Consider the following 72,089-nt stretch of genomic DNA (forward strand, 5'->3'; position numbering starts at 1 on the left):
TTTCGCTGCCCTTTGATGTGGCGGACTTTTGTGGATGTCGGGATTTTGGCGGTTTGTCTGTTGCGGGTCAGAATGACCGTGGCGGTCTTCTGACCGGCGGTAAGCGCCTTTTACTGCCGAGGTTGGAATGACCCCCAAAGTGTCTTAAGTCTTTGAAAAGCAAACAAAGTCTCTTTCAAGCACAAAGTACCTGGTTTGTGTGAAAAATCTCTGCAAAGAACCGCAGAGGAGGAGAAGCGTGGAAACAAAGGGGTGTGCGTTGATTTCTCGGGCCGCACACAGTGATGCGTCGTTTGGTTCCCAAGCAGGGATGGCTGTGCGTTGATTTTCGGTGCTCGGTCATGGATCCTCTTCAGGTTGCGGGGTTTTCAGATGCCCCGGGGATGGTGGCAGGATGTAGTCACAGGAGCTGCGTCGATCCGGTGGGAGTTGCATCGAATTTTCTACTGCACATGAGGCGCTGCGTCGATTCCTTTCTGGAAGTCGGGCTTCGTCGTTCCGGCTCAGCTATGCATCGATCCAGTGGGATGTGCGTCGAATTTCCAGTTGATCTTCTTGTTGCGAAGTCGGGCTGCGTTGTTGCGGCAGGAGGAGGCATCGCCATCATCCACAAGAACACCCTCAGGACCACGACCAATACCAAAGACACCCTCAGCACCGCCAAACTCCTGCACTTCTAAATCCACACTGGCCCAACCACCACCCTTCGAGGGACCCTTGTCTATAGGCCCCCCGGCCTACGACAGCAGTTCAGCGACTCCATTACCGACATCATCAGCACACACGCTCTCACATCCACTGACTACACACTCCTCGGAGACTTAAGCTTCCACCTTGAGAACACCAACGATAACAACACCACCACCCTGCTCAACAACCTCTCCAACCTCAGCCTCAAACAGCTTGTCATGACACTAACTCCCTCCGCAGGACACACACTTGACCCTATTTTCTCTGCCAGCAATCACGTCTCTTTCAGCCACACCACCAAACTCCACTGGACAGACCACCGCTGCATTCACTTCTCCTTCAAGAAACCCACAACGCACCACCACCCACAACGGATCCCTACCGCAGTTGGAACAAGGTCACCGAAGACCAACTTATCGCAACCCTCTCCCAGAACCCACTCATCGACTCCACCAACACTGATGCAGCTGCCGCAACTTCAGACAATGGGTCAACACCTGTGCCAATACCCTCGCCCCAATCAAGAATGCCTCCAATACATGCACCGACAGAAAGGCCTTCTGGTTGACCGCCGACCTCCATGAATCTAAGCAAAGCTGCCGAAGACTCCAAAGAAAGTGGCGGCAAGATCAGACTCTGGACAACCACACAGCCTTCAAAAACGCCATCCACAGACATCACCAACTCATCCGAGCCGCCAAAAGAACAACCTTCAAAGACTGAATCCACAACAACACACACAGCCACAAGGAGCTCTTCAACGTTGTGAAGGAACTCTCCAACCCCAGCTCCAACGTCAATGACATTCCGCCATCCCAAGACCTCTGCGACTCCCTAGCCTCCTACTTCCACCGCAAGATTGCAGACATCCACAACAGCTTCAGCACCAAGACCCCCCTGGCAACCACCAACACCACAGATTCACCTCCGACCAACCTCCTGCTCTCCTGGACTCCCGTCATCGCACCCCAACTACGGAAGATCATCAACAGCTCCTTTGAGTCCGCCACCTTCCTGGAGAGATGGAAATATGGCGAGATCAACGCCCTTCTCAAAAAACCCAAGGCGGAACCAAGGGACCTCAAGAACTTCCGGCCTATCTCCCTGCTCCCCTTCCTGGCAAAAGTCATTGAGAAGGCCGTCAACAGACAACTAACCCGCTTCCTAGAGGAGAACCGCACCCTGGACCCTTCCCAATCCGGATTCCGCAGCAACTACAGCACCGAAACCGCCCTCATTGCTGCCACAGATGACATCAGAACCATACTGGACAGCATCTAAACCGCAGCCCTCATCCTCCTGGACCTCTCTGTCGCGTTCGACATCCTCTGCCACCACACCCTACGCTCACGCCTCAGCAGTGCTGGAATCTGTGACAGAGCCCTGGACTGGGTCACCTCCTTTCTCACCGGCAGAACCCAGAGAGACCGCCTCCCCCATTCCGCTTGGAGGCCACCAAAATCATCTGCGGCGTACCCCAGGGTTCGTCCCTCAGCTTAACCCTCTTCAACGTCTACATGGCCCCGCTCGCTAACATCGCCCTATCCCACAACCTCAACATCATCTCATATGCCGACCACACCCAGCTGATCCTCTCCCTCACCAAGGACTCCGCCAAGACCTACCTCCACGAAGGATTGAAGGCCATCGCCGAATGGATGAAGAACAGCTGCCTCAAACTCAATTCGGACAAGACGGAAGTCCTTATCTTTGGCTCCACCCCCTCCGCATGGTATGACTCTTGGCGGCCTGCCACTCTCGGAACCGCTCCGACTCCCACCGACCACACACGCAACCTAGGATTCATCTTGGACCCTCACTATCCATTACCCAGCAAGTCAACGCCATCGCCTCCTCCTCCTTCAACACCCTCCGTATGCTCCAAAAGATCTACAAATGGATACCCACCAAAACCAGAAGAACAGTCACCCAAGCCCTCGTAAGCAGCAAACTGGACTACGGCAAATCCCTAAACGCAGGAACCACGGCCAAACTCCTGAAGAGGCTGTAACGCATCCAGAACACCTCCACACGCCTCATCCTGGACATCCCCCGCCACTGCCACATCAAAGACCACCTGAAAAACCTTCACTGGCTCCCAGTCAACAAAAGAATCACCTTCAAACTCCACACCCATGCTCACAAAGCACTGCACAACACCGGACCAGAATACCTCAACAAACGACTCTCCTTCTACACCCCGAACCGGCATCTCCACTCCGCTTCCTTGCCCTCACAACCATCCCACACGTTCAAGGAACTACAATCGCCGGTAGATCATTTTCAAACCTCACCACCAAAACTTGCCACTTTCTTCCCACCCACCTGCGTGAGACCAAAGACCTCCTTACCTTCAGGAAACTTCTCAAGACCCGGCTGTTCGAGCAGTAGCAGCACCTCCCCCCCACCTCCTCCCCCCTCCCCTCCTCAGCGCCTTGAGACCCTCACAGGTGAGTAGTGCGCTTTACAAATCCCTGATTGATTGAATATTTGAATGGCAGACCTGAGACAAGGTTAAGGGGCTACTTAAGTGTGTGGCACATTCAGTGCTGCAGGCCCACTAGTAGCATTTAATCTACAGGCCCTGGGCATATATAGTGCACTCTACTAGGGACTTCAAAGTAAATTCAATAGTCCAATTGGGTATGATCCAATGTTACCATGTTTAAAGGGAGAGAGCAAATGCACTTTAGCACTGGTTAGCAGTGGTAAACTGCGCAGAGTCCTAAAGCCAGCAAAAATTAGGTCACAAAAAGAGAAGTAGGAAGACAAAAAGTTTGGGGGTGACCCTGCAGAAAGCCCATTTCCAACACACGTTAAACCATGTCACTCCCTTTCACCAAAAAATATTTGGAATGCACATCAGTACATGGAAATGACAGTAGCAAGACAAATATTAACTATTCCCCAAAATAGGCCCACTGCAACATTCCACTGATGGCAACACAAGCAGTGGTCTAGTAACTGTCAATGCCATTACTGCCCAGCAAACCCAGTGAATGATGGCATACAACCATGTGTGTCACTTCTACAATTCCATCATGTGACACAATCCCTCTCATTCCACAGGTCTCCCAAGTACTGCCACACAGCAGAGGAGGCCAGTAACAGAAAGCCCAGGACTGGAAGCAGGTCCTATAGTGGAGGACTCCCTTGGATGTTTGGATATGGATGACAAACCTGGCCCATCAGGCATGAACAGTCAGTCTACCATCACCAGCCTCACCCTGCCCACAACTGAAACAACCTCCCCTGTGGCATCCATTGCACAGCAGAACCTACCTTCCCAAAGCTGTGTCCCAAGGTCACATTAATCATCAGTGTGCCACACAGGACGGGGCAGGAGCCAACGGTGCAAACTGAAGACAATGACAATCCGGGTGTCAGTGGGAGGGGGCACACTGCACCAGGGGCACAGGCACAGGGGGCATGGGCCAGTGTGAGGGTAATCATGGGCAAAGAGACGAGACAGGTACAGGACACGACTGGCCAGGAGGCCATCTCCAGAGTCCTGGGAGCCTACCACCAATCCCAGGACAAGATGGGCCAGATACTGACAACCTTGCAGGATACTCAAAGGCTGCAGGGGAATACCACCAGGAGGCCATGCAGCAGTGGCAGGCAATCAATGCCACCATGGTCTCCATATTAGGGGAGTTCAAGGAACTGAACAATACTCTGAGGACATCCTCCACCCAACACCAGGCCCCATCCAGTAGTCAGTCAACACCATTGCCCTCAACATCAGCACCTGCTACTGGAATGGAGGCCCAGCAGGAGGACCCAAAGGCCACCAGCACCCCTACCCCTGCAGCTGAGGGACCCCCAATAAAAGAAGACGCCCATCCGGACAGCCTGCAGGACCTGAGGCAAAGACCAATCCCCCCACCAGGAAGTGATCCCTCTTCTGAACTGTCAGCCTTGTGTGCCACTGTTACACCCTGTTGGCTGTTCAATACCAAGTTCACATCATTCTGAGGCAAATAGATACAGGACCAGTGAAACAAACAGCTGTACCACCCACTCTGATCTTCACCTAGACCATTACCCCACTCCTCTGGACTGTGATGTTATACACTAAGTTAACACACATTATCACAAGTCATGGTGCACTTCTCTTCATTGTTAGTAGAGGCAGTTCTGTTTACAAGCAACAAATATATACACGTCTGCACCAGAATAATGTTAAAGTGACAGACGTAGTGGGATACTCCAGCAGTTCTGTAAGTACATCAATATTATAGTAACATCCAGTGTCAACGATGCCAGGAGGCAATTCAATAATCAGCTTGCAGACAGAGATGTGACCTGAAGAGGGAAAATGAAATGGAATTAGGCACAATGTTGAAAGGCATATAATCCACAGTCATACATCCACAGCAGTTTAGCACAAACACAGGATGACTGCCCCAGCAGCTATGATACCACATATATAAGGGCATGCATTATCACTCACACATGTGTAGGACAGGAAAGAGTTCACATAGGTGACATTCTCTACTGTTCACCTCACTGAGTAGTCAGGAACAGGTAGTTACCACACAGCAGCTGACAATGCAGCATGACATGCCTACACAGCAGGACAGGACTGATAAGTCTCACTTACATTTACACACACAGGCAGACTGAGGACTCAAAACATTTGTACAACCCTAAGGATGTACCGTAATGGCACAAGCATTCCACATATGTCATTAGCAGCAATGCATTTCCACTACCCCTCATGATAAGTCAGCTACCTTTCAGGGTCGTAAACCAAGATGGAAGGCTGAAGTCCCTGGACACACCTTGATGCATGCAAACTCTGGGTACAGACTGGCTTTAACAATACATATTGCAAGTGCATATGACATACACATCACACATACCTATTCATCATTGAAAGTAGTGACAAATCAGGTCAATCCTGTTGTCATGTGCCTCATCCTCGTCTCCCTCCTCCTCAGCATCAGAGTCACCGGCCACAAATACTGCTCAGGCATCAACGTCCCCCTCCTCCAACAGTGGGATGTGCCTTCTGACGGCCAGATTACGGAGCATGCAGCATGCAACAAAGATCTTGCAGACTTTCCCTGGTCGGTATTGTAGGGCACCACCGGACACATGGAGGCAATGAAATCTAGCTTTCAAAAGACCAAAAGTCCTCTTAATCACTTGCCTCGTCCAGCCATGTGCCTCATTGTACCTGTTCTCCTCTTCTGTAGTTGGACTTCTAACAGGTGTGAGGAACCAGGGCAGGCTGGGATAGCCGAAGTCACCTGTACGGAAAAGGGGACATGACTAAGGGTAACAATGTTAGGCAGAGTGCAGACTGTGTAGGAAGGGGTGCAAACTTCTGAAAATGAGAGCAGTACACATACCTATGAGCCAGGCCCTTTCTCTCTATAGCTGTGACATCAATGCAGGGACACTGTTGTTCCTCAGGACATAGGAATCATGTACTGATCTAGGGAATTTTATGATCACATGTGTTATGTGCTTGTCTGCAAGACACACCACTTGTACATTCAGCGAATATGTACTCTTCCAGTTTCTGTACACCTGTTCATTGGTCCTCGGAGGTACCAAAGCAATGTGAGTCCCATCAATGGCCCCTATTCCATGTGGGACATTTGATATATTGTAGAAGGCTGCTTTAACAGTGGCCAATTCTAGATGCTGTGGGGACCTAATGTACCTGTTCACATGCTTGAGTAGGGAATCCAGCACATCCTGCAACACCTTACTGAACTGGGGCTGTGACATCCCTTCAACCAAACCCACAGTAACCTAAAAAAGCCACTTGTCAGAAAATCCAGGACTGACAACACCTGGACTGTTGGAGGGATGGCATGGGGATTTCTTAAAGCCGGCAGGAGGTCTGGCTTCACCTGGGCGACCAGTTCCCTGATGCACAAACGGTTCAGTTGATAGGTCAGGATGATATGGCACTCTTCCACAGTTTCAGGCTTTTTAGAAAGGGTGCAGTGCACATAGCCTGTTTAAGCTCCTCAAAAGCTTTTTGACAGCTGGCTGTCCATAATACCTTCTTAGGCATTTTCTTGGAGGTGAGGACATTAAGAGGGGCAACAATGGAGCCATAGTTCTTAATGAACCTCCTGTAATACCCAGTGAGACCTAGAAAGGCTCGGACTTGGGTCTGTGTTGTAGGGGGAGTCCAATCTAAAATACTTTCTATCTTCCCCTGTAGTGGTTGAACCATTTCTCCACCTACTAGGTGTCCCAGATAAACCACTTTCCCCTGCCCTATGCGGCACTTTGAAGCCCTGATAGTAAGGCATGCCTTTTGCAGAGCCACCAGAACTTTCCTTAGGTGGACCAGGTGGTCATCCCAGGTGGAGCTAAAGACAGCTATCATCTAGATATGCTGCACTAAAGGCTTCCAGACCTTGGAGGACTGTATTCACCAACCTCTGAAAAGTGTCAGGTGCATCTTTCAAACCAAATCGCATAACAGTAAAGTGATAATGCCCTCCAATGGTTGAGAATGGAGTTGTTGATTTTGCATCCTGTGACAATTTGATTTGCCAATACTCTACAGTCAAGGCATAGGTGCTTAGATACTTGGCAGATGCCAGTGTATCTATTAGCACATCTGCCCTGGGTATAGGGTGAGCATCAGTCTTAGTTACTGTGTTGAGCCCTCTATATTCTACACAGAACCTCATCTTCCTTTTCCCATTTTGTGAGTGAAGTTTTTGGTACCAGTACCACTTTGCTAGCCCAGGGGCTGTGAGAGTGCCCAATCACTCCTAGGTCAAGCATCTTCCTCACCTTTGCTTTGATGCAATCCATTACATGATCAGGTTGCCTGTAGATTTTACTCTTGACAGGCAGGCTGTCTCCTGTATCAATGGTGTGTTCACACCGTGTGGTTTGTCCAGGTGTAGGGGAAAACAGTTCTGAGAACTGCCTTAGGAGATTTCTGCAGTCTTCTCTTTGAGAGTGAGTAAGGTAATCTGCTAAAACCATCCCCTCAACTGAACCATCAGCTGCAGAATTTGAAAATAGGTCAAGGAGAGGGTCACTCTCTTCCTCCTGTCCCTCATCAGTGGCCATGAGGGTTAAGTCAGTCCTATCATAGTAGGGCTTTAGGCAGTTCACATGAAGTACTCTGAAAGGACTTCTTGGAGTGCCAAGGTCAACTAAAAAAGTGACCAAGCCCTTTTTCTCCACTATGAAGTGTGGTCCACTCCATTTGTCTAGGAGTGCTCTTGGTTCCACAGGCTCCAGGACCCACAGTTTCTGCCCTGGTTGGTACACTGTCAAGAATGCCTTCTGTTTATGTCTTTGCTTAAATTATTGGCTTGCCTGGAGGTACTTAGTGACCCTCTTCATGTACTCTTAGGCCAAGCACATAATCTACTATATCTTGTTTAGGGGGCTTCAGGGGTTGTTCCCAACCCTCCTTTACAAGAGCTAATGGACCCCTAAAAGGGTGACCAAAGAGGAGTTCAAAGGGGCTGTAGCCCACTCCTTTTTGGGGTACCTCCCTGTAGGCAAAGAGGAGGCATGGTAACAGGACATCCCATTTCCTCCTGAGTTTTTCAGAGAGACCCATAATCAGGCCTTTGAGTGTTTTATAAAAACACTCAACCAACCTATTTGTCTAGGGATGGTAATGTAGTGTGGTCAGTTTTAGGTATCCTTTGCGCGTTAGCTTCAGGCGTTAGGCCTTTGTGTACTTTGCCCTGGATGTCTTTTATTCCTTTGCTCGCAGCATAGAGCCTCTGTGCACTTTGCTCTATATGCTTGTTATTCAGCTTCGTACTGTTATTTTTCAAATAGCCAGTTCTACGGTCGTTTTATTTTTTATATCACACTGTTTAGCCTACTTCAGCACTGAAGTTTTCAATAAACACATTCTTGTTCACTCTGTGCTTCAGTCAAGGATACAGTCTGGTACATTGCCGATAGACGAGGTGGGAGTTTAGTCTTTGGGATTTTTGCGTAGGGACATTTTGTGATCACGCTGACATGTTAGTTATAAAAACACTTCCTTGTCCTAATACACGCAAGAGGGAGATTCCGACCAGGGAACCACAACTAGACACTGACTGCCTTGTTGCAGATGCTGAACCAGATCACAGGCCTTTGCTCAGGTATGAGGGTTGATGGCTTCCCAGGGAATCTGAAAGGCAAGTTAGAAGTTAACATGCTGTGCTCGAAATATAACTAACTGAGGGAGAGTAGAACTTATTAACACCATGATAGCGTTATTCTTATGTTTTACTCTCCTCGTGACTATTTCGCTCCTACTGTGTTGTATGGTTCTGGTTATTGTGGCTCACGCCTTAATATCTAAAATGCAGTCGTTTTATTAAAACAATCTATAAAACTTAAACTGCCTTTGTCATTTGTATATGAGATCATACTGTAAATGAGAGAGCTGGTTTGGATCTGAGTAACCACGACTTCCCTGAGAAGTTCCAAAGATGTCATGCGCTTGGCTGCCCAATCATCCCTTCCCCTTGGGAGAGATGAGGCACTGCTAGTTAGCCGGAGCAAAACCGGATTTAGGGTGACAGAGGTCTTTCTAAGTGGGTCAGACTCAGTCCCCCACACCGGGAACGATCCTGCTACCTAGAAATCCAGTAGTCTCATTTAGGATAATGAGAGCCCATGCGACATGGCTCCGCCAACGATTGGTCTGGCTCTAATTTTCGGGTCCGGCTGACTCTCTCGGTCTCATATATATATTGACTCCTCGGTTCCGTTAACGGAGACGTCCGTGGCGCTGAGGATTTCCGCCACCACAATATAGGTATGTCCTATTGTTTTGTGGTCAGTTGTTCAAGCTTGAACTTTGAAAGGAAAACCCCGATATTGGTGTGCCTTCTCTGCCCTAGTGCTGTTTTTATAATGGTGAATCCTCAAGTAGTGAATATAGCGCTTAATATGCGACAACCGCTCACAGGACATTTGATAGCACATGGTCTGACGAACCAGGGGGGTCCGGTCACGTTTGTGGTAGACGCCCATGCAGCCTATCGAACAGAACTTTTTTATTCTTGGGTCGTATTTCCAGCAGTTGATGGGTGTACACACACTTTTCATGATTACACTATTGCGAATGTCCCTGGACAATACAGGGCATATGCATACTTAGAGATACCTTTATCTTATCAAGAACACCATAATTGGCTTGATGGAGTCCTCCCACACACAGTAGCACAAGTTAGGTTAGGTCCACTGAGTAATGATGGTCCTACCTGGCCTTTATTGGCTACATACACACCATATCCTGCGGTTGCTAACCTGGCGGTGGCTGGAGTTCGTCGTTTATATATAGACTTAGCGGCTTCATATAGAAGATTAGTTCAGTTTGTAATGCAGAGACTAAATACAAACGCAGCGCGTGCTGCTCCGGCGCAACCACATGCAGTGGTTCCGGGTATCAATCCGGCCACTGTACACTCAGTTATGGGTAAAGTACCGGCTAAATGAGAGGAAACTCCATTTTGTCTGGCGCAAAAAATTAATACGCTGGAGGCAGTATTTCCCCATACGGGACCTCAGTATAAACATAGAATATTGACGATGTGTTTACCGTATGGAATGGTTCCAACTGTGGACCATTGTAATACATGGGGCACGGTGTTTGCTGCGCTCTACACTACAGCACACGGTACACCAACTCTGGCTAACCTACCGGAAGTGCTAAAACAAATTCAAGATGAATATGGGGCTGCCCCAGCCTTAGATTTAGGGATGCAGCTGATGGGCAATTTTGCAGCAGTTTCTTCTATTATATTGAGTAATCTCAAAGGGGAGGCAGTGGCACTAGCGGTGCGTATGCGTCTTCGAGATGTCCCGCAGCTTAATCAGGAGTGGGAGATGCCGAGAATAATAGCGGAAACATATTCGAGTATCGGTTGTGATAGCCTAGGAGCTAGACCGCAAAAGCCACAGTTACAGGGTAAGAGTAGTAAGGATACTACTAAACAACAGCAACCTGAGGGTACTAAAAAGCGCTGGGAGAAAAAACAGCAAACACTTAAAAAAGAGAGGGGACAATCTTCGCAAACGGAGACTCCGCAGAATAGGTATAATCTCCGAAATAGGGATAATTTGAAGACGCCTGATAGATATCAATATACTGATACACGCCAATCTCGTTCCTTTCAGGACTCATCGGAAAAGAGAAATGAGAGAGGTTGGCGGTCAGAGCGGAGAACAGAGTACGTGAAACCGAGAGAGGAATCACAACGCTCAACGGAGGTTTCTGTCAAGAAAGAAGAGAAACCGGCCCAACAAAAACAACAGCTTAAAAAGAAGAAGGTGGCGGCAGTCTCAGTTAGACATGCCACACAAGAAGAGAGTTCTCTTGAAGAACAAGACATGGGCGTTAGCACTGTTAGACAGCGCGGCAGAGGTCACAATAGTTCGCCGGAATCTTCTAGAGCATCTGGAGGTGAAAGCAACTGATGACTTCATACAAGTCGAAACAGCAGATATGCGTGTCTCTGTAGGAAAGTACCATCTTGCCTGGCATGTTACCCCCATATTTCACTGTATATATGTTGTTTTAGTTGTATGTGTCAGTGGGACCCTGCCAGCCAGGGCCCCAGTGCTCATAAGTGTGCCCTGTATGTGTTCCCTGTGTGATGACTAACTGTCTCACTGAGGCTCTGCTAACCAGAACCTCAGTGGTTATGCTCTCTCATTACTTTCCAAATTGTCACTAACAGGCTAGTGACCAATTTCACCAATTCACATTGGCATACTGGAACACCCTTATAATTCCCTAGTATATGGTACTGAGGTACCCAGGGTATTGGGGTTCCAGGAGATACCTATGGGCTGCAGCATTTCTTTTGCCACCCATAGGGAGCTCTGACGATTCTTACACAGGCCTGCCACTGCAGCCTGAGTGAAATAACGTCCACGATATTTCACAGCCATTTACCACTGCACTTAAATAACTTATAAGTCACCTATATGTCTAACCTTTACCTGGTAAAGGTTGGGTGCTAAGTTACTTAGGGCCATATTTATACTTTTCGACGCACAACTGCGCCAACGCAGTTGTGCGTCCAAAAAGTTAACGCCGGCTAACGCCATTCTGAAGCGCCATGCGGGCGCCGTATTTATTCAATGACGTTAGCCGCCGCTGCGGAGTGGTGTGCGTCAAAAAAAATGACACACACCAGGCAGCGCCGGCGTAGGGGAAAATGGAATTTGGGCATCAAAAAATGGGGCAAGTCAGGCTGAGGCAAAATTATCGCCTCAACCCGATTTGCGCCATTTTTTTTTGACGCCCAGACGCCATTGACATGACTCCTGTCTTAGCAAAGACAGGACTCATGCCCCCTTGCCCAATGGCCATGCCCAGGAGACTTATGTCCCCTGGGCATGGTCATTGGGCATAGTGGCACGTAGGGGGGCACAAATCAGGCCCCCCTATGCCACAAAAAAAAGAAAAAAATATATACTTACCAGCACTTATCTTAAGTTCCCAGGGGTGGGTCCCTCCATCTTTGGGCGTCCTCCTGGGGTGGGCAAGGGTGGCAGGGGGTGTCCCTGGGGGCATGGGAGGGCACCTGTGGGCTCCTTCCGAGCCCACAGGTCCCTAAACGCCTGCCCTGAGCAGGCGTTAAAAAATTACGCTAACGCAGCTAGACGTCATTTTTTAAGGCCCGCCCACTCCCGTGCCTCATTTTTGCACGGGAGTGTAAATACGGCGCACAGGCCTGGGAGTCATTTTTTAGACGGGAACGCCTACCTTGCATATAATTAACGCAAGGTAGGTGTCCACGCTAAAAAATGACGCAAACTCCATGAACTTTGGCGCTAGACGCGTCTAACGCCAAAGTATAAATATGGATTTCGTTTTGCGTCGAATTTGCATAAAAAAAACGATGCAAATCGGGCGCAAACAGAGTATAAATATGGCCCTTAGTGTGTGGGCACCCTGGCACTAGCCAAAGTGCCCCCACATTGTTCAGGGCAAATTTCCCGGACTTTGTGAGTGCGGCGACACCATTACACGCGTGCACTATACATATGTCACTACATATGTATAGCGTCACAATGGTAACTTCGAACATGGCCATGTAACATTTCTAAGATCATGGAATTGTCACCCCAATGCCATTCTGGCATTGGGGAGACAATTCCATGATCCCCCGAGTCTCTAGCACAGACCCGGGTACTGCCAAACTACCTTTCCCGGGGTTTCACTGCAGCTGCTGCTGCTGCCAACCCCTCAGACAGGTTTCTGCCCTCCTGGGGTCCAGCCAGGCTTGGGCCAGGAAGGCAGAACAAAGGACTTCCTCAGAGAGAGGGTGTTACACCCTCTCCCTTTGGAAAAAGGTGTCAGGGCCGGGGAGGAGTAGCCTCCCCCAGCCTCTGGAAATGCTTTGATGGGCACAGATGGTGCCCATCTCTGCATAAGCCAGTCTACACCGGTTCAGGGGTCCCCCAGCCCTGCTCTGGCGCAAAACTGGACAAAGGAAAGGGGAGTGACCACTCCCCTGACCTGTACCTCCCCTGGGAGGTGCCCAGAGCTCCTCCAGTGTGCTCCAGACCTCTGCCATCTTGGAAACAGAGGTGCTGCTGGCACACTGGACTGCTCTGAGTGGCCAGTGCCAGCAGGTGAAGTCAGAGACTTCTTCTGATAGGCTCTTACCTGTGTTGCTAGCTTATCGTCCTTCCTGAGTAGCCAAACCTCCTTTTCTGGCTATTTAGGGTCTCTGCTTTGGGGAATTCTTTAGATAACGAATGCAAGAGCTCATCAGAGTTCCTCTGCATCTCTCTCTTCACCTTCTGCCAAGGAATCGACCTTTGACTGCTCTGGACGCCTGCAAAACTGCAACAAAGTAGCAAAGACGACTACTGCAACCTTGTATCGCTGATCCTGCGGCCTTCTCGACTGTTTCCCTGGTGGTGCATGCTGTGGGGGTAGTCTGCCTCCTCTCTGCACTAGAAGCTCCGAAGAAATCTCACGTGGGACGACGGAATCCTCCCCCTGCAACCGCAGGCACCAAAAGAGTGCATCACCGGTCCTCTGGGTCCCCTCTCAGTACAACGAGCGTGGTCCCTGGAACTCAGCAACTCTGTTCAAGTGACTCCCACAGTCCAGTGACTCTTCAGTCCAAGTTTGGTGGAGGTAAGTCCTTGCCTCCCCACGCTAGACTGCATTGCTGGGTACCACGTGATTTGCAGCTGCTCCGGCTCTTGTGCACTCTTCCAGGATTTCCTTTGTGCACAGCCAAGCCTGGGTCCCCGACACTCTAACCAGTGCACGACCTCCTGAGTTGTCCTCCGGCGTCGTGGGACCTTCTTTTGTGACTTCGGGTGAGCTCTGGTTCACTCTTCTTTGTAGTGCCTGTTCCGGCACTTTTGCGGGTGCCGCTTGCTTCTGAGTGGGCTCCTTGTCTTGCTGGATGCCCCCTCTGTCTCCTCATGCAATTGGTGACATCCTGGTCCCTCCTGGGCCACAGCAGCATCCAAAAACCCTAACTGCGACCCTTGCAGCTAGCAAGGCTTGTTTGCAGTCTTTCTGCACGGAAACACCTCTGCAAGCTTCTTCACGACGTGGGACATCCATCCTCCAAAGGGAAAGTTCCTTGTCCTCTTCGTTCTTGCAGAATCCACAGCTTCTACCATCCAGTGGCAGCTTCTTTGCACCCACAGCTGGCATTTCCTGGGCATCTGCCCACTCCCGACTTGAGTGTGACTCTTGGACTTGGTCCCCTTGTTCCACAGATACTCTTGTCTGGAAATCCATCGTTGTTGCATTGCTGGTGTTGGTCTTCCTTGCAGAATTTCCCTATCACGACTTCTGTGCTCTCTGGGGAACTTAGGTGCACTTGGCACCCACTTTTCAGGGTCTTGGGGTGGGCTATTTTTCTAACCCTCACTGTTTTCTTACAGTCCCAGCGACCCTCTACAAGCTCTCATAGGTTTGTGGTCCATTCGTGGTTCGCATTCCACTTCTAGGGTATATAGTTTGTGTTGCCCCTATACCTATGTGCTCTCATTGCAATCTATTGTGACTGTACATTGCTTACATTGCTTTCTATTGCTATTACTGCATAATTTTGGTATTGTGTACATATATCTTGTGTATATTTGCTATCCTCATACTGAGGGTACTAACTGAGATACTTTTGGCATATTGTCATAAAAATAAAGTACCTTTATTTTTAGTATATCTGTGTATTGTGTTTTCTTATGATATTGTGCATATGACACTAGTGGTATAGTGGGAGCTTTGCATGTCTCCTAGTTCAGCCTAAGCTGCTCTGCTAAGCTACCTTTTCTATCAGCCTAAGCTGCTAGACACCCCTTCTACACTAATAAGGGATAACTGGACCTGGTGCAGAGTGTAAGTATCCCTTGGTACCACTACAAACCAGGCCAGCCTCCTGCATTGGTTGTGCAGCGGTGGGATAAGTACGTGCAACTACTTACCACTTTGTCATTTTGTACTTTTCATAAGAGAAAAATATACAAAACAAGTTCAGTGTATGTACACCTAACCAAAAAGTTTTGCTTTTCTTCTCTTACTCTATTGCTAAGTGCTGAAAAGTACCTCTAAAACTTTCAAAAAGTTTCTTAAAAGTTGAAAAAGTTTTTTTCTGTTCCTTAAAAAGTTCTGAAACTTTTTCTTTCTTTTTCTGTCCCTTAAACCCTTTTCTATCATGTCTGGTACAGGTCAAACTCTGGATCTGGCCAGCACAGCTTATGACCACCTTAACTGGAAAGGTGTAAGGAGTCTCTGCATTGATAGAGGTTTAGGGGTAGGGAAGAATCCCTCTAGATAATTGTTGGTTAATATGCTCATTGAACATGATAAGGCCATAGCTGGCAGATCAGGTGACAGATTAGCTGATGGTTCACACTCTGATTCTGGGGTAGCCCCAGCAAAAGTGTTAGATGAGAATCTTCCCAACCTGCCCCTTAGCAGGCCACCTAGCATGGCTGGTACTAATGTGAGATCTCATCACAGTAGGAATATCACTCCTTTAGGCCAGGTTGTTAGAGTGCCATCTGTTAGGGACAGGTCTCCCTCTGTCCATTCACACCATTCTTCTGTGTCTAAGCATTGTCCAACCCACCCACCCTGATGACAGAGTGTTAGAAAGGGAACTCAATAGATTGAGAGTGGAAGAGTCCAGGCTGAAGCTTAAAAAGCAACAGCTGGATCTAGACAGGGAAGCATTTGACTTAGAAAAAGAAAGGCAGGGGTTGGGGTTTGGACCCAATGGTGGCAGCAGCAGTATTACAGATAGTAATCCTGTAAAAGAGCATGATTCTAGGAATCTGCACAAGATAGTTCCCCCTTACAAGGAGGGGGATGACATTAACAAGTGGTTCGCTGCACTTGAGAGGGCCTGTGTTGTACAGGGGGTCCCTCAAAGGCAGTGGGCTGCTATCCTATGGCTATCTTTCAGTGGAAAGGGTAGAGATAGGCTCCTTACTGTGAAGGAAAGTGATGCCAATAATTTTACTGTTCTAAAGAATGCACTCCTAGATGGTTATGGCTTAACCACTGAGCAGTACAGGATCAAGTTCAGAGAAACCAAAGAGGAGTCTTCACAAGACTGGGTAAACTTTGTTGACCATTCAGTGAAGGCCTTGGAGGGGTGGTTACATGGCAGTAAAGTTTCTGACTATGAAAGCCTGTATAACCTAATCCTGAGAGAGCATATTCTTAATAACTGTGTGTCTGATTTGTTGCACCAATATCTAGTGGACTCAGATCTGACCTCTCCCCAAGAATTGGGAAAGAAGGCAGACAAATGGGTCAGAACAAGAGTGAACAGAAAAGTTCATACAGGGGGTGACAAGGATGGCAAGAAGAAGGATGGTAAGTCTTCAGACAAGGGTGGGGACAAATCTAAAAATGAGTCGTCATCAGGCCCACAAAAACACTCTGGTGGGGGTGGTGGGCCCAAATCCTCTTCTAATCAAGTAAAGAAACCATGGTGCTATGTATGTAAAGTAAAAGGCCATTGGACAACTGATGCCAGTTGTCCAAAGAAAATCACCAAACCTCCCACCACTACAACCCCTGCTGCTACACCTAGTGCCCCTAGTAATAGCAGTGGTGGTGGGAGCAAACCTACTAATAGCCAATCCAAGGGAGTAGCTGGGCTCACTTTTGGTAATTTAGTTGCGGTTGGTCTTGTTAGGGAGACCACAGAGGCTGTATTAGTCTCTGAAGGTGCCTTTGATTTGGCCACCTTGGTTGCTTGTCCCCTTAATATGGATAAGTACAAGCAACGTCCCCTAATAAATGGTGTTGAGGTTCAGGCCTACAGGGACACAGGTGCCAGTGTTACCATGGTAATAGAGAAACTGGTCCACCCTGAACAACACCTACTTGGTCACCAGTACCAAGTGACTGATGCTCATAACATCACTCTTTGCCACCCCATGACTGTTGTAAATCTCAACTGGGGGGGGGTTTACTGGTCCAAAGAAAGTTGTGGTTGCCTCAGATTTACCTGTAGACTGTCTACTAGGGAACGATTTAAAGACATCAGCTTGGGCAGAAGTGGAGTTGGAGGCTCATGCAGCAATGCTGGGCATTCCTGGGCATATGTTTGCTTTGACAAGGGCTCAGGCCAAAAAGCAAAAAGGACAGGGTAACTTGGATCCTAGAACAATGAACCAAGTGCTCCCTAAAGCTAGGGTTAGTAAAGGTAATTTCCTACCTACTATCCCTCCCTCTACAGTGGATTCAACTTCTGAGGAAGAAGAATTTCCACCCTGTGCAGAACCTTCACCAGAGGAGCTGGAAGCAGACACTGCTGAGCTTTTGGGTGGAGGGGGGCCTGCCAGGGAGGAGCTGAGTGTGGCACAGCAAACCTGTCCCACACTAGAGGGTCTAAGACAGCAAGCTGTCAAACAGCAAAATGGGGATGTCAGTGACTCTCACAGAGTTTACTGGGAGGACAACCTCTTGTATACAGAAGCAAGGGACCCAAAACCTGGAGCTGCCAGGAGATTGGTTATTCCCCTGCAATACAGAGAGTTCCTCCTAACTCTAGCCCACGACATTCCCTTGGCTGGACATTTGGGACAAATGAAAACTTGGGACAGGCTTGTCCCCTTGTTTCATTGGCCTAGAATGTCAGAGGACACAAAGGAATTTTGTAAGTCCTGTGTCACCTGTCAAGCCAGTGGCAAAACAGGTGGCACCCCAAAAGCACCCCTTATTCCACTGCCTGTGGTTGGGGTTCCCTTTGAAAGGGTAGGGGTTGACATAGTTGGCCCCCTTGACCCTCCTACTGCTTCAGGCAATAGGTTTATTTTGGTGGTAGTGGACCATGCCACCAGATATCCTGAAGCAATTCCTCTAAGGACCACTACAGCTCCTGCAGTGGCAAAGGCCCTCCTGGGAATCTTTTCCAGGGTGGGCTTCCCAAAAGAGGTGGTATCAGACAGGGGTAGCAACTTTATGTCTGCTTACTTAAAGGCCATGTGGAAGGAATGTGGTGCAACATACAAATTCACCACACCCTATCATCCACAAACAAATGGACTGGTTGAGAGATTTAACAAAACTCTCAAAGGAATGATAATGGGACTCCCTGAAAAACTCAGGAGGAGATGGGATGTCCTGTTACCTTGCCTCCTTTTTGCTTACAGGGAGGTACCTCAAAAAGGAGTGGGTTTCAGCCCCTTTGAACTCCTATTTGGACACCCTGTAAGAGGTCCTCTAACACTTGCAAAGGAGGGTTGGGAACAACCTTTAAAAGCTCCTAAACAAGACATAGTGGACTATGTACTTGGCCTAAGATCCAGAATGGCTGAGTATATGAAAAAGGCCAGCAAAAACCTTCAGGCCAGCCAAGAGCTCCAAAAGCAATGGCATGACCAGAAGGCTGTTCTGATTCAGTACCAACCAGGGCAGAAAGTGTGGGTCTTGGAGCCTGTGGCCCCAAGAGCACTCCAAGACAAATGGAGTGGTCCCCACATTATTGTTGAGAAAAAGGGAGAAGTCACCTACTTGGTTGACTTAGGCACTGCCAGGAGTCCCCTTAGGGTGCTCCATGTCAATCGCCTGAAACCCTACTATGACAGGGTTGATCTCACCCTGCTCATGGCAACAGATGAAGGACAGGAAGAAGAGAGTGACCCTCTCCCTGATCTCTTTTCTTCCACAGAACAAGATGCTCTAGTGGAAGGTGTAGTTCTGGCAGATTGCCTTACTGCTGAGCAGAAAGACCACTGCATAAATCTCCTGGGTCAGTTTTCTGAACTCTTTTCTACTGTGCCAGGCACCTCTTCTTGGTGTGAGCACACTATAGATACTGGAGACAGCTTGCCTGTCAAAAGTAAGATCTATAGGCAGCCTGACCATGTCAGGGACTGCATAAAACAAGAGGTTCAGAAAATGCTTGAACTGGGAGTGGTTGAGCACTCTGAAAGTCCATGGGCTTCTCCTGTGGTACTTGTACCAAAACCTCATTCCAAAGATGGGAAAAGGGAAATGAGATTTTGTGTGGATTACAGAGGTCTCAACCAGGTAACTAAAACTGATACTCACCCTATACCCAGGGCAGATGAGCTCATAGATACACTGACATCTGCCAAGTATCCAAGCACCTTTGATTTGACTGCAGGGTATTGGCAGATCAAGTTATCAGAGGATGCTAAAGCAAAAACTGCATTTTCGACTATTGGAGGGCACTACCAATTCACAGTAATGCCCTTTGGTTTGAAAAATGCACCTGCCACTGTTCAAAGGTTGGTGAATACAGTCCTGCAAGGGTTGGAGGCTTTTAGTGCAGCATATCTAGATGATATAGCTGTCTTTAGCCCCACCTGGGATATGATCACCTGGTCCACCTGTGGAAAGTTTTGGAGGCCCTGCAAAAGGCAGGCCTCACTATCAAGGCTTCAAAGTGCCAGATAGGGCAGGGGAAAGTGGTTTATCTGGGACACCTGGTAGGTAGAGAACAGATTGCACCACTTCAGGGGAAAAACCAAACTATCATAGATTGGTTTCCCCCTACAACTCAAACCCAGGTGAGAGCCTTCTTAGGACTCACTGGGTATTACAGGAGGTTCATCAAGAACTATGGCTCCATAGCAGCCCCTCTTAATGACCTCACATCTAAGAAAATGCCTAAAAAGGTATTGTGGACAGCTAGCTGTCAGAAAGCTTTTGAGGAGCTAAAACAGACCATGTGCTCTGCACCTGTCCTAAAAAGCCCCTGTTACTCCAAAAAATCCATTGTCCAAACTGATGCATCTGAATTAGGGGTAGGGGCAGTCTTATCACAACTCAATTCTGAGGGCCAGGATCAACCTGTAACCTCTACTTTGGCTAAAACAAATGAAAGGTGAAAACCCTAAATTGTTGAGGTGGTCCATATCTCTACAGGGAATGGACTATACAGTGGAACATAGACCTGGGAGTACCCACTCCAATGCAGATGGACTCTCCAGATATTTCCACTTAGACAATGACGACTCATCAGGTCATGGCTAGTCTTATTGTCCTTTGTTTGGGGGGGGGGGTTGTGTAGGAAAGTACCATCTTGCCTGGCATGTTACCCCCATATTTCACTGTATATATGTTGTTTTAGTTGTATGTGTCACTGGGACCCTGCCAGCCAGGGCCCCAGTGCTCATAAGTGTGCCCTGTATATGTTCCCTGTGTGATGACTAACTGTCTCACTGAGGCTCTGCTAACCAGAACCTCAGTGGTTATGCTCTCTCATTACTTTCCAAATTGTCACTATCAGGCTAGTGACCAATTTCACCAATTCACATTGGCATACTGGAACACCCTTATAATTCCCTAGTATATGGTACTGAGGTACCCAGGGTATTGGGGTTCCAGGAGATCCCTATGGGCTGCAGCATTTCTTTTGCCACCCATAGGGAGCTCTGACAATTCTTACACAGGCCTGCCACTGCAGCCTGAGTGAAATAACGTCCACGTTATTTCACAGCCATTTACCACTGCACTTAAGTAACTTATAAGTCACCTATATGTCTAACCTTTACCTGGTAAAGGTTGGGTGCTAAGTTACTTAGTGTGTGGGCACCCTGGCACTAGCCAAAGTGCCCCCACATTGTTCAGGGCAAATTTGCCACACTTTGTGAGTGCGGGGACACCATTACACGCGTGCACTATACATATGTCACTACATATGTATAGCGTCACAATGGTAACTCCGAACATGGCCATGTAACATGTCTAAGATCATGGAATTGTCACCCCAATGCCATTCTGGCATTGGGGAGACAATTCCATGATCCCCCGAGTCTCTAGCACAGACCCGAGTACTGCCAAACTACCTTTCCCGGGGTTTCACTGCAGCTGCTGCCAAACCCTCAGACAGGTTTCTGCCCTCCTGGGGTCCAGCCAGGCTTGGGCCAGGAAGGCGGAACAAAGGACTTCCTCAGAGAGAGGGTGTTACACCCTCTCCCTTTGGAAAAAGGTGTCAGGGCTGGGGAGGAGTAGCCTCCCCCAGCCTCTGGAAATGCTTTGATGGGCACAGATGGTGCCCATCTCTGCATAAGCCACTCTACACCGGTTCAGGGATCCCCCAGCCCTGCTCTGGCACGAAACTGGACAAAGGAAAGGGGAGTGACCACTCCCCTGACCTGCACCTCCCCTGGGAGGTGCCCAGAGCTCCTCCAGTGTGCTCCAGACCTGTGCCATCTTGGAAACAGAGGTGCTGCTGGCACACTGGACTGCTCTGAGTGGCCAGTGCCAGCAGGTGACGTCAGAGACTCCTTCTGATTGGCTCTTACCTGTGTTGCTAACCTATCCTACTTCCTGAGTAGCCAAACCTCCTTTTCTGGCTATTTAGAGTCTCTGCTTTGGGGAATTCTTTAGATAACGAATGCAAGAGCTCATCAGAGTTCCTCTGCATCTCTCTCTTCACCTTCTGCCAAGGAATCGACCGCTGACTGCTCTGGACGCCTGCAAAACTGCAACAAAGTAGCAAAGACGACTACTGTAACCTTGTATCGCTGATCCTGCGGCCTTCTCGACTGTTTTCCTGGTGGTGCATGCTGTGGGGGTAGTCTGCCTAATCTCTGCACTAGAAGCTCCAAAGAAATCTCCTGTGGGACGACGGAATCCTCCCCTGCAACCGCAGGCACCAAAAGACTGCATCACCGGTCCTCTGGGTCCCCTCTCAGCATGACGAGCGTGGTCCCTGGAACTCAGCAACTCTGTCCAAGTGACTCCCACAGTCCAGTGACTCCTCAGTCCATGTTTGGTGGAGGTAAGTCCTTGCCTCCCCACGCTAGACTGCATTGCTGTGTACCGTGTGATTTGCAACTGCTCCGGCTCCTGTGCACTCTTCCAGGATTTCCTTTGTGCACAGCCAAGCCTGGGTCCCCGACTGTTAGGGTTTGTGCACAGCAAAGAGCATGTCCCCTCTCACTGCACTAGTGGGTTCTGTAATAGCTCCCTTTTAAACTTACTATTCAAACCCTTTCTTGTTATCTCACCCTTCCCCCCCCCCTTAGGCTTCTGTGTATGTTGTTTTTACCAAGGCTTCTTTAAAACACTCCTTCCTAGGCCATGTGTTAATTCAACTCATTTGCATAATAACTGAAACTCTGCACACCTTTCAAGAACATGTGCAGCATGTGAGGACCACACCCAGCCCTTCAAACCACACCCAGCTCTGCTCACCTTTCAAGAACATGTGCAGCATGTGAGGACCACACCCAGCCCTTCAAACCACACCCAGCTCTTCAAACCACACCCAGCCCGGTCTATAAAAGGCAGCCCCCGAGCCTCACCCAGTGCTTGTGCTCGTCTACCTCCCGCTTACCTGAGAACAGATCCCTCGGCGCTGGCACTCCTGCTCTCTACAGACTTTCATTGGCTTCAATGGGCGCAGCTGCTGGCTCTTCCTTCTTCTGGTTTCCGGTTCCTCCTTGCCTCAGCCTCTCTCCTACAAACAACCTGCAAAGGAGAAAGAAGACAAGGTTAGACTGATCAGTATCTCTTGCCAGCAACAAGTAAGTGCAAAACTTTTTATTACCTGAAGGAACTTTGACAGCAATTTCTGGATACGTGTGTGGACGGTTTGAGGCGAGATACCTTCCACGAACATTGTGATTCAGGCTCTTTGTTGCAAGAATACCTTGCGGAGCTTTGTGAAACAAACATTGTTTTTTTTTTATGGAACTTTTAAGAATCGAACAGTGGAAACCATTAACAGCAAGGCAAACAGTAAATCAAGGACTTGCACAAATTACATGCTGTATTTTGATGTAAAAGTACAGTATTTGTTTTCCAAAAGATTCTGGAGATATGGGAAAAGTGAGTCTGCTATTGGGAATTTAGGCTTTAGTTATATTAAGATGAATGTTTGATATTGGTAATTCTGATAACGGTATTTGTTTAATGTTTTAGAAGCTTTACAGTAATAGAAAGCACATCCCAGAGCAGTAACACATTCCAAACCTGGAAACTCGAGACCAGGATCCAAGAGGTACTTTTAGAAGAGAATTTCTAATAAATAAAGGGATAGTCAGGAACCCATTTAGGAATAGGTTGCACTTATCTGTTCTTTGTTTATGTTTCATTAGGCACCAGTTTCTACAGAAGTCAGAAAGGGCCGCAGATTTGTGCAGCACTTCAACAGTGGAAACGCAAGAACGGTGTTGTCTCTCTTTTTTTTATTTTATCCACTTCCCCCCTACCCTTGAGCTTCTGTTCTTAGTGCACTGTGTTAAAAACTAGTGTGCTGGAACAAGCAGTTTCAGGGTGGGGTCGGATTGTCTTCAACCTCCATCAGAACTGAACAAGAACTCAGGTGAGCTGGGCTTTGACAGAAGCACAAGCCTTAAAAAATTTCAGTTCTGGTGGACGATGAATACCGGGGAAGAAATAGAGGGCATTGACGTCACGGATATGGCGCAGGCCCTAAATGAGGACTTGGCTCATAATGAATCAGTGTCTGGCATCTTACAACATATGCAAGAGGAAATAGAGAGATTAAAGATGGAGAATACCTCTTTAAAACAGGATTTAAGCAGGTATAAATTTAGGGGATCTCAGTGGAACACAGCTTTTACGCCTTTGTTTAAAACCACCTCAGAGACAGGGGCGCCATCAAAACATACAACTTTGCCTCCCCCAGTTGAGGTTACTGTTAATGTTCCTAATGCTGTGCCCTTAGCAGCACCTGAACGTTTTCATGGAGATAGTAACAAATTCCATGTTTTTATCCATCAATGTCAATTACACTTCGTTTGTAAGCCACAACAGTTCCCTACTGATGCTACGAAAGTGGCATTCGTCTTGTCTTATTTGGGTGGCACAGCAGCCAATTGGTCAATTCCTTTCGTGGATAGAGATGATCCCATCCTCCATAATTGGAATCAATTTAAACGTACCATGACCAGCCTTTTTGCAAAACACACTTTCATGCAGGCAAGTGATAATGAGCTTTTAAATCTTAAACAAGGTAACAAGGATTTATTGACCTATCTCACTAGTTTTAATCGTTTACTCACCGAAACACAGTGGCCAGAAGGAAAGCGTGTCTCCCTTTTTTATAAAGGTTTGAGAGACGAGTTAAAAGACGCGCTGGCTCATATCGTTGATTTGCCAGAAGACTATTCGGACTTTGTAGATTTAGTTGTAAAATTAGAACATAGACTAGGAGAAAGAAAGGGAGATAAATGCAAACTGGAATCACGGTTAACTTTTATTAAACACAAGAAGAAAGACACAGATAATAAACTCCCTGAACCTGAGCCTATGCAAATAGGGACACTCAGAGGTCCACTCACATCGGAGGAAAAAGAAAGAAGGAGAAAACTTCAATTATGTTTATATTGTGGCAGGGCAGGTCACTTTGCCAGAGAATGTCCAGTAAAGCCTAAAACTCCACAAAAGGGTGCTGTTTCCTCCACCTCCTCAACTGAATCGGGAAACGATTAAGCTCGACAAGGGGAGAGGTTACTTGTTCGAGAAAACATCTTAATCAAACCTCTAATGCTGCAGCCTTCATGGTACCGCACATACCTAGACATTTCATAATTCAGGTCGTTTTAATTGTTACTACCCAAGTGAGGCATTCTCTCCCTGTCCTACTGGACTCAGGCGCGACAGGAAATTTTGTGGATAATAAGTTAGCTGAAAACTTAGGACTTCCTATGTGCCTAAAGCCTTGTCCAGAAGCAGTATGTGCAGTGGATGGGTCAGAATTGACCTCTGGATTAATCACAAAACAAACAAGTCCACTTGTTATGGTCTGTCAGAACGGGCACACAGAGGTGATTAGCTTTGATCTGATAGATACTCCTAATTTTGGTTTGATTCTCGGGGTACCCTGGTTAACAACTCATAACCCAAAAATTGACTGGGTGAATAGAACTGTTACTTTGGATTCCTCTTTCTGTAGAACCAATTGCTATCAAGAAGCAGGTACAGAACAGAGCACAGTATTACACTGTGCTAGTGTTACACAAGATGAACCAAGTCTCCCTCCTGAATATTCTGACTTTAAAGACGTCTTTGATCCAGTAAAGGCTAGTGTGCTGCCCCCACATCGGTCTTATGACTGCCGTATAGATCTTATCCCAGGGGCCCCTTTACCTAATAACAGAGTATATGCTTTGACTGACGAAGAAACCAAATACTTAAGAACCTACCTAGATGACCTACTACAGTCTGGGTTCATCCGTCATTCCACATCTCCGGTATCATCTCCACTCTTTTTTATCCCGAAGCCGGATAAATCCCTGCGCGCGTGTATCGATTATAGAGGACTAAATAAGGCTACAATAAAGAATAAATATCCTCTTCCTCTAATACCTGTGTTGTTGGATCAATTAAGACATTCTACTGTATACACTAAACTAGATCTGCGGGGAGCTTACCACCTGGTCCGAGTAAAAGAGGGGGATGAGTGGAAGACAGCTTTCAAGACAAAGTTTGGTTTATTTGAGTACACAGTAATGCCCTTTGGGTTATGTAATGCCCCTGCGGCCTTTCAGTTCTTTATAAATGAGGTCCTACACGAATTCCTGGACGTTTGTGTCATAGTATACATAGACGACATCCTCATTTACTCTAAGAATTCAGAAGAACATACCCAACATGTTCGTGCAGTATTATCAAAGTTAAAAGAAAATCATCTTTTTGCTAAGTTAGAAAAGTGTACTTTTAATGTCAGCAAGGTGGACTTTTTAGGATACTGCCTGTCACCTCAAGGAATAACTATGGATGTAAAGAAAATCAGTGCTATTGCTGATTGGCCAGAACCATCCACTGTAAAAGATATTCAGAAATTTCTGGGTTTCGCCAATTTTTATAGGAGGTTTATTGCACATTTTGCAGACATTGCGGCCCCAATAACTACCTTGTTGCGGAAAGGGCAACGATTTCTTTGGACTGATGAGGCGGCACACGCCTTTCAACTCCTAAAACAAAAGTTCACTTCAGCCCCAATTCTGAAACATCCTGATCCTGACTTGCCCTTTTTTGTTGAAGCGGATGCTTCACAAGTAGCTTTAGGAGGAGTTCTCTCTCAACGAGATATAGTAGATGGCCAGTTACATCCTATAGCCTTCTATTCCAAAAAGTTATTACCAGCTGAACAAAATTACACTGTGGCTGAAAGGGAACTACTAGCTATCAAAGTAGCCTTTTCAGAATGGAGGCATCATTTAATGGGAGCCAAGTACCCAGTTACAATCTTTTCTGACCATAAGAACCTACAGTTTTTTGGATCACTTAAAGCACTAACACCACGTCAGATGCGCTGGTTAAATTTTTTTAGCACATTTGACTTTGTTATAACCTATAGACCAGGTGCACAACAAATTCAATCTGATGTGTTATCTAGATACGGACATACCTCAGACATGAAACAAGATAAAATAGGAGAACCCATTATTCCTCCCCAAAAGTTTTTGGCACCAGTACAACAGAAGGATTTCATCACAGATCTATATAATGCACATATGCAAATAGCACCTCAGGATTGGTTAAAGGATTCCCATAACACAATACAACGAGGTTTATTGTATCACGACAACATGCTGTTAGTGCCCACCTCTGAATTACAAACACAGGTGATAATTTGGCATCACGCCTCACCGTTGGCAGGTCATCCTGGTTGGGTAAAAACCCTGGAAAATGTGCAAAAACACTTTTGGTGGGACACTATAAGAAAGGACATTAAGCAATTTGTCACTACCTGTCCAATTTGTGCAAGACATAAATCTTCTCATAAGGCCCCTGACGGCTTGTTAATACCAATGCCAACACCCAAGCAACCTTGGCACACTGTGAGCGTAGACTTTATTGTAGGCTTACCACCTGTAAAATCCTTCACAACAGTGTTGGTTATAGTGGATTTTTTATCTAAAATGGCACATTTTGTACCATTACGGAAATTACCCACGGCGGCAGAATTTGCCGATATTTTTATAAGGGAAATTGTGCGTTTACATGGTTTGCCAAGCAAAGTGGTGTCAGATCGAGGGAGCCAGTTCAACTCTAGATTTTGGAAAAAATTATGTGAAAAACTGAAAATAGATGTGGCATTATCCACTGCTTTCCACCCAGAGACAGATGGACAGACTGAACGACTGAACCAAACCTTACTTCAAACGCTACGTTGTTTATTGGCTGATTATTCTAGTGAATGGTTGGAAGCTCTCCCTGTAGCGGAGTTTGTTTATAATAATACTGAGCATTCAGCTCTACTTTGCTCACCATTCTATTTCTTGCAGGGGTATCATCCAAGAGCTATACCCATTTTGTTAGAAGAGTCCCTGTTGCCTACAGTAACGGATAGACTAACGAGGTTAGGTGACATACAAGACAAAGCCAGGAAACATTTATTAAAGTACAAGGAAAGCATGAAAAGACAAGCAGACAAACACAGATCTGAGGCCCCAATGTATACAATTGGTGACAAGGTATGGCTCTCCACAAAGAACCTAAACATAGAGGGATCCCGAAAGCTGCAACCACGTTTCATTGGACCCTTTAGTATAACTGCCATAGTAAACCCGGTAACAGTAAAATTAGATTTACCAAAAGAATATCCAGTACATACTACATTCCATGTGTCCTTGCTTAAGCCGTACAACCCAAAAACCCGACCTGAACCACCACCTCCACCCATACCAATTAAGGGAAATCTAGAATATGAAGTGAAAAGCATAAAAGACTCAAAAAGAATTAGTGGACGTCTGTTTTATTTAGTAGAATGGAAAGGATATGATGAATCTGAGAATTCATGGGAACCAGCATCATATGTACATGCCCCACAGCTGATTAGACGGTTTTATTTAAAAAACCCAGGAAAACCCCGTCCTGTAGGAGGGCCTTTGAGGGGGGCAACTGTTAGGGTTTGTGCACAGCAAAGAGCATGTCCCCTCTCACTGCACTAGTGGGTTCTGTAATAGCTCCCTTTTAAACTTACTATTCAAACCCTTTCTTGTTATCTCACCCTTCCCCCCCCCCCTTAGGCTTCTGTGTATGTTGTTTTTACCAAGGCTTCTTTAAAACACTCCTTCCTAGGCCATGTGTTAATTCAACTCATTTGCATAATAACTGAAACTCTGCACACCTTTCAAGAACATGTGCAGCATGTGAGGACCACACCCAGCCCTTCAAACCACACCCAGCTCTGCTCACCTTTCAAGAACATGTGCAGCATGTGAGGACCACACCCAGCCCTTCAAACCACACCCAGCTCTTCAAACCACACCCAGCCCGGTCTATAAAAGGCAGCCCCCGAGCCTCACCCAGTGCTTGTGCTCGTCTACCTCCCGCTTACCTGAGAACAGATCCCTCGGCGCTGGCACTCCTGCTCTCTACAGACTTTCATTGGCTTCAATGGGCGCAGCTGCTGGCTCTTCCTTCTTCTGGTTTCCGGTTCCTCCTTGCCTCAGCCTCTCTCCTACAAACAACCTGCAAAGGAGAAAGAAGACAAGGTTAGACTGATCAGTATCTCTTGCCAGCAACAAGTAAGTGCAAAACTTTTTATTACCTGAAGGAACTTTGACAGCAATTTCTGGATACGTGTGTGGACGGTTTGAGGCGAGATACCTTCCACGAACATTGTGATTCAGGCTCTTTGTTGCAAGAATACCTTGCGGAGCTTTGTGAAACAAACATTGTTTTTTTTTTATGGAACTTTTAAGAATCGAACAGTGGAAACCATTAACAGCAAGGCAAACAGTAAATCAAGGACTTGCACAAATTACATGCTGTATTTTGATGTAAAAGTACAGTATTTGTTTTCCAAAAGATTCTGGAGATATGGGAAAAGTGAGTCTGCTATTGGGAATTTAGGCTTTAGTTATATTAAGATGAATGTTTGATATTGGTAATTCTGATAACGGTATTTGTTTAATGTTTTAGAAGCTTTACAGTAATAGAAAGCACATCCCAGAGCAGTAACACATTCCAAACCTGGAAACTCGAGACCAGGATCCAAGAGGTACTTTTAGAAGAGAATTTCTAATAAATAAAGGGATAGTCAGGAACCCATTTAGGAATAGGTTGCACTTATCTGTTCTTTGTTTATGTTTCATTAGGCACCAGTTTCTACAGAAGTCAGAAAGGGCCGCAGATTTGTGCAGCACTTCAACAGTGGAAACGCAAGAACGGTGTTGTCTCTCTTTTTTTTATTTTATCCACTTCCCCCCTACCCTTGAGCTTCTGTTCTTAGTGCACTGTGTTAAAAACTAGTGTGCTGGAACAAGCAGTTTCAGGGTGGGGTCGGATTGTCTTCAACCTCCATCAGAACTGAACAAGAACTCAGGTGAGCTGGGCTTTGACACCGACACTCTAACCTGCAGTGCACGACCTCCTGAGTTGTCCTCCGGCGTCGTGGGACCTTCTTTTGTGACTTCGGGTGAGCTCCGGTTCACTCTTCTTCGTAGTGCCTGTTCCGGCACTTTTGCGGGTGCCGCTAGCTTCTGAGTGGGCTCCTTGTCTTGCTGGGCGCCCCCTCTGTCTCCTCACGCAATTGGTGACATCCTGGTCCCTCCTGGGCCACAGCAGCATCAAAAAACCCTAATTGCGGCCCTTGCAGCTAGCAAGGCTTGTTTGTGGTCTTTCTGCACGGAAACACCTCTGCAAGCTTCTTCACGACGTGGGGCATCCATCCTCCAAAGGGGAAGTTCCTAGTCCTCTTCGTTCTTGCAGAATCCACAGCTTCTACCATCCGGTGGCAGCTTCTTTGCACTCACAGGTGGCATTTCCTGGGCATCTGCCCACTCCTGACTTGAGTGTGACTCTTGGACTTGGTCCCCTTGTTCCACAGGTACTCTCGTCTGGAAATCCATTGTTGTTGCATTGCTGGTGTTGGTCTTCCTTGCAGAATACCCCTATCACGACTTCTGTGCCCTCTGGGGAACTTAGGTGCACTTGGCACCCACTTTTCAGGGTCTTGGGGTGGGCTATTTTTCTAACCCTCACTGTTTTCTTACAGTCCCAGCGACCCTCTACAAGCTCACATAGGTTTGGGGTCCATTCGTGGTTCGCATTCCACTTCTAGTGTATATGGTTTGTGTTGCCCCTATACCTATGTGCTCTCATTGCAATCTATTGTGACTGTACATTGCTTGCATTGCTTTCTATTGCTATTACTGCATAATTGTGGTATTGTGTACATACATCTTGTGTATATTTGCTATCCTCATACTGAGGGTACTCACTGAGATACTTTTGGTATATTGTCATAAAAATAAAGTACCTTTATTTTTAGTATATCTGTGTGTTGTGTTTTCTTATGATATTGTGCTTATGACACTAGTAGTATAGTGGGAGCTTTGCATGTCTCCTAGTTCAGCCTAAGCTGCTCTGCTAAGCTACCTTTGCTATCAGCCTAAGCTGCTAGACACCCCTTCTACACTAATAAGGGATAACTGGACCTGGTGCAGAGTGTAAGCACCCCTTGGTAGCACTACAAACCAGGCCAGCCTCCTACAGTCTCTGATCCCAATAGAGTTTATACAGTAACTTTGCAATTAGAAGGGAACATTGAGCGCACGATAAACGCCATCTTTTGGGATCATGTAGTCAAATTGTATGACATTCTGCTGGCCGAACAGGATTGGCCCCCAGTCTTTGTTCGCACCTGTCCAGTTGGGGAGGAGGTTATTACACCTTTGTTCTCACCACTTGTTCCGGGAGAACTTGTAGAGTCCTATAGTAATACATGGGCTCTGGCACAGGCACCCGCCTTATATAGAAATCATGTGGGGTGGGATAGAGATTCACCTTATCATGTAATTCCGATTAAGGGCGAACCTCAGCCGCAACCGCAATATCCTATAAAATTTGAAGCAAGGGCATCGGTTAAGAAAATACTTACACAATTGGAGTACCAGTGAGTAATTGAACCCTGTGTCTCGTCGATGAATAATCCCTTATTTCCAGTGGCTAAACCGGACCATTCTTATAGGATAGTGGTGGATTACAGACATTTAAATGGACACACACACACATATGCAATACAAAACTCACACAGCGCAGCGCTCATGAATAACATTGTGAGTAAGAAATACAAAACAACATTAGATATCTCGAATGGATTCTTCTGCCAAAATGTGGCGCCCGAAAGTAGGGACTATACGAGCTTTAGTGCGTTTGGCTCTCAGAAAAAGTTTTGTAGTTTGCCTCAGGGGTATAAGAATAGCCCAGGACTGTTTTCGGCTCGTGTGACTGAAATGTTGCATGAGTTGGACCCTGAAGCTTTATCATATGTTGATGATATATATCTGACAGATGATGAGTTGCTACAACATTTAAGACGGGTAGCCCGCATTGTTGTGGGATTTGCCAAAATAGACTATAAATTAAATTTTAAAAAATCTAAAATTGCCTTCCTCAGTGTCATTTTCCTGGGATATGAGTTGTCGAATGAGGGCAAGAGCTTAGCGCCACACTTTTTGGAAAAATGTGCACAGTTGCAACCTCCTAATACGATTCAGAAACTCCAGTCGTTATTGGGGTTTCTAAATTTTGGCAGAACTTACATTCCTGATTACGCCACACGTATAAAACCATTATACGAGTTGATTTGCCCGAATTTTTCGAGTAGATTTTGGACGAATGAACATACACATATTCTTCATGATTTGCAAACTGATCTCTTAGCAGTAAAGCATTTACACACTCGGGACAATGAAACGCATCTGGTCATCAGGGTTATACCTGGGGCAGTTGGGTTTACGTATGTCACCTTTAATGAGGGTGAACCGGTCCCGATAGCATACAAGTCCCACTTGTACTCTGCTGCAGAACAACGTTTTGCACAGACTGAGAAAAGTCTCACTGCAGTACAGATGGCTGTGATTAAGGAACGACCTCTTGCCCAGGGCCAACGCATCGTTGTCGTTTCCCCGGTTCCAGCCTTAGAGGCTGTTACAAAAGCGAGTGTTCCTAATTCGAAAGCTCTACACCCGCGATGGATACAATGGGCAACGTCTTTGACAGCCACTGATGTAGATTACATATTTGACCCTAAACTGCAGACTCAAGAATATCTTCAATATGAAATGGAGTACCCAGTTCCCGCTGGCACATTGCCTATTGATCAATATAAGGTGGTCATGTACACCGATGGCTCTGCGCAACCAGCGGTTGGGACTAAGCAACAGTATTCTGCTGCATGTGCGGTGGTGAGCGGCTATATGGAGGGGGACAAATTCTGCCGCCAAAATACTTATACACAGACCTTGGGAGACTGTACGGCACAGTTGGCTGAGCTAAAAGCTCTGTTGTTAGCCTTGGAACATGCGGATCCGGCAATAGTTACATTGCTGGTTTGTGATTCCTATTACTGTGTTCAGTCTTTCAATGAATATTTACAATACTGGAGGTTGAATGGGTACAGAGATTCCAAGGGTAACACCATTAAACACAAATTGCTGTGGGGGAAGGTTGCGGATCTGAAAGAAACGCTTCCTAAAGTCCATGTTGTGCATACACTTGGACACCAGCGCGTTGGAATACAAGTTGCTGGGAATACTTTGGCTGATGAAGCCGCGAAATCGGCAGTGGCAGTTGCCACTGTGGCAGCAGTAACTCGTTCGAGTTCCAAACCAGACACTGACATTTTGGCTGCCATAAAGGCTACGACTGATGGCATGCCATTTCCTAAAGGATTCCCTTCTAAATATAGTTATTGCATGGGTGGTATGCTAAACGATGTAGTTAAAATCCCAGGTGTTGGTGTACGTGAAATGCCCAATAAAATTGAGCGATCTCGATTAATTACTGCAGCACATGAAGGGGCGGCATCTGCACATGCAGGCGTGGCTGCCACCATTTCACTCTTACAGGCTCGTTATTGGTGGCCTGGTCTTTATAAGGAGACAAAGCAGTATGTGCTTTGTTTTGATGTCTGCCAACAAATTAAAGTTTCCACGGCTAAACGCCCGCAGCAGACGCCCCTTCTGATATCAAATAAACCTTTACAGTGTGTGTACTTGGATCATTGTGGTCCGCTGATACCAGATGGTGCATACAAATATATATTGGTTGCTGTAGATTCGTGCTCCAGATTTGTGTGGGCCTGGCCACAGTGCTCGGCTGACGCTCAAACTGTTATTAAAGATTTGCGCATCTTTGTCGATACATATGCAGTTGCGGCTTTTCATTCGGACCATGGCCCTGCTTTTGCCTCTTAGGCATTCAGGGACACCATGGCTTCTTTGGGGGTCCAGCTCCAGTTCTCGTCTCCATTTCATCCCGAGGGAAATTCTGTTGTGGAGTGTTTAAATCGCGATTTAAAGCAATCCTTAACGCCCAGAGTTATAGGTACGGGTCATAGTTGGCTAGCCCACCTGTATGGAGTACAGAGAGCACTTAATAACTTGCCTAGAAGGTCCCTGGGGGGTCGTACTTCATGTGAGTGCCTGTTTGGAACACAAATGTATGTTCCTGATCTAGATGGTCCTGGTGTGGAGACGGCAGATACGCCCTTTAACATAAATGCTCGTGTCACTGTTTTATAGGATTTGCAACAATTCCGTGAAGATAACTCTTCTGCCAGTGCTGCTTCCACAGGAATTAAGGACGTACCAGTAACGTCTACTGGTTGGATTCCCAGAATTGGGGATCTTGTGCGTGAAAAGGTCGCAGTGAAAAAATAATTTGGCCCATCATATCGAGTGCCAGTCCCTGTGTTAGGGATCCACGGCACAAGAACTGTGATATTGCCACCGCTGCAAGGGGCCAAAGGTAATCGCTTTGTTTCCATTGACAATGTCAAATTACCACATGTGGCCGATTCTGCACAGCAGACAAAGAGGGACGCCCAGTAGTTCCAGAATCCCTCTCACTACTGGGGACGAAGTTCCGCTGCAGGTGATTTGCACCGATGCTATTTCCTCTCCGAGCTTGGGGAGGGTGGAGTCTGATCTTGCGATTGTTCCACTAACGGCAAATAATTTGGAATCTTTTGATCAAGTTGCTGTGAGTACTACTGATGTTACTGAAAGTATAGTCTACAGCGTACCGAGGCGGGAGCCACAATCTGCTCCTTTGTTTACGGTTGCACCTTTTGCGAGAACTGCCTCCGGCTGCTTCAACACCACTGATGATACTGTGTCGGACTCTTCCTCCTCTTCAACATCAGCCCTAGGTCCACCTAAGATGCTGTGTTGGCTCAAACACACATATTTTGTTGTTGCTTGGAACTATCTGTGGCTTTTAATGACTGTGATGACTTTTTTCCTATGGCTGGGGTTTGTTGTTACCTTTTTTCTTGTAATACATGGCCATTTTCTTCCTGAGCGATCTGGAATTGAGCACGTGGAGAAGGTGTTGAAACCGCATTTTTCATCACATATGGTTCGAAGAGACTTGTCCTTTGTGAACATTTCTGCTGTACCAATTCTGGATGGGATTGTGTGGGATAGAGTAATGTTTGATATATATGGTCCCACAGAGATAATTCAAATACTGTATGTTCTCAAGTTATCAATGAATGATATTGTAATACCAGGCATTGTATCTGATGATTGGGATGTGAAGACAGTTGATTCTATGTTGACAGAATTGCAGTATTATACTGTCTTTGAAAATTAAGATGCTTACCAGTTTAGAGATAATTATGGTGACATGTTTTGTTACAATTATTATGGACACCACTTTATTCATAAGGCTAGTAGCCCTAAATCTATATTTGAGTATATGCAATGGGAACATTGCCGGACTCCTCCACAGGGGAGTTCTAAAACTTATTCTGATAAATTTGCATATTTTTCTGGGCATCATCAACAGAGTGCTAAGTCTTACTATTTTAAGGTTACTCCGCATGCTAATAAGCAAATGTTATTGACTGATACTAAATTACTGTATTCAAATTTGTTTGTTTCCAAACTTTCGGTTGAGGGGTCCAAAACTGTTGATTTGAAAAGCGTTTGGGGCACGAAAAATCGGCAAATGCGGGGTAGGGACACATTGTTTAGGGCATGTATTATTCCTGTCCAAATGATTTTCTTAAATGACACTGTACAACAGACTAGCTGTTTGGGCTTAGCGACAATTAGAGATTTGAATTTGCCTAGTATACCTGTCCCTTCCAAAATGAAAAATTGACAGCAAAATATTATTGCCACGTTTAGTGAGCTTACAGACTGGGTCCAGAATGGTACGCTTAATACTTCATTGACACGTCCAGGCGGGTGGTTATTGTGGCCCATAGACACTAATGGGTGTAATCAGCGTTTTGTCACCTCTTCGGGGGGGTTCAGGACTAGTAGGGCGGACCCTCGCTACATATTACCAGAACATGCTGATATCATTACTACATATAGCGTGGGGAAACTTTGTCAACAATGGTTGAAGTCATCCACGCTGGATGCAGTGAAGACACATCTCACATTACTGTCTAATAATACTGACTTGCATGATTTTTTGTCAGGTCCAAGAGTGCCACGGAAGAAACGTTTTTTGTGTGAAGTGTACAATGAGATATGGAAACTTTCACAACAGGAGGCAGCGGCCCGGTTGAGGCAGATAGATCAAGAGAATTTGAAACAAGCATTGTCTGTTGTAGATAATGGGATGCATACCCTGTCTGACCGTGTATATACGATTGATAACATTGTTTCCTCTGCTATAGACATTATTAGATCAGATATGTCTTCTTTATATCATGGGCAGAGTCAAACACGGTCCATTATGCAGTTAGGTTGGACTTTACAGACATTGAAGGCTGGTCGCGTTCCGTGGCAGCACATCCGAGCCAGGGAAATAGTTTTTTCCTTTAATTTGACACGTCAACAACAGCTGATGGCTAAAAAGGAAGCGACATATGTTATATTGAATATTGAAAAGTTGGAGAAGTTGCCTTTTACTGTGGCTGAGATTCCGTCAGCTGAGTGGTTGATACACGGGGTTATAAATTTGCCTATTTCCACTCTACAATTCACTTCTTGTTTGAAGCATATTCCGGTGGGCAAATATGAGAAATTGGGAGACAGTTACATACATGAGGTGTGGGAGCTTCCCTTTTAATACAGATGTCTTAATGGCATGAGGGAGGTTTTTCTTAGCGGTAGTGAATGCGAAACTTCTGTCAGCCATTCAATGGTTTGTAAGCAACTGTCTTTGCATGGGCCGTGTAATGCCTCGGTTGCGAACTTGGCTTGCTATCTAAAGGGAGTTCCAGTCCCCGTGATTAAAAACACTTTCCAGGTGCTTTCAAGCGGCAGCTACGTCCTTCTTAACAATGAAGCCTGTCGTGGCATGCGTGCCGGAATAGTTTACGTGGTCATTGTCACCAATGCCGTTACATGCGCGGGAATGTGTTGTTTCCCCCCACTAAATTTAGGGAGGTAGCGGACATCTGGCCTCACATTGCTACTTCCAAGGTGAATTTCGACAAGTTGAGTCGACTGAAGGCTCTATTGTTTCAAAAGCATGTGGCCCTTACATCTGCAAGCAAGACCTACGCACTTCAGGTGGCGAGGTCATCAGCAGAAATACAGTCCCTATTAAATACTAACTTTCCAAGCCACTTTGGTGAACTTGTGGGACGTATATTTAATGCGTCCAGCACTGCTGGAATTGCACATTTTTTCAAAGCCGGTGGTGTTGGTTTTGCTCATAACTTCTCTTCTATATTCGGTTTGATACCTTCGGCTATTCATTCTATTTTCCGAAGCATTTTTGGGGGATTCCCGATTACTTTGGCTTTGTTGGCTGATGTTTTGCTGTTGCTGTTGTTCTTCCGCAATGGCTGTCCCACTGCAATGAGATCCATTATTGGCACTCCCGTCAGCGCAGCTGTGTCGTGAACGTATGATGCAGCATTTTGGAGCGACACTCCTGGGACATTTGGAGTGTGACTGGTCTCTGTCATTCCGACCAGTTTTGGATTGTGTGCAACCCGTGTTTCTGTACCTTTGGTGCTCGTTTGAACATGCACTGACTCTCTGTCTCTCACTACAGCGACCCCCAGTGGTTGATGCTGATCTGTTGATGTTCCCGATTAGGGCTCATTCCCAGACTTGTGCACTGCAGTTGCGTTTGCTTCGTGAGGCAGTTTATGAGATTCCCTTCCTGGAGGAAGATGGTATTGTCTCATTCATAGGCCCTGCACGGGGTGCCACCTTGGATGGTTCTGGGGTTTTGGATCACACCTGCTCCATGTTAGTATTTGGCATGGATTTTCCAGTATTGACATCTGTCGAAGTGTAGCATCTCCTGCTTTCCGTGGCTTCCATTTGAAATTGGATTTTTTTTTACGGCAGTAAAAAATAAAATTGACATTATGATGATTTGGCTTTCCGTCACATGCTTGCAAATTTAACATTTGGTTTTATGCTTTGGTGTCCTCTGGACTTGTCGAAATATATTTTGTATATTTTTATATCTAGGGCATATTTTTATTTTTCGGTTTGATTAGAACCACTTGCTACCGACAAGGGGAGGGTGTAGTGTGGTCAGTTTTAGGTATCCTTTGCGCGTTAGCTTCAGGAGTTAGGCCTTTGTGCACTTTGCCCTGGATGTCTTTTATTCCTTTGCTCGCAACATAGAGCCTCTGTGCACTTTGCTCTACATGCTTGTTATTCAGCTTCGTACTGTTATTTTTCAAATAGCCAGTTCTACGGTCTTGTTTTATTTTTTATATCACACTGTTTAGCCTACTTCAGCACTGAAGTTTTCAATAAACACATTCTTGTTCACTCTGTGCTTCAGTCAAGGATACAGTCTGGGACATTGCCGATAGACGTGGTAGGAGTCTTTGGGATTTTTGCGTAGGGACATTTTGTGATCACACTGACATGTTAGTTATAAAAACAATTCCTTGTCCTAATACACGCAAGAGGGAGATTCCGACCAGGGAACCACAACTAGACGCTGACTGCCTTGTTGCAGATGCTGAACCAGATCACAGGCCTTTGCTCAGGTATGAGGGTTGATGGCTTCCTAGGGAATCTGAAAGGCAAGTTAGAAGCTTAACATGCTGTGCTCAAAATATAACTAACTGAGGGAGAGTAGAATTTATTAACACCATGATAGCGTTATTCTTATGTTTTACTCTCCTTGTGACTATTTCACTCCTACTGTGTTGTATGGTTCTGGTTATTGCGGCTCACACCTTAATATCTAAACTGCAGTCGTTTTATTAAAACAATCTATAAAACTTAAACTGCCTTTGTCATTTGTATATGAGATCATACTGTAAATGAGAGAGCTGGTTTGGATCTGAGTAACCACGACTTCCCTGAGAAGTTCCAAAGATGTCATGCGCTCGGCTGCCCAATCATCCCTTCCCCTTGGGAGAGATGAGGCACTGCTAGTTAGCCGGAGCAAAACCGGATTTAGGGTGACAGAGGTCTTTCTAAGTGGGCCAGACTCAGTCCCCCACACTCGGAATGATCCTGCTACCTAGAAATCCAGTAGTCTCATTTAGGATAATGAGAGCCCACGCGACAGTAAGTTGTAGTGAATTTATATGTTACACCACACTCTTTCATCATTGCTTTCAAGTATGCAGATATGAAGTTGCTACCCCTGTCTGATACAACCCGGGAAACTCACCCTGGAAAAGATTCCCAGTAGGGCTTTGGCCACTGCAGGAACTGTAGTAGTCCTAAGAGGTATGGCTTCTGGATACCTGGTGGCATGGTCCATCACCACCAGAATAAATCTGTTTCCAGAAGCTGTGGGAGGGTCAAGAAGGCCAACAATATCAACCCCTACCCTTACAAAGGGTACCACAACCACTGCCAGTGGGATTAAGGGGGCCTTTGGAGTGTCACATGTCTTTCCACTGGCTTGACAAGTGACACAGGAGCGACAAAACTCTTTGGTATATTCAGACATGTGAGGCCAGTGAAAGTGAGGGACCAGTCTGTCCCAGGTTTTACTTTGCCCCAGATGTCCAGTAAGGAGAATGTCATGTGCCAAGGTCAACAAAACATCTCTGTATTGCAGAGGGATGACCAATCTCCTGGTGGCACCAGGTTCACAAGAGATTGTTTTCCCAGTACACCCTGTAAGTGCCACTGTAACCCCCTGCCTCTTCTTTGACAGCTTGCAGTCTCAAACCCTCAAGTGTGGGACAAGTCTGTTGAGCCACATTTAACTCCTCCCTGACATGCCCCCCTGCACCTAAGAGTTCATCTGTGTCAACTTGAAGTTCTTCAGGTGTAGGTTCTGTCCAGGGAGTTGATTCCTCCTCCTCAATGAGGGAATCATTAGTGGAGGGAGAGATAGTGGATCATTTCTTACCCTTTCTACTCCTGCTTTTGGGAACCTCTTGGTTCATGGTTTCAGGATCCAAGTTTCCCCGTTCTCTTTGCTTCTTTGCTTCTTGGCTTGAGCCCTGGTTAAAGCAATGATATGCCCAGGAATGCCCAGAATGGTTGCATGGACCTCCAACTCCACTTCAGCCCAAGCTGAAGTCTCCAAGTCGTTCCCTAGTAGACACTCTACAGGTAGGTCTGTGGACACCACAACTTTTTTAGGACCAGTAACCCCTCCCCCCCATCCCCCCCAGTTGAGATCAACAACTGCCATAGAGTCACCTACAGTGTTCTTATGGGCATCAGTCACTTGGTCACCACTTTGTCAGTCACCATGTTGACACTGGCACCTGTGTCCCTGTAGGCCTCAACCTGAACACAATTTATTATGGGTTGTTTCTTGTACTTATCCATATTAAGGGGACAAGCAACACGGGTGGCAAGGTCAATGCCACCATCAGAGACTAAAACAGCCTCAGTGGCTTCCATAATTAAACCAACCTCCACTACATTTCCCAGAGTGAGCCCTGCTACACCCTTGGACTGACTATTTGTAGTACTAGGTTTCCCACCACCACTGCTATTGCTAGGAGCACTAGTTTTAGCAGTGGGGGTTGTGTGGTAGGAGGTTTGGTGCTTTTCTTAGGGCAAGAGCTGTCTCCTGCCCTATGGCCTTTGTTTCTATAAATATGGCACCAAGGCTTTTTGTTCTGATTGTGGTGAGAAGAGGATTTAGACCCACCCCCAGAAGAGTTTTGTGGGCCTGACGAAGACTCCTTGTTTTTATCCTTGTCCCCACCTTTGTCATGTGACTTGCCATCCTTTTTCTTGTCCTTGTCACCCCCGTATGAGCTTTTCTGCTCACCCTTGTTCTGACCCATTTGTCTACCTTCTTTCCCAATTCTTGGGGAGAGATCAGATCTGAGTCTACCAAGTATTGTTGCGACAAGTCAGACACACAATTATTTAAAATATGCTCTCTCTGTAACAGATTAGACAAACCCTCATAGTCAGACATGTTGCTGCCATGTAACTAGCCTTCTAAAGCTTTAACAGAACAGTCCACAAAGTCAACCCAATCCTGGGAGGCCTTTTTTTCTGGTCTCCCTAAACTTAATCCTATATTGTTCAGTGGTGAGACCAAAACCTTCTAAGAGTGCTGTTTTGTAAACATTGTAATTGCCTGAATCTTCCTCTCTGACAGTAAGAAGTCTATCCCTCCCATTGTCAGAGAAGGACAACCAGAGAATAGCAGCCCACTGCCTTTGAGGGAACCTCTGAATTTTACAGGCCCTATCAAGTGCAGCAAACCACTTGTATATGTTATCCCTCACCTTGTGTGAGGGAACAATTTTGTGCAGGTTTATGGGATCAGTGGCATCCTCCCTGACTCTATAATCCCTGAAACTGCTGCTGCTGCCACCATGGGGTGCTAACCCCAACTCCTGCCTCTCCCTCTCCACTACCAAGGCCTCCCTATCTAGGGCTAGCTGTTGCTGCTGCAGCCTCAGCCTATCCTCCTCCAGTCTCAGCTTTCTGAGCTCTCTATAGAGTCATCCCCTGGAGTTGTGCAGTGTGACCTCTCAGACACTGAAGTGACACAGGAGTGGGCAGAAGTGAATCTTTTACTAGGCTTGGTGACCCTAACTACCTGTCCTTTGGGTGTAAAGGGAGCCCTACCTGAGTGACTTCCCCTCCCACTACGAGCTACACCAGTTGGTCTACTCGGAACAAGATCCTTTGAAGAGCCCTCCCCTGATCCTGGAAGATTATTCTCTAATGCAATGGGGTTAGAGTCTCCCTCCTCCTCGTTCTCCTGGCTACCAGCAGGTTCTTGGTCATCCTGAAGAAGGAGGCCCAAAAGGAGATTCTTATTAGGATTCTTCCCCATGTCTAGCTTCTTCTCTGAACACAGCCCCTTCAATTCCTTGAAGGTCATGCCCTCATAAGAAGAGTCCATGACCTGAGAGCTAGGTCCTGCTGCAGACATTGTATGTATGTGAGGGTGGTGTAGGGTGTACCTAACTTACCTAACCTACCTAACTTCTAGTTTCTCAGAAAAGAAGTTTAGATACTAGACTCCTGCACTAGGTACTATGTAATGTCTCTAGGTATAGAGTAGTCTTTTGCGGAAAGCACCAGGTGACAGAGTGATAAGGCAATTGCAAGTACTTATCCCACCTCTGCATCACCAATGTAGGAGGCTGGCCTGGTTTGTAGTGGGAACCTATGGTACTTACACCTTATACCAGGTCCAGTTATCCCTTTTAGTGAAATGTAGGCATTGTCTAGAAGCCAGGCTTTCTAGAGGTAGCTGTGGATGAGCAGCCGAGGCTTATCTAGGAGACGTGCAAAACTCATGCAGTACCTCTGTAGTCACACAGTACCCACACACATGAAAGAAAATACTCAGTGTTACAAAAATAAAGGTATTTTATTTTGTTGACACAAATACCAAAAATACTATAATTAACTTGGAAAAACATCTAACTAGGGTAAATTAGGAGGTAAGTAATACACAAATTATATACACTAGTATGCAGAGAAAAGCATAAAAACAGTTAGAAAACAGTGCAATTTGTGAAAATCATAGTTAGAAATGGGCCTGGGGAAGTACAACCCATAAACTAAGAAAGTAGAATTCGAAAGTTGGTCCCCCACCTAGGCAAGTGTAGTGTGTAGAGGGGAATTGAGAGTACTAGAAAACCCCAAAGGTAAGTACCAGAACCCACCCCAGTGACCAGGTAAGCAGGAGTAAATCACAGTAACGTTCCCAGAACACACACAGAAACGAGAAGAAGAATTATGCAAAACCCGGAAGAGACTGCAGGACACCAACAGTGGATTCCTGGACAAGAAGACCTGTGGCAGAAGGGGACCAAGTCCAAGAAGCACAGAAGAGTCCAGGAAGACCCGGATGAAGGTGCAAAAGAAGAACCACTGGTGAAAAAGAACAGTCAGTACTGCACCCAAGAAGATGAAGTTGGGTTCATGGAGGATGCAAGTGATGTCCCACACCGGATGGAGGCTTGCAGTCAGGTTTCCGTAGTCGGAGATCGCCAACAAGCCTTGGCACACACACAGCTTGCGGTTAGCGGAAGATGGCACTGCCCAGGACCAGGAAGGACCAGATGGACTCCATCCAGGGAGGGGAGTCAGTGGGGGCTCTCAGCAACTCAGAGAGCCCAAGAAGAACAGGTAAAGCACACAGGAGTCCCACAGCACGGGGACAAGCAAGTTGCAGAAGAGGTCCATGCAGCACTAAGGCAAAGGCTCCCTCGTCGCTGGAGAACCACTCAGGAAGCTGTGCATCACAGGATGGGGGTTGGAGCTACAAGATGCATGAAGAACTTGGAGGAAGGATGCCAACAGGCCTTGGCAGCTGCAAAACACGTGGTGCACAGGGTTACTGTCTTGCTTGAGGAGGCAAGCTATTACCGCCACCAAAGTTGCACAGTTGGAAGAGAGGACCGTCTGGACAACTTCAGTCTACCACCCGTGATGCAGGATCCACGCAGCTCAGCAGGAGAGGGAAATCCATGCAGCCGGTCGTCGTTGCAGTTCGTGCTGCTGAAGCAGGGGAGTGACTCTTTCACCCCAAGGGAGATTCCTTCACTGTTCTGATGCAGGCTGAAGATGGGCTGTCTTCAGAGGATGCACAGCTGGGAAACAGTTGCAGTTGCTGGCAGGAGCTGGAAGTACAATGTTGCAGAACTCGTCTTGCTTCTTTGTTGCAGCGTGTAGAGTTCCTGGAGGGTCCAGGTGCAATTTCTTCAGTGAGAAGTCGAAGTGGAGGATGCAGAGGATTCCTGCTGGATTGAGGCAATCCGAATCTGAGGAACCGCCCAAAGGAGAGACCCAAAATAGCCCTGAAAGGGGGATTGGTCAGCTAACCAGGTAAGCACCTATCAGGGGAGGGCTCTGACATCATCTGCTGGCACTGGCCACTCAGAAGCTCCCAAAGTTCCAAGCCAATCTTGAATCCAAGATGGCAAAACCCAGGGACCCTCTGGAGGAGCTCTGAGCACCACCCCTGGGGTGGTGATGGACAGGGGAGTGATCACTCCCCTTTCCTTTGTACAGTTTTGCACTAGAGCAGGGATTGGGGTCCCTGAACTGGTGTAGACTGGATTATGCAAGGAGGGCACCAAATGTGCCCTTCAAAGCATTTGCAGTGGCTTGAGGATGCTACCCCTCCAAGCCTGTAACACCTATTTTCAAAGGGAGAGGGTGTAACACCCCTCTCCCAAAGGAAATTCTTTGTTCTACCTTCCTGGGCTCGAGTTTTTCAAGTAACAGGAGGGCACAAACCTGTCTGTGAGGTGGCAGCAGCTGGGGCCTCAGGAGGCTGAAATGGCAATACTGGGGGTCCTCTAAGGATTCCAACATGTTTGATACCAAACATGCCTATGTTCGGAGTTAACATTATGTAGCTGGACATAGGTAATGTCCTATGTCCAGTACACACGTAAAATGGGGTCCCCGCATTCACGGGAAAATGGTCCTGGAGGTTGTAAGGGCACCTCTGCTAGTGCAGGCGTGCCTTCACCTGCAGGTACTTTGCATCCTTCCCTCAGGGCTGGAGGGCCTGCTATAGAGGTGACTTATAAGTGACCTGGTGCAGTGTAAATGGCAGTGGAAGGGTGCTTGCAGGCTGCAATGGGAGTCCTACAGAAGCCTTTGCATGGGCTCCCTATGGGTGGCAAAATATATGCTGTAGCCCATAGGGATCCCCTGGAACCATATACTAGGGACTCATAATGGTCCCCAGTATTCCAACTGAGAGTGAAATACAGAGGTTTGAGAAAGAGCATAATCACTGTGTCCTGGTTAACAGGATCCCAGTGAACACAGTCAAGCACACTGACATGACATCAGGCAGAAAATCGGGGTAAACATGACAAAAAACAGGGTACTTTCATACAAAGAGTAATCCAGGAATGAACCGTAGGCTGCAGGATCCACTGGGGCTGCACCAGTTAGCAGACCTGTCAGTAAGGAAAGGATTATGCTCATAAAAAACGTGCTTCATTATAGAATGAAATATTGTCATTGAGCTCAACCTAGTACTGCTGCTTGATGGCAACCTACTGAATTATTTTCCAGCAGCTGTAGATACATTTCATTCAAAGTGACACGACTGTCCACTTTTGGAGCGCCTGCAGAGGTCTGCTTCCAGCTTTGGGTTCAGAAACCGCAGGTGCTGCTGTGAGACACCATCATAAAGCTCACCCTTAGAGGGTCACTAGATCTTTGAACATGATGACGGAGGCAGCAGTGAGGATCATTCAATCACAAATCAATAACATGAAACCATAAACAAATTATAACACCATGAACAATTCAACACTAAACCAAAACTCCAATCTGAATAAAGGTTCAAAGCTTTAGCACAATCCCAAATTCAATGTCACATAAATGCTGCGCAAAACTAAGTTAGAAACATACATGAAAACCATAGGCTATCCGAAACATTTGAAAAGATTCAACCTACTAAACATTAATAATGTTAAACACTCCAGAAGAATGATATAGATTATCTATAGCAACACAAAAAGATGATGGACAGAGTGCTGAACAATGCAACCACTCACCCCCAGTCACAGATCTGGGTTTAATCCACCGTTCTTTTGCTCACCATGCCACCCCAGACATAGATTCTCAACAAAATAATATGAACATTATTAACAGATTTCAAAGGAGATGATGATGACATGAGTGAATCATCAAAATACAATCTTAACAAATAACTAAAAAGTTGGGCCGTTACTAACACTAACCAAATTTAGGACTAGCATGTGTGGGTACGGGCTAACACATGCAGGCAAAAGCAAAAATAAAAGGAAGATATAATTAACTTGGAAAAACATCTAACTAGGGTAACTAACTCAAAAATATAATGGTGAAAGTAACTAAGCTAAAAAAGAAACAAGAAACCACATTTAATTATACCTCTTCTCGTGTGACAGCAGACAGGATGATTCCACAGGAAAGGTCACCTTCTTCCAGCATTAGTTGATAGCAGCATCAGGATGGTGCAGGACACGGGCTGCACATAGGACCGATCAGCAGTTCAGAATTAGTTGGGCATATTATTGTGGAAACCACATTGGGCAATTATGACTATGATGAGAAACTCATAAAGGAACTTAGACAAGAGAATGGGACAGCAGACTTAGGAACGAAGTGGACAGAGTTCTGGACAGCTTCAAGAAAAGAGTGAATTACCTCAAAGTTTCCAAGCACTTCACTATTAAAATGCACAAAATTAATTCATTGGTTTTTCAGGCGGCCACATTCTGGGTGTTAGTTTCAACATCCAATAGTAGGCAGTAGTACCACCATGTTTGCAACTTTTAGAAATGTTCTCAGCAAAAGGGTGTTGTCATCTGGTGACCTAACATATGACTAAAAAAAAATAATACATTTTCCAATAATTTGCAACTTACAGTTCCTTTCTCATGACACACATTAAACTAAACCTATATTCTTTCACATTAATGCTCTGATTTCCTGCTCCATTCGACAGGTAGAACAAATATTGTTACATTAGCTAAATCTTAAACATGCTCTTTTTCTGCAATACAGTAGAACATTCAAAATTACATTAGCTGCTGAGGGAAAGATTTCAGGTCAGAGGGATAAACAAGAACTTTTACATTGCTGCTTGCAAAATGAACCTTCCAGGTCTAGTAATGTTAAGAAGACTAAATACTCCTTAGTACAATTAATACATTAATAAAACCTTTTGCACACCTAAATTCAGATCAAATATGCAAAGTAAATTATTCTATTTAAAACATTATTCATGTTATGTTAAAGCAATTTTTAAACATGCATTCATTTTTCTATGCACATAACTCATAATAATGAAATCCATATATTTCAAGGTAAGTGTATTTAATTCACATTCATTTAAGACTCATAATACATTTTATTTCTACTGTTTCTACTTGGAAATAATACTTTCAAGCTAATATTTATTATTAATTCACACATTTGTGAATGCACAATGTTTTCATATTAAACATGGTGTCAAAATACGAATGGTAAGCACAAATGTCCACCACAATTTAACCGTGCACATTTTCATTTCTGCCTTATTTTCTCTATTAGGCTTTTGAAACTGCAGATTTAGTAGTTGCAATATGCTATGTCTATTCCACTAATTAAATAATTAAAACTTGCTCTTCCTCACCGCAATACATGCACAGCCCACTTTCCTTCTTAATTCCCCTCTCCTCATTAAATAGTTTCTTTCAGACATATCCTATCTGCATGGACTATTCAATTGATGAGGCATTGGAGTGAGTTACTGTGGGAGCCATATACCCAATCACAGGTTTCAGGGAATGTAGTTTCCTTTCTTACTTCCATCCCCATTAATTAGGGATCGATTTGCAGGATTTAGTTGATTAACTCCCTGGTAGCGATGGGCCGATGAGCAATCATAGATAACGCACCCTAAAGTTTGTCATTTTCACCCCAGCATAAAGCGGTGGTTGCCCCGTCTTCTGTCCAGGACCCTTCAGTGAATAATCACTGGAACTGGATAATATGATTCATAATCTCAGGTGAGCCTTGTTTCAGTGTGAGAAGATCCATATGAGATTACTGTTATGGTTGGCAGCTCTGAGACAGTGCTTGAAACGTGTTTAGGAATGTTTCAAATTGAAAATGACATGGGTCTGGTTTAAAAATCAACGGCTAGCCCAAGTCAAGACTTCCTTCCTTCAAATAGGATAGAATAAATGCAATCTTTTGCCTTTAGATATTAAATAGTGATGATGAACTCATATTATTTAATTGACATTGTGCTAAGAAAGTAGAGAAGCTTTTGGGCCCCCATATATTTGTCAGGAAGGGGTAACCATGGTTTAACACAGAAGAATTTATGACTGGGGATATTTGCAAATTCAAGCCTGACCCATTCTCTTGTGAGTTAAATACAGACACCCGAGGACCTGCTGCAGTGGGAAGAGTGGATCCTGGTAAAACTGCACCTTGACATTACAACTAGTTAAGTCTGTCTAACAAGAGATTTCTTGAGGCTTTAGCTGTTTTAATTAGTTTCTGGAAGCTTTCAATAGCGTTAAAAGAGTGGGAAAGGAATCAACGCTGGGATCCATGTGTAGCATGGCGAACTGTCAAGAGTCTGTAATATGGATGCTGATCCCAAAACCATACCCCACTTGAACGTGAAAACAATTACTTAATTGTAAACAAGCATTATACATAGGATTCTGCACGAAACAGGGAAGAATGTCAGGGAAGGGGGAAACTCTAGAGCAGACTTTAGAGGATGCCAACACTCTCTCTGGACTACTCCACCAGCTATGTTGAGATATAGTCAAAATTAGAAATAAAGATACTAGAAGTGCCACAATACTTAATATATTTCACTTTTTGTTGTACTCAGGACTGTAATCTGTGGATGGAAGGCCCCCTTCAGCATGAGTAAACTCCCACAGCAAACTCAGAGAAGATGGTGAGGAGGGCATGCCAAATACTTGTACAAAGGAGTGGTAACAGCATATTGCATGAGTATAGCTGCAAAACGACAAGCAGGAAGTCACAAAAAAAGAACCGATTAGCAACATAAAAAAATAAAGGTGCTTATGGTATAATAGCTGGGTGGGAATTGGTGCGACAGTGGAGAAACACAACAAAAATATAGTTATCAGGCAAAGAGTTCTGGGGTAGCATTGGTTTATATATTGTCACTTCCCACCTTCACATGGAGTTACTACCTTCTGCTATCTTGGATTGAGAAGGGTATGTACTCCAGGTTGGACACAATACCACGATGGAAGGGGGAGGACGCTAGCCCTCTGCTGGCACTTCTCAACTGCTTTTTAATTTTGTTATGAGTCTCAATAGTTTCCATGTCTTTCTTGCACATATTTTGCGTTTAGGTGATACAATGTTTCTCTGACAATGAAGATGATGAGTCTCGCCTATAACTCTTACACATATGCATAATGTTGCTCAAATGAGAATTTACCTTAAAAATCAAAAGACAAGAAGAGTCTGGCAAAACAGAAAATGTTTCATTTGATTAAACATTACAGCCTGGAGAGCAGTTACTAAACCGGGGTCTGAGGACTCTCACTCATGTTATATCAAACTGAAGCAAGTCTTATATATTTCTCTGGGTGTAATAAAACCATACATATGTGAACTGTTGTCACAGAGTCATAGATACAATTCCATCTAGGGAATGCAGGTGGGCTTCGACCTGGCGTAGACACAATGTGGGCCAGCGAATACATTTTCAGATGTGTTCAAATGTCTGGCCTGAGGGGTGCGTGTTTACTGAGTGTGCTGTGTGTGCTGTGTCCTGATTGGATAAGTGTACATAAGTACATGTGGCATCTAATATTATGGTGTTCTTGGGAATGCGTGTGTTCCTCTGGCCAGAAGTGCTTTATTGGGGCCAGTCTCTGTGGACTACTGTAGTGCCTAAACCGTGGGATCTGATCTATATTCCTTGCGTGTTTTGTTACTGGTTAAGTGTTACCCCACCTGTGACCTGTAAGTAATTAACCTTCAGACCTAGGTCTCAGAGCCTGCTTGGCCATGTACCTACGTGCTCGGCTTGATGGAGTGTTCATGGTGGGGGACTCTAACAGTGGTGATACAAATTTGTTTGTGTATAAAAATGCATTGTTCGTGTATATAAATGTCTTGTGCGCATCATCGTTGATCAATCCAATTTCAACATTCCCTTCTCTAGGTGAATTTTCAACTAAACCATCAAAGCCACAAGTTATGACAGTCACATTCTCTGTACCTTGTTGTCCCACCTCCCTTGCTACTTGTACTCTACCTAATTTGGGGACTGTGTTTTTTACAGCAAGGAAACCCCACACCTGTAGGAAACCACTCATAAACAGTAACACAATGAAAATGGGCAACAATGATGTAAACAAACTGGTCAGCCACCGGGGGAGACAGGAGAACCCGTTTGTGAACCAGTGGTACTTGGCTTTCATTAACAATAGGGGGGTACAATAATAATAAAATAAAAAATAAAAACATGGCACTTACCTTAGGACGGACAGACCCCTCTCGACGTCACTCCTTCTCTCCTGGGTCCGAAGTGCGACAAGACCCAGGAAACTGCACTAGCCAATACTTGTGCTGCTTTCATGCTGGTAACCCGCATGAAAGAAGCATAAGGATTGGTCGGAGCAGCCTCTCTCACTACTCACAAGAGTGCTGGAGGCCTATGCTTTCTCTAATCCAGCTGTCTAAAGACAACTGGGTTGGAGAAGTTTAACGTGTGCATGTCAGGCTGACCGTCGCCAGACGGCTGGCCAAAGGGACATGCGCACTTTAAACAAGTGCACGGCTCCCTGCTGCCACTCGGCTGCAGTGTCTCCTCCCTGTCCTGACACTCGGTTGAGGTGAGGGTGCTAAAAAATAAAATGTTAATAAAGAAAGTTTATTACCATTGTATTTTTCTGTCCTGGGGGCATTTTTCTTATCGGGCGATGCTCCTCTGCCCTTGTGGAGGGGCTGCCCCTGTTGTGAACCACTCCTGTTCAGGGGCACCTCCCTCTTCAAGCATGTCCTTCTGTAGTGGGTGCAGCACTTGAATGGCAAGTATCAAAGATCCATTGTCCATGTTGTTGCCAGGTATAAAAGAACAGCAGGATACATCAATCTTGATGTACACACCATCGGCCATTGCGGCGATCAAGTCCAAGACATACCGATGTTGCATCACCATGAGGCGGATGGCTCTCAGTTCTTCCTTGATTGCATTAAGGCCGAGCTCAGTACTGTACATCATTATGAGCATTTTCCGCCAGGTTATTTGCAACTAGCTGGCATTTGCTTTTTTCTGCAAGTTGAAGAAGGGTATGGACCCTCCCGCTGATACTTGGCAGTCAAGTAAATTGTCTAAACTCCTCAGGAATGTCCTTGCATTGAACCCAGCCAAGATAATTAGCAGCTCTTCTCCTTCAAGCCTGGTGCAACAATGTTGTTTACATCCTCATCCGGTGTTGGTACAGTACAGAAAGATCTTCTCCAAGGATGACCAGGGTTGGGGTGTATATGGTGACGATGGAGCAGAGGCCACGTCATCCAGGGGCAATCTAGGTGTACGTGAACTCACCGTACTGGCAATAGGTGTCCTTCAGTGTGGAGCTACCCTATTGCATGTCTGGAATGTGCAGTATTGTGCCACAATTCTCATTCATGCCCAACAGGATTACTCCTTTGCCTCTGAAGTATACGGAATACAATGTGAGTTTCCATACAATTAGGGGTTATCCCTTCCCTTCTATCCATGTATACCTGTCTACCTAAGTGTCCCAGATATCTGACACATTTCCCTTCACATCATCGAGGTGAATGGCCCTGCACTAAAACTCCATGTCTGGTGTCCATTTGCTATTAATGAAGACAGCCCCAGACACGCTAATGGCCACCATGGGACCACAGATGCAAGCAGGAGCGGACATGTTTGTGCACTGGTAAGGTGGTTTATCTACTTCCAAGAATCTCTTCTCAAGGCAATCTTGGGGCCAAACAGTGGCCTTCCCTATAGCTCCCTTCCTGTGCATCCTGGTGAGCTCAGTTTGGATATCGCTGAGCGATAAGAAGGTACAGTGCTGTGTAACTGGTTCTATAGCGAGTCAGATTTACTATTACTCAATGAGACTCTACTGTATTTGTTTGTATTGTGGCCCTAATTCTACACAGGTACAGATGGCGAAGGCATTTTGCGTTTTCGGGGGCTGCCTGTTGGGATAAGTACAGCCTATCTGTGCCTACTGCATGTGGTAGCACAAACAGACATAATATGACCCAGCTGATGCCTTGGAGACCATGGCGGTCATGTGCTTATATCACGTGTAGAAGAGCGCTGTGTAGTGTGTGTGGGGTGCTAGTGTTGAGTGTGGTGTAGTTAAAGATGACATGAGAGAGAGGTCCCAATGCAAGCATGGTGACATTTTTCAAATAGACTCCATTAGACCAAACTGTTCTTTGGAAATGCAAGGCGGTGGTAGCATCTCTATCAAACAAAGAATGTATACATGCATAAAAATACATAACTTAGGAAACACTGTGGTCCTTGAGGTGGTTCTGGCAGAAATGACCATGGTTTTCTTTGTGATGGGAGTTTTTGAGTTGGAAGAACGTTTTAAAAATAGACTTTGGAGTACGGTGTGGTACGGGATCCCTTTGGAGGTATGGGTGTGAAATGTCCTTCGGGTGTGTTGTGGCTCTTGACCCTGCTGGATCTGGGAGTTTTTTGGAGCAGTCTGTTATTCTTGATCCATCTAGCGTGGTCACTAAGGGTGCTGATCCACAGTAGAGGTGGTGCACTTAACAGCTCAATTGCAGACCTGTTGGGCAAGAGCTATGTTTGGTCTTTATAAAAGAAAAGAACATTGCACCTTTGTATGTTGCCAGTAAATCCTCAAGAATTTCTGTGTTTTCCTTGAATTTGGTGAGGCGCTGGAGGGTGGGGCTCAATCAGGATACATGCTTCTGGCAAAATGTAGGTTATTTTATAAACATTTTATAATCATACGTCCTCAGGCCGTCCTCCCTTTCTGTGCTTCACCAATATATGTTTGAATGCTATGTTGTATGGGGAGATTCTTGTGTATACAGGCAGTTTTTAACTTTAGCTAGTGTTTTGTTGACATCGCCAGCCCTTCAATGCCCTAGTGTACACATGTACCCATGGGGGTGTTGTTGGCGCGGGCGGTGTTTCTGTTCCACACATGTGAGGAGGATGTAAAGGAGGAGGCATGTTGCACTGAACATTGGTCAGTAATCACAACGTGACCCGGGCTCTCTGGCCCCAGCAGGTGGTGCTCTACATGACCTACCAAGTGGTACCAGTTGTCCTAACTATGCCCTTTTCTTGAGGCTTCCTTTTGACTGGATCTAGGGGTTCTCGTTTTCACTCTTGGATGTTTCCCCAGACCACTGATCTTTAGTGTCGTGTACAGGTGGGGGTCAGAGAGCTGTTCTGTGGCCCCGAGTCTCCGACTTGTGGAGTTCGATATTAGGATAGTTGCTCCCTTCAAACTGTGTGTCGCCCAACTGCTAGATCTGCTGGTGGGGGAGGTGAGCATACTTCTACATTCCACCCTGCTTGGAGGGCTTGGAGGTACGATGGATCTTTTGGACCCCTTTCCCTGGCACCCCCCCAACCCCTTTGGACAATATATTTTTGGCCCTACGGTTCACTGCTGTTATTGGGGAGTTATAAGGATAAGTAGGAGAAAAGAGACATCGCCATAGGGAGGGTCTGGAGCAAGACCGGGAACTCATCAAAGTTTGCACAGATTATGGGAATAGACTGGGGCGGCTGGATGTCCGGGTGAACCCCCTTTTTACTGACTCAATGCCGTGCTGTGCCCCATTGGAACCCATGCATGTGCTGAGAGTGCTGTGTGGTCTTCTCTCTACTGAGTGCATCGGAGGCCTGGCTCCTGACACTGGAGGACAGCTTTGTTTTTTAACAAGAATGAGGACCCCCATTTGGCTGGGGGCTGCTAAAGGCACTATTGCTGTTGGGGCTACATGACAAAGACATTTCAGTCCCAACTGGGGGCCTGAGAATGGGGACCTAACGATTTGGTAATCGGAACCCGTCCCATATGTTTGTGAGTTCGGGGACCTGGTGTGCCTGTCTTTAAGCAGTGATTGGGGAGCTGCCCTGCCCCTCTTGGTCAGCATGCCCTCCCCCTGGGGTGTGGACTGCAAGACCCTCCCTGGGGGACCAGCAGCAGAGTTGGGGCCTAGGCTCCTGCAGGCACCCATGAATAGCGAGGAGGATTCCTGATCAGCAGTCACATAGCAACCCAGAATGGAGGACTTTAGTGAGGATAACGGGTCGACAGCCGCACAGCAACTCTGAATGTCCCCAAGTACGAGTAAAGGCTGAAATCCCTAATGTTATTTTAATTTGCCTTTTCTTTTAAATATTACTGCAGAGAATTTTAAGGTGTATGCAAAAGGTATGTTTTGTATTGGGGCACTGAGGCTTACTGCGCATTTGGGTCCTGTGTCTGCATGAAGGCATTGCTTCCCCAAACCAAAACCCTTCCCTGCTGCAACTGTGGCCCCGGTTCTTGTTGGGCCACAGTCCCTATTTGTGGCTGCTGATGCTACATGCTGGTCCAGCTGTCTGACCCCTGCTGCAGTGGTGAGGCAGTGGACTAATTTCCAGGCGGCTGAATTTAAGGTGCATTTACATTTCCCTGGGCCTGAATCCATTGAAGGGAGTTCTGCAGGGCCTGGCCTTGGCTCACTGGCTTCTACACATGGTGTGCTTACAGTCAGCACCTGTCAGCCATGTAGCCCATTCTGTAGCAATTAGAGCATTGTATGAGATTTGGCTGCTGCTAACCACCATGGTTTCCATTACTGTAGCCATTTTGGAACCCTCGAGAGTCCTGCAGTGAGTTCCCTTCATAAGTGGTGTCATTTGCATGCTCACGGCTAATGTGATCCCCTCACGCTCGAGGGCGTTCTTCCTCAGCTTATGTTGGATCAATTAAGTGTTGTCCCTCTGGGCCTGATCCTGTTTCTCCTTATCCTTTTCTTGTTTCCTTTCGTGAAAATGCAGTATGTGCACTTGTATCTCCTTCCAGGGCTTAGTGCCTAGACCAACTACGCTGTCCAAACCATTATGTATTTCGGTTGGCAGCCCCTTCTTAAAGATGCTGTAAAAGAAGACGACTTGAGGATACATATCTGTCCATGGCTGTCCTGTCTCCTGTCCCCACTATTCTCTCCTATCTAAGAAATCTTTTATGATCTCCCCAGGCTTCCAGGTTTTCAACATTAACCCACTTCCATCTGGGCAGTTGGGGAACATTTCCCTCAGGGCCATCCATATCTGATGCCTGTATGAATTAAATGTGGCCCCGTTGTCCTCTGAGTTGGGCAGTGTGAGAGTTGGGATGCAAACATGGGTGAATACCATGTTAGTCTGCTCACCGGTAATGCTGCTTAGCAGACTCTTATCATCGCCTATCGCTAGGGTGACACTCGTGGTGTTTTCTCAGAGCATGAGATCCATTTCCTGGCCCCATCCAACAATAGCGGCAGCTTGGCTTTCAGCCCCTCTTTGTACATCTGAGCCCATGGCACATAGATGGTCCCATACATGCCCTTCTGTAATAATGGGCATATCCTCGTTTTGGATGCCTCTGCTGGTTTTTCCTTCTATGTAGCGTTCGCATTTCCTGAGACAATCCTCCATGTAAGGGAAGTTCCAGTTGGGATCTTCCCCTCCGTCCCGAATACAGTCTTCCACAACCGCTATATCCTCTGGCTCGAAGGATCCCTCCTCTGGCCAGGGCTTGTGATACTGCTCACTTCTTTCAGTCCAGAGGGCTAGCAGGTGGCAACAAGATCAGGCAAAGATTTTGCCTTCCTCCTGACTTACTATGTCCCTTGGCGCTGGTTTACTCATCCTGTGTGTTCGGGTGAAGCAGCAGACATCTTAGGCACTGCTCTCCTCGTGTGCACACAGAGGTGCTATCTTGGTTCTTCTGTGCCTAAGCTACGTTTGTACCAGGCTGCCTTAACCCCTAATTTCATGGTCAACCCCTCACCTTAGCCAGCACTTGGGCAAGGCACGACACCTAGTCAAAAGATTCCCTTCCGGCTCTATCATGGAATCTTCCATGACTGGTGCTCTGTACCTAACCCCGTCCTCCTCAGAAGGAGGGCATGCTACTCTACTCTCTTGTTGGGCTTCCAGGGTGCTCACTGTCTCTCTCTCTCTCTCTCTCTCGTCAGTGCACCTTTCCTGAATCCCAACTACAATGCCTCCTTCGCTTGGAGGCATTGTAGTCCTTCCAAGCCGGGACCGGTTCTCATGCTCACTCTCTGTGGTTTTCTTCGGCTACCTGAGCATACCCAATGGCTCCCTCCTGAACCACCAGTTCTTGGAGGACTGGGACCTCTTCTCTTGCTCTTGCTAGTGGTCTCACTGTCCAAGACTGCTATGAATCTCCCTTTCATTTGGGTCAGTTCCTAAGGACCAACGGTATCTGCTGCTCTCTGTGCCGCTGAGGCCCAGTCTGCTGACTGCAAAGGATGGGGGGCGGCTGAGTGTCGGGGGTGCTCTAGTGCTGGACTTGGGTGGTGCAGGGAGTGTCAGGACCTGTTGGTCTGCCATGCCTAGACCTAACAGCCTGCTGTTCGGTTTGGGCCACTCAAGCTCCTGCAGCTGGCAGGTTCGTGTATCCAAACACAGGGCTGAAGGCATCTGGGTGAGCACTTCCATACCTACATATGGTGTGGGAGGTGCGGAGGCCTTGCCTACCAATGGTGGGGCAAGGATATTGGCCTGTACTTCCTCGAAGATGTCCTATAGTACTTCGAGCAATGCTTGCCTTTTTTCCTTCCTTTGCCCTGTGTATTTTGTTTTTACGTATGTTCTTGTGTGTTCAATTATAATAGTGTAGAAGGTTCCCTCTTTTGGCCCGGGGAATGTGTGTGCCTTGGTGTGTGTATGTAACTTGTGAAGAAGCTTGCTAAGCATTTTGGCCTGAGTAGGGAACTTACTCTACATGTGCTCTAAAGGAGATCCCAAGGTGGAATTTGGGTAGTCTTTTAGGGTTAGTTACTCTTGGAGTGTTATGTTTTTTAATGGTATTTTTAAGTTATGGTTGTTCTAACTTTCTATTTTGTAGGTTTTTCTTTTCTAAGTTGCTAACATTTGTGTTTTTACATATTTCTAGATTTCTCTGGTGACGGGAAATATGTACAAGGGTATTGTTAGATCTACCTACTCAGGAAGTGGGAAATATATATATATATAAGTTTACAGGGCTGTTATAGTTAGGCTCACCTTTTCAATGTACCAAACCATAGAAATTCACCTGTTATGGTAAGAGTTATCTCAAGTAACTATGACTTGTGCCCTAAGGTAACTATAACTTGCGCCCCAGCCATGCACAGTTATCTGATCAATAATTTTACTGCAGATGTTACAGTGACATTATCAATGATGTTAGCAAATATGTCATGAGTGCTGTAATTTGTGGGGTAATTAGCAGTGCATGGCGAGGGAGTTGAGTTATAGTTACCTTAGGGCACGAGTGTCTGTTTGGGTGTGAGAGTGGGTGCATCAGTGTCTTAGTGGGTGCCTCCGTTTTTGTGTGGGTCTGTGAGTGGGTATGTGAGGGTTTCAGTGGGTCTGTGAGTGGGTGTGTGAGTCTGAGTAGGTCTGTGAGTCGATGTGTGTCTCTGAGTGCATCTGTGAGTGGGTGCACAAGGGTCTGAATGGGGTCTGTGGGAGGGAGCATGAGGGTATGAGTGGGTGTGTGAGTGGGTGAAAGAGACTGAAAATGAGAAATTGAGAGTTTAAGAGAGAGAGAGAGATAGACTTAGAATGATACATTTCTGGACACATTTTGAAAAATGTATTTGTTAATTAAAAAGAGAGAGATCACCTGTCATCATGAACCTTAAACTTTTAAAGTTTGAAACAAATTAAAGTAGGGAAATGTCCACCAACACACCTGGAGTAGAACCCTCAACTTTCAGTGTGAGAATCTGTGACCTTACCATTTAGGCCATAGATGATACTGCCAGACATACCTATGGCAGTCAACCCACGCATGTGTTTGGAAAAAATTTGAATGTTGCATCACTCTGGAGATTTAACTGTCAAAACACCAGGAAATACACAAAAGCACGGCCAAGTGATACTGGGGTTTGAACCTTCAGCCTCCTGAGTGACAGCACAAGATCATGACCATTAGGCAAGAAGTGACATAACTACAACATTTGTACCAAGCATCTTGCTAGTCTTATGCTTTGAAATCATTGCATTGAAAGACCATTGCAATGACAATCTCTCTCTCTCTCTCTCTCTTCCATCCCATTATGGATTGGAAGAGAGAGATCGAGAGTGACCGGACCGTGGGAGGAGTCTCAAAGCTCCGACAGTACTCCCTGAGTCCTGCAGGAGCCGGCATTAGTCCCACAAGCAGGGAGCAGCTTTCAGTTCACAATTTGCCTAGTACATGGCTCTCATGTCGATGATGCATCCGTTATAGGATATCTGATAACTGAATTAGCATCTTGGATGACTCCGGTTATTTTGTTATTTTATTAAGTGGATCATAAAAGTTAACTTAAAATACTTGCTGTAAAGACAGATATGAATAGCATACATGCCAGGACAGCTGCTGAGAAATACCAGGTATATAAGATGGAGAGCAATGAGTACAGTGACACATTAGGGAAGCGTTTAGCTCTTAGAATCAAGCATGAAGAGGTTCTGAACGGGATGATTGCAGTCCAAAATAAATCCTATAAAGTGGTTAACTCTCCCAGCAGCATTGCTAGAGTATTTGGGGAATTTTATAAAACCTGAACAGGAAGATCAGTTTCCCACTTTGTATCAAATCATACAATGTTTGGGGAAAGTGGTGTGGTCACCTTAGGAGCGGAAGATAAGGTGGGCTTAGGATCTCCACTGACTTCAAAGGAAGTCAAAGAGACACTGAGCTCTTTTGCAAGTGGGAACGTCGTTGCAGGGTGAACCTAAGCCCTTCAATTTGGAATTTGTCTAAAGCCCAGTGGCCCGGTTGGTCTCAGGTGCACCTGTCCATAATACAGAAGCCTGCCTTGGCAAGTATATTGACTCCTCTGACCATTGTGTGCTGGAAGTGCAGGTGTTTTAAAATAACTCACTCTGGTTAAGGATAGAAAAGCTTTAGTGCTGAACTGTGTGTATTGTCATGGGGCCCGATTCTCAAAGGTAAACTTAGACCAAAAGTCTAAACTTAGACCAAAAGTCTAACTTGACTCCAAGTAAAGTTAGACTTTTGGTCTAAACTTGTAGTAAAGTTAGATTTTAGGTCTAAAAGTAGAGCCCGATTTACAAAGGTAAACTTACACTTTTGCCCTATGTTTAGACAAAAAGTGTAAGTTTATGATTTCCAGGTATTCACAAAAGTAAGTTACTGGTTGCATCTTTACGTCCACAATCGGGGAGGATCATCCGCACTCGGGCTGGATCATCCGCACTCGGGCCGGATCAGCCAACCATCAGCCGGAATCAGTTTAATTACATGCACTTGCACATTATCAATCCCACCAGCAACCTAGATCCAAAAACCAGATAAAAGCAGCACAGAAGCAAGGGTCTGGTTCCTCCATAGCATCACTGTGCCTGCCTGTGCTGCATATCCTGAAGCCATGCTGCCCAAATAGAGGAAAAGAAAACTATACAGAGAAGGTGACCACCATGATACTCAAATTTATTGTCAGGACCTACAAGAGACTCAATGGTTTCCAACCCTAAAGCAGCAGTTTCCTACAGAAGGCAGCCTTCTGGCAGCGGTTGGCCGTGGCAGTCACTGCATTGGGGGAAGACATCCGGACCATGATTGACATCAAGAAGAAGTAGCAGGTTGAGAAGAGGAGGATGAAAGAGAAGTAGTACACCAGGATAGATGTGGCAAGAGCTCTCCCAGGTATGCAAACTGGAGCCCGCCCACGACTCACCCCACTTGAAAGGGATGTTCTCTCCAGCATGGCCACTACCTCCTACATGGGTTTTCAGTGACTAATGTTTGTGATACTCAAAAAATGTGAACATGAATGTTGTCCCAAGTAAGTGCAATCTGCTTAGTGACTGAGACCCTCATGTGTATCAGCTGAGCCATAACACTACAAGTACCAGAATCCTTTGTGATGGCAACTGCAAATTACAAAACCTCAGTACCAAATAGTGACCCATCACTGCTGCCTCATCCACTTCACACTAGTGCATGGCAACAGAAAAAGTCCCTCATTCATTTACCGCTGCTGTTGGTGTGTAGATGCAAATGTGTAGTTATGTCACAGGTTGCACATGATCTTATATATTGGTCATGTCTGATGACCTTTCCCTTCTGTTGGAACATACAGCCAGAGAACAGTCTCACACTGGAGCACAGGTCCTTGCACCATCAGGGAGTCAATGTCATGGAGCGCAAAAAAACATATCATCAGCACCAAATTGTACATAAATATGGATAGGGGAGGGCATTGTCTCCTTCACTGTTACCGGTCAACTCAGTAAAGTACATGGAATTCATAAACTGTGGCAAACCTGTGAAATGAACTAGGTAATTTTGTGTATCACGTATGTCTACTAGCATGTTAACTAAACAAACACATATTGTAGGGCAGAAAGGAACAGCCAGCAGTGACCTCTGCAACATGTATGGGTGTGACATCTGATCAGGTACCAGACACTGGGCAGATGTCAGACATCGGTAAGGATACATGAAAATGACTTCACAAAATGCTTATGCTCCTAAACTGTGGTGTAAATGTAAGCAGTATGTGGTGTCTGTCTAAAGCCACTGTTGTCAATCATCCGCATATGCTCATATATGGCTTATAACAGTATACCACACAATATCCGGGTATGTTGGCCAATGATAGGTCAACCAAAAATGTATGTGTACAGTACCTAACTAAGGGTTCATATAGGCCCTCATGTAGGTTGATTTTACATGGGTCAGTGCTGCGTCTATTTGTTACAAGTCAGTATACCTCACCTCATGCAGTGTAAGGTGTGGGTGCCTTCCCAGTTATACATGGCTCTGCCACTCTGGGGAATCATCACAAGTGTTACCATTGTTCATGGAATGTCATTCAAGTGGAGAGTGAGGCAACGCAGTGATTTGTTCAGCCTTGATACACTCCAGGAGGTCATTTCAAACCATGCAAAGTGGCTTTTTGTGGCCTCATAGACATGATTTACTGGTGTGTGCAGCTGGAGTTGCACCACGAGTGATCCTCTGGTGGCAATAAATATGTCCCCAAGTCCATCATGAAGGTGGAGTCACTGCCTGTTTCTAAGTTCATGACATTCATACTTGCTGACAAAATGCTAGGAAACAACAGCTAAAGTAATGATGCTGGTGAAGGGTGTACTGATACCACAGACTTGCATTTTGAGAGTTTGGTAGTTGCTGACAAGTTGGGTGTAGAGAAGGGGAAGCTAAGACATCTGGTGGTTGAACTGCACAACGTGAAAACAGTAAAGGTGGGGATCAGCCCTGCTTTTCCACTTGACCAAAATGTGTGGTCCTATAATAATGTTTATTTCAATTTGCCAACATGATCACAAATGAGTGAACCTCTGACTAGAGGGCTACAGGATGTATTCTGTACATGACGTATTCAGTGTTAGATAAAATAGACTGTGCAGATTTACATGTACATTGGAAACACAGGCCAAGTGCACAGCAGAAATGGCTGACGGCACAATCCAAAATTAGCAATGTTGCCCTGTTGGGAGGTGGGGGTAAATAACCCATACCTTGGTTGATAATTGTGTATATCAAACATGTACTTGTCGATATGCTGACAAAGTCTGATGTGCGAAGATTAAGTGTGATACCTGGTTGATCTGGGCTGCATGTGACTTGTAGACCATTGGTCCAAACCTCTGACATGTACATGTGGAATCATCACCATCATCCTTTGCAATCAGTAATGGATACATATGTTAAGGTACAGCTGTTGCCAGGACTACTTCAGTGATATGGATGACACCATTCAGAGGTTGAGGAGACATCCTGGCTGCAGCAGTCAAGCCCACTGCTATCCGTCCCTTAGGTAAGTGTGCCATATAGTGTAACATATTGATAACCTACCCTTAAATAAGAACCAAATCCTTGTGAAAGTGGATTAGCAGATATTGCCTTTTTATCATCACTCCTGTAGTTGGTGTGTAAAATGTACCCTAAAGGATCAGTTATAATTATTTCAGATGTATATAATCACTTAAAATACATGAAGAGCATTAACATTGGAGAGACCCTTGACCTGTTTTAATGTCAGGATTCCCTCCCCACGCCGCGCAGCTCCACCTGACTTCACCCGTGCCCTCTAGCCCGCCCTCGCTGCTGCTGCGAGTTTGAGGCTCTCCACCACCCGCAGGCTCTCACCTGCGCCTCATCCCTGGTGTCTAGTGGTTGCCATAAGTATTGTGTGTCTGTCCTGTGACTGTCTGTTTATTTTGTATTTTCCATTGCTCTTTGTCTCCTTTTACTCCTTAATTTTAAAGGCTTCTCTCCTTCATCCTATTCATTTTCTGCTTTTTTAGCCGTTTTTCACCTTTCCTCTGCCTTGGCGCTCTGTCCTGCCGCTGCGTCCCCTGTGGCCCCACCCCACTTGCACACCCATTCCCCCACCGCTCCCGCCTCCCAGCTGCTCCTCCCTCCCACTTCCCCTTCTTAATGGCAGCCGCGTGCAGCAAGCGCGCCAGAGGCAAGCCCGTCTGTGCCTGTCCGCACCTGGACGCCCAGCACCAGACCCCCTGGCCCCTGCGATCCCCACACCGCCCGATGCTGCTACAGTGCCAACGCCCTCAACACCGGCCGTTCGGCCACCTGCTTCCAAGCTACGCCGAAGCTCACCCACGGACCCTTTTCCTGCCGGAACTGCAGCTTCACCAGCCCGAGCCGCCAAGCATCCTGCCAGAACCAAACACAATCACTTCAGTTGCATCGTCCTCAACACTCGCCATTCCACAAGCACTCCGTCAAACTTTGGGACCTACTCATCTCCTCAACCCCGGTCGTCGCCTTCCTAACCAAAACCTGGATGAACCCCTCCTTGGAACACGACATCGCCATAGCCATCCCGGATGGCTATAAGATCACCCACAGAGACCGCACCAACAGAGGAGGGATCGCCATAGTCCACAAGAACACCATCAGAATCTTGAGCAACACCGAGGACGCTCTCGACGCCACCAAACACTTAAATTTCCAGATTCACATCAACGCTAACACGACCCTCAGAGGAACTCTCGTCTACAGACCCCCCAGCCCCCGGCCGCAGTTCAGTGACTCCATCGCTGATGTAATCAGCGCTCACACCCTTGCTTCTACAGACTACATCCTCCTCGGGGACCTGAACTTTCACCTCGAGAAAACCAACGACAGCAACTCCACCACCCTGCTCGACAACCTCGGTCTCAAACAACTCGTCACAACACCACCCACTCCACCGGCCACATGCTCGACCCTGTCTTCTCCACAAGCAGCCACGTCACCTTCAGCCACACCACGAACTCCATTGGACCGACCACCGTTGCGTCCACTTCACCTTCAAGAAACCCACCACGCACCACCACCCACAGCAGATAACCCGCCGCAGCTGGAACAAGATCACTGAAGACCAACTGATCTCCACCCTTGCCCAAGCCCTACCACCAATCACCACCGACCCCAACACTGCCGCCCTCAACTTCAGACAAGGGGTAGATGACTGCACCAACACCCTCGCCCCGATCAAGAAACCCTCCAACAACCGCACCAGCACTAAGGCCATCTGGTTCACCGCCGACCTTCAGGCCTCCAAGTGGGAGTGCCAAAAGCTCAAGAAAAAGTGGCACCACGAACAGAGAGCAACCACACCACCCTCAAGAACGCCACCTGCAAGCACAATCAGCTCATTCGGACCACCAAGAGAGAATTCTACAAGGAACGCATTGACGACAGCGCTCATGACAGCAAAGAGCTCTTTAACATCGCCAACCCCAGGTCCTGCTCCAATGACACCCTACCTTCGCAAGACCTCTGTGACTCACTCTCCTCCTTTTTTCACTGCAAGTTCACAGACATCCACGACAGCTTCAACACCTCGACCTCCATGATAGCCGCTGTCACCACAAACCCCGACTCTCGGGACCCCAGCCACACCAACCTCCTGCTGTCCTGGACCCATATCAATGTGGAGGATACCATCAAAACCATGAGCACCATCCACTCCGGCTCACCCTTTGACCCCTGCCCCCACCATGTCTTCAACAAAGCATGTTCCATCCTCGCCCCCCAACTCCGAATGATCGTCAACAGCTCCTTCGAGACCGCCACCTTCCCGGAAAGATGGAAGCACGCCGAAGTCAACGCCCTGTTAAAGAAACCCGAAGCAGACCCAAGATATCTCAAGAACTACCGGCCCATCTCACTCCTCCCCATCCAGACGAAGGTCATCGAGAAGATCGTCAACGGCCAATTGACCCGCTTCCTTGAAGACAACAACATTCTGGACACTTCTCAATCTGTTTTCCGTAGCAACCACAGCACCGAGACCGCCCTCATCGCCGCGACCAGCGACATAAGGACCATGCTTGACAAAGGCGAAACTGCGGCCCATATCCTTCGGCTCTGTCTGCCACCACACCCTTCGCACACGCCTCCACGATACAGGGATCTGCCACAAAGCCTTGGACTGGATCACATCCTTCCTCTCTGGCAGAACCCAAAGAGTCCGCCTCCCTCCCTTCCTTTCTGAAGCCACCAAGACCATTTGCGGCTTTCCCCAAGGATCCTCACTCAGCGGAACCCTTTTCAGCATCTACATGGCACTGGTCGCCAACATCATCCGATCACACAACCTCAACATCATCTCCTACGCTGATGACACCCAGCTAATCCTCTCACTCACCAAGGACCCTGCCACTGCCAAAATCAACCTCCACAACAGAATAAAGGCCATCGCCAACTGGATGGCGAGCAGCCACCTGAAACTGAACTCAGACAAGATGGAGATCCTCATCCTTGGCTCCAACCCCCCCGCCTGGGACGACTCCATGTTCGCCGGCCACCCTAGGAACTGCAACAATGCCCACCAACCATGCACGCAACCTAGGATTCATCCTGGACTCATCACTCACCATGAACCAGTAAGTCAACGCCGTCTCATCTTTCTGCTTTAACACCCTTGCATGCTCCGCAAGATCTTCAGGTAGATCAACACTGAAACCAGAAGGATGGTCACCCAGGCCCTCATCAGCAGCAGCCTGCACTACGGCAAAGCTCTCTGCACTGGAACCACGGCCAAGCTCCAGAAAAAACTGCAACGTATGCATAACGCCTCCGCACGCCTAATCCTCAACATCCAACGCCGCAACCACATCTCAGCCCACCTAAGAGATCTTCACTGGCTCCCCGTCAACAAGAGGATCACCTTCAAGCTCTCACCCACGCTCACAAAGCACTCCATAACGCCGGCCCTGCTTACCTCAACGAGCGACTCACCTTCTACACTCCCAACCGTCAACTCCGCTCCACCAACCTCGCCCTCGCCACCGTTCCTCGCATCCACCGAACTACAGCCGGTGGCAGATCGTTCTCCCACCTCGCCGCCAAGACCTCGAACTCCCTCCTCATCCATCTACGACAGACCCAGGACCTGCTGACCTTCAGGAAATGCCTCAAGACCTGGCTGTTTGTGCAGTAGCACCTCCCCCTCCCCCCCTCAGCACCTTGAGACCCTAGCGGGTGAGTAGCGCGCTCTACAAATGACTGATTGATTGATTGATTGAACCATGGTGTCACTTCTTTCCATAGCTGCTAAATCACAGACCATTTCTTCTGCTACACACTCAAGGAGCCCGGTCCAGCAGCTGACATCTAGGGGGATCTCAGTACCACACAGACCTGTGGTTGGAACTGGTGAGTTTGCTTTTGCATTACACATCTGCATTGAACACCTGAATGCCACAGTGTGAGCTATTACGTGTAGGGGTACACAAACCAGGTCACATGTGGAACATCCATTGATGTGAAGATAATTTTACCCAAATCCAGTGTTGCACCGCATCATGTTTTTAGCCAAATACTTAGCCTGTTGCAACCTCTGTCTCACAGGTGGTGAGGATGAAGACTTGAGTCTGCAGGAAAAACCATCTACCAGTGTCAAGTGCTGGGCAATCCGAAGGGAGAACCCACTCCTCTTCCAAGCTGCCTTGTCAGCTGCCAGAACAGCTCAGGAGGAGGAGGAGGAAGATCATTGGCTGATTTCAAGTGTTGTGAAGGCCAATCCCATGACCACTCTTTTTGGCCCATGCATCTGCTGTGGTGGGCTTGGTGCCTCATCCTACACCCCAAAGGATTACCCATTCCCCACAAACCCCAACCCTAATCTCACATCTATAGAGCCCTCACATCCAAGTCACGCTTGTTGGTTCCTGTACACACTTCTACTCTCACAGTGTCTCCCAGGCCTTCACTCCAACATCTGAGGGAGATGCCAGCCCTGGTGAGGAGCAGTTAGCTCCTAGGCACAAATCTACATCCCACAACCTCCCACTTGGCACACCCCCCTTCTTGCTGGTGGACCTGCTGGTCGTATCCGAGGCCATCTCAGGCAGAGAGGGCTGGCAGATATACATGTCGGAGAGTGGGAGGAAGATTTTTTCCAGCAGCAGTCAGATGTGAGGCAGGATATGTGTGAAACAGGGGCTACACTGTCTGACATGTCTGCCTCACAGTAGGACATGCGCCGACTCCCACAGTTGGTGCACAGAATGACCCAGGTTCTGGAAACAATGGATAGATCCTGGCAAACATGGGGAAGAGGCTCAATGACATTTTGACCATACAGAGGGAAGATAGTACAAGACACCATGTATTGACTATTAAGATAATGCAGGGGATACTCAAAATGATACAAAATCCTTCACAGTCAATGCATGGAGGGGAGCCAACATATCTACCTGTACTATCTCAAACCAACCCCTGGTTAGGCAACCGGCACAGGGCCCCCAACAATCCACAATGGAAACACTCCACTTGCACATGCCCTCCACTTCACAGTCACACCCTTTCCCTGCACAGGCTCCAACACCCCCTATCCAGGCATCCCCCTACTCTGTATAGGCTCCAACACCGCTTGTCCAGGCAGACCCGGATACTGTACAGGATCTGACATCCTGTGTCCAGGTAGACCCCAATACTGTACAGGCTCCGAAACCCCCTGTTCAGTCAGACCCCTATACTGTACAGGCTCTGAGACCATTGTCCAGACAAGCTCCCACCATGTACCGGCTCTGAGACCCCCCCCTGTCCAGGCAGACCCCTACACTTTACAGACTCCGACCCCCTGTCCAGGCAGACCCCCGCATTGTACTGGCTCTGCCACCCCCTCGCCTGGCAGACCCCCATAGTGTACAGCCTCTGACCCCCTTGTCCAGGCAGACCCCCTCACTCTACAGGCTCTGACAACCCCTGTCCAGGCAGACCACCATACTGAACAGGCTCTGTGAACCCCTGTCCAGGCAGACCCCCACACTGGACAAGCCTTGAGACCCCCTTTACAGGCAGACTCCCATACTGTACAGGCTCCAACTCCCTCTGTCCAGGCAGATTCCCATTCTGTACCGGCTCTCAGACCCCTATCCAGGCAGACCCCCATAATGCACAGACTCCGAGACCCCCTGTCCAGGCAAACCCCCAGACTGGACTGGCTCCGACACCTCCTGTCCAGGCAGACCCCTACATACAGTAAAGACTCCGAGACACCCTGTTCAGGCAGACCCTCACATTGTACAGGCTCTTAGACTCCCTGTCCAGGCAGACCCCCATACTGTACAGTCTGACACCCCCTTTCCAGGCAGACCCCCACACTTGACAGGAACCACACCCACCTGCAACTAAGAACCCCAGGAAACACGCCACATCGCACAGATCCTGTTTGAATGATTACTGTGGCTGTAGGCCATGTATCTGTCAACAATGTGAGTAAGACGTGCTCATCACTAGAAACATCTGTGTACAGCTGTATCATGTGAAAGGCATAGCTAACCAATTCCAGACGTATAATTCCATACTTTGGTGCCAGCACAGACAATGAACTACATGACACCGTTATTTTTGAGTTTTTATTTTATATATGTGTCCTTGTAAAGTAAACAAAAACCGTCCATTGGGAAGGGAGAAAAAAAATCAAATATTACTCTTCACGGAGTAGGGACAGGGGACATGGAGGGGGTGGTAAAAATACATCAGGAAACATCAGGGAAATCAGTCTCTCTACAAGGGGCAAAGAAAAAGCCCAGTCAAAGGGTAATGTCCAGTCAAATGTCATTCTGGTCATCCTCCTTTTCCACAAAAATCAGATCCTCAGCTGTAGTGGCCTCCTCCTGGCTGGCCATTGGAGGACCTGACACGCCACAAGACTGAGACACACGGGGGTAAGAAGAGGATTGGGGAAACAGAGTGGGAGGATCTACAGAGAGAAACATGGACAGTGGAATGGTAGGGACGATGAGACAGGGCTGATAATATGGCTGCACCCAAGGAGGTGAAGATGGCATTGATTGAATCCTAGGAAAGGGTCTACTCCTCTTGGGTCCTATACTGTTCATCAGTCAACTGCTGTAGGAGCCGAGAGAGTATACTCAGCTCCCCCTCAGATGCCACCATCCCATACTGGGATGCAGCTACTGGGGTCAAAACACAGGAGGGGTGTGGGTGGAACAATAGGGATGTGGGGTGTTGGGGACATTTGAGCTCCTTGCGGGACTGAGGCAGGCACTTGGAGGTGGACTGGTGGCAGTGGTGGCAGCTGGGTGCCCCGTTGGACTGGGGGCTTCATGTCATAGGTAGGGGTCAGACACAGGCCCAGGTGTTGATGTTTGCCACTCTGGTGACAGTTCCGGATGGTCAATTCTTCATTGCCTGGGGGAGAGGTGAGATCCCTGCGCTGGGGGTGTCCAGTTCAAGCCTCCACCACCACAGTTTCTGCAGCCTCTACCAGGGCATTGTCTTCAGAGTCCATCTAAGTGGGCAAACTTCCCCTGTCTACAGATTGTACAGGTCACTCCTCCTCCTCTTATTCGGTAGATGAAAGAGGCTGTGCCCGGCGATGTCCCCAGGCAGCTCTTCTTGGTCCCCAGTCCTCTCCTTGATCTTCCTGGGCAGCCGAGTCCACTGAAATGGAAATGAGAACATTATGTAGTTGGTGTCCAAATCAAGGCAAGGTACCTGAGTACACAGAGCAAATGCTGGCTTTGTTCTCCTTTGACCTCACTGACCAATTCCAGTTGACGTAGATCCCAAATGTATGTGTACTATCACTGAGATGTCCAGACATAACTCACACATTGACATCTGTTACAATTGTGGGTGGTATGCCCATCTGTAGTGACAAAGCCTAACCTTAAACAAGATTTCAATATCTAGGCCAGATTTACAAGGCCCATAAAAACTGTAAGTGTGAATGATTGGACAGAAGTTCAAAATTACCTAAGTACTTTGGGCCAAGGGTTCCCTGTCCTCACTTCCTAGTCATCTTCACAAGTCAGTCTACAACTAGAGATGGAACACAGTCTGGATGGAGCTGTCCGTCCCAAAGCCATGTGTCTATGGTCACCCTGTCAAGTGCAGATTTGATAGTCTCACACTATTGCATGTAATGTGCTGTGTGGCATGGTCTGATTCCACATAAATGATTGAATGGGTGTACATGTAAAAACCAGCCCTTGCGTCTGACCTTTGCTAAGCTGTGAGTACATGTATTTGAGGATCCCTGAAACTATCAGCCAATCTACATGGCATGTACACCAGATAGCAGACGTGCAAAGTTGATTCAGCTAGCTAGATGTTACATGAGACATATGAGCCACTGTTGTCAAGACATGTGCACTCATTTAACCTTGGAAATGTTGGAACCATTTTGTGTGAAACAAGTATTCCAAAGTCAGCCATTACATGAAATAATACTTTACATTGATGATACACACAACAAAGATATGCATGTCACAGCATCTGACACAAGAAAGGTAACCTCTTGACCTCACACTGGACAGTGTCTGGACCCTTTTTCGTTGTACCCAGCAGTGAAAAGGCCCTTGATTCACCAGTCATGGTATTGGGATTGCATTTCCTCACATAAATGCAAGAGTGATGGCTATTTCCCCTGGATACACTTTGGTCTGTGTTCCAATGTGATCCTATGGGGCATTGACCTTATGACTGCTGTAGCAATTGCACAGATTGTGTATATGGTGATATGTGATACACGTTGGTACCTCTCTATCACCACTCACTCCATACTACCAGACACAGTATGCAGGCAATGCTGCAATGCACTTACCAATTCTCTGCTGCTCCAAATCCTCCATCTGAGCATGGAGAATCAGCAAAGGTGTCCTCCGGACCCTCCTGTACAGTGGTGTGAGGTGGCAGAGGTGCAGGTGAGTCTAGGAGGGCTTGCCCAACATTTCAGGTCCTTGTAACATATACTGGCCTGCTTGTCGTAGACGCCCACTGCACTGCAGCGCTGCACAGTCTCATCCCAGGATTGCTAAGCTGCTCCACTGGGCCTCAATAAAGCTGAGGGTAATTGCCCAGCATCCTCACCCCACCTAAAATGTCCAGCTCTCTGTCACTGAAGGAGGGGGATGCCCTCTCCTCAACTCCCTCAGCCATGTTGGGCATTTAGGGTGAACAGAGCAGCAGGATGGCAGAGGATCCTGTCTATAGCAGATGAGGACTCAGAATGAGAAGAAAATGGCTCCCTGTAACTTCCTGTCATGGACTTCCTGCCTTGCATTTCCTCTGTGTGATTTTCTGTTGAATATCATTGGGTTCCGGCCCGTCTCCAGATTCTACGCCCCAAGGGTGGATTATCCACATGCAAAACGTAGGATCCACTTGTGGGGCATAGAATCTGAAATCAGAATGGAATTTTAAAAAAAGTGTGACATATGAAAATGTGTCGGAAGGGCAGGAATACTAACAGAGAAAGGGACGGTTCTGTGGATATACTCTAAACTACAGCACTTCCCAGCACAGTTCGGCCCTTTGCGTTGCCTTATGGTACATGTGATCAACATAACTTTCTTACATCTAAGAAAACTGTACTGTATCACCAAACCAGGTGCAGGTAGTGATGTCAATCCCTGGACAGATAGTGCCAACTAAACCAAGAGCAAAAGGTCCAGAGTAAAACTGGGAAGCCATAGCAACACTGCCAAGTTTGTCACACCAGCCCCAACACAGGAACAGTAAACGCAAGTGTGTGGATTATGCAGGATTGCTGATTTGGAACTGGTGGCACATACTGCCAGGCCAGTTCTGAAACAAAACACAATAATGAGACCTGCCCCCTCCCCTTCATGCCCGTGACAAAAGCCCAATAACCCCCCTGACCAGTCTTGACATGCCCACGAGCTAAGCACTAGTGGCAGTGGCTTTTCAATCATTGCTTGTGAGGTACGATCACTACACTGTAAAGTCTCATAGCAGGAATTCCCCATTGGTTACAGGTACTCACTCTCTGATGTGGCACCTTCATCCCAATGGTCAAGGCCCTTTGTGAAGCACAGCCCTCTTGTGACGCTGTCCATGAAGGTCTCACATATGCAGACATTTGTTCCCCAGAGCCAATAAAGCCCTAAGATACATTGTCCACACTAGTCCATGACATGTGCACATGGTATACTGCACAGCCAATTTTTTTACTCTTGGGAAACGCCGTTGTATACTTACATCATGTATAGCTCCCAAAGTAGTCTCAGGATGGCATTTGTGGACAGTGTTATTAGTCCACCGATCATCATCGACAACAGATTGCAAACCACTTGAAGGCCACAACACATGTTGCCCAGGTGAAGAAAGTGTCAAACAGCTGGTCAGGCACCTTTCTTTGAGGAAAAAGGGCTGCATTACAAAAAAAAAAAACTGCTTTATTTAAAAGCAGTCACAGACATGGAGATCTGCTGTCTCCAGCAGGCCACCATCCCTGTGAGCGCTGCGACTCGCAAGGGGGTCGCAAATTGCGACCCACCTCATTAATATTAATAAGGTGGGCCTTTGCGACCCCCTTGCGTTTCGCAGATGGTGTTAGGGACACCATCCTGTATCCGGCATTGCGAGTCGGATTTTCCTACATCTGGCCTCACTCAGGTGTGTCATTATGCATTTTTGCCTCATCCGGCCCAAGTACTGATGTTTCAGCCCAAATGTGGATGATCTGCCCTGAGTGCAGATGATCCAGCATGAGTGCAGATGATCCTACCTGAGTGCAAATGATTTGTCTCGAGTGCAGATGATCCAGTCTGAGTGCGGATATAAAGACACTACTCATAATTCTATTTCAGGACCGGAGGCTCTGATTATGCTATTTCTTTCTTTACTGTCCAAAATAGCAGCCAATCAATTAATAGTAAACAAAAAAACTACACATCCCATGATTCTATTAATACAGTATCACATGCCCCAATCACCAACCAAGGCCTCTGTCCATAAAAATGCATGACCCCAAATGTCACTTCCACTTTCTTTGCTGCTTTGCAGCAGATAAGTACTATTCTTTTATTTCCTTCGCTTAAATGTTTATGATGAATGTAATTTGACTTGCTAGTGTATTTCAGCGATGCGATTTCGCTCGGTTTGTAGTTATGCCGCTTTTGCATATTGGATTATCAGCTTCTTGCCGATTTATGTGTGCCCTTAATCATTTTGGTGGAGCGGGAGCATGCTACGCGCATCGCTCGTAGTCTGTTTTTTGTGTTTTTTCCACTCGGGCGGCGTGCGCGCACCGTTTTACGAGCCGATTCTTCCAATTTTTCTTTTCTGTGGAGATCGGCTCGTGATTGTAGCGTGTGCTACGCCAGAACTTCCAGTCCTCAGATTATTTGCTTGTGCTCCCTGATGCCCAGCTTATAGATCGTCTGGGTTGTAAAATTTAAGAAGACTTTGCCTAGAGTGTGATACAGGCAGCTCCCTCCACGTCTTATTGGGTCTCACTTATTTCTGTTTGCCTGTAAGGGGTTTTAAACTTCCCACGTAGTTCTTCCATTAATAGTTAATTGAATACTATATATTTACTGGCATTATGGCTCAATGGAATGAACAAGACACAGGATATTTTCCAGATGACACTGGCAACCAGCTAGAAGTTAACCTGGTGGA

Source organism: Pleurodeles waltl, chromosome 11 (genome assembly GCF_031143425.1).
Source record: "Pleurodeles waltl isolate 20211129_DDA chromosome 11, aPleWal1.hap1.20221129, whole genome shotgun sequence".
Classification (NCBI taxonomy): domain Eukaryota; kingdom Metazoa; phylum Chordata; class Amphibia; order Caudata; family Salamandridae; genus Pleurodeles; species Pleurodeles waltl.